General features: G+C 36.8%; 1 long non-coding RNA gene and 1 other non-coding gene across 2 annotated transcripts; one reads left to right on the top strand and one right to left on the bottom strand.

The window, feature by feature from the left end:
* The first annotated feature begins 244 nt into the window (after positions 1 to 244).
* LOC123871715 lies at positions 245 to 13,728 on the top strand. Its single transcript, XR_006797328.1, has 3 exons — positions 245 to 307; positions 4,589 to 4,590; positions 13,718 to 13,728. It is a non-coding gene; the product is annotated as an uncharacterized LOC123871715 (long non-coding RNA).
* Trnal-aag lies at positions 5,391 to 5,472 on the bottom strand. The gene has a single exon. It is a non-coding gene; the product is annotated as a tRNA-Leu (tRNA).
* Positions 13,729 to 60,948: the final 47,220 nt, after the last annotated feature.

Genomic DNA, 60,948 nt, shown 5'->3' with positions numbered 1-60,948 from the left:
TCTAAAACACCACAGGCACAGATATTAGTTTCTAGAATATGTAGTGCAAAATTTCATGGACTTTGGTTGCATAATATTCAAATGAATTTGGGACTACGATTGTAGGGAGTAAGTGACGGAGAGAGCCCTGTTAAAGGTCTCGGCACACATATGGGATCGAAAAGGGATCGTAACCGTAAAGCCTTTCGCCGCGCTGTCAACCAGGCGTCGACCTACCGTAAGCACGTAACGAAAGGGTATCAGCAGCGCCTGTACGTCAACTCGGCTACGGCTAGGCGACACCGCGCTTACGCCTCGCCGCCCGCTGGTGGAGATGTGGAGATGTGAGCTCGGGTACGGAGAGACGTAAGCGCGGGGACGATGAGCCGTAAGCGCGGGGACGATGAGCCGTAAGCGCGGGAATTGCAAGTTCGGAGCCTGTTCCGAGGCGAGGCGATTACGTTACGATTCCGATTAGTGTGCGTTGCAGTAGGGAGTTTAATACAAATCATTCTGAACGGCTCGAGGCGATACGGTGACGATCCCTTTCCGATCCCATATGTGTGCCGAGACCTTAAGGCTGTTTTACACCGGAGTAACTATATGCGACAATGCAGCATGGCGCAACTGAAAACATTAATTTTGCGGCGTGCGGCAGTCTATTTTGTGCCGAGACAAAATCGTGCTCCAGAACTGAAATATTTAGTACGACAGCCTGCAGACGGTTCTTCGATATAAAATGATTGTTGCTTGGATCTCTATGTGGCATTCCATCTTGTTTTGGCGAATAACGGCCTGTATGAAGTAAATATAAAGGTTTTGCAACAGTTCAGCTCAGTTTCAATTCAGTTTTCTTATGAGTGTGTAGAGCATAATTTTCAGTTATAAATGAGTTTTCTCGTAATAAATAAATCTTATTATGAGATGTTACGTACTTTATCAAATTTTCCGCGTCCAAATACTCTTACGAAATTACGCAAGAATTGTAATTCTCTTTCTGTGTTCAATGTTTTGAATGTACTAATTATAGAGAAAGTTAAAACCAAAGCTATTCTTTTATTATTTCTTTTAAATGGTTGCTGTATTTATTTTTATAACGAAATTATTAAATAAAACGTTGTACTAAACTGGAAAAACTGACCTAATAATTTTAACGAAAATAAAAACCGGAAACTAAGTTAGTAGGTAGGTGCCTAATCGGTATTGCTTTTGTATGGATTTTTGATGAATATAATTTTTCAGCCATTTTATACAAAACCACTATCGAGTAAAACTAAAATCAAATAAAAAACAGGCGAGGGTTTTGTACCTACACGAACGCCGTAGTAAAATATGGTGTGAATTTGTACGGTTAGCTCAATACTTTATTTATTAAGTACCTACGTCAATAGTCTCATGCGATACCCCAATACCTGCATCGAAAAGACTAAAGTAAGTAGATGCTTAAAATAGTAGTGCAGTTTACTACCGCTTTGGAAACCACGCGAACCCCTGTTCAAATAACTGATAGAGTTATTAGAACTACGTGTGTGCCCCGCCCATTGCCACTACAGCTTCACAACCCACTGAGTAATGTCGCATGATCTAGTTTTTCTGTAGATCTTTACCGAGAAACTTCAAGAGCTTTCTCCATCGCCTACTAGGAGTGTCTCTGAGCTTTTTTATGAGACCCATATTTATTAGCGACCATGACTCGGATCTGTAGTCCACTCGATTGCAGACTGCGGATTGGCAGACTTCACACACCTTTGAGAATCGTATGGAGAACTCTGAGGCATGCAGGTTTCCTCAAAGTTAGAGATGCGTGACCGGGATCGAACCCCCGATCCCTCAGCTATGAGGCTGATATCTTAACCACTAGGCTATCAGCGCTACTAGCCTCTCTGAGTTTTCTTATGACACCTATACCTACGTATTTAGCGACTGTGTTTCGGATCCGTATGAAACTTCACGAATGCTGCCCAGACGAGTTCGATTTGGCAGCTAACCTGTTTCTCGGAATGAATTTAAACAAAGTTAACTAATTAACAGAGTAATATTAATTAAGATCTACTTATGATAGTGGCTATGAATAGTAACTGTAGTGTACAAAGAAGTAATTTGGACAACGAAACAAAAACCCTAGCCAGCTCAGCGCGGTGTTTCAGCATGAAACCCTTTTTGCGGAAAATATACCACAGTTATTGTTCTAACGGATTTATGTTTTTCTTTTGTAAACGCCGTAAGCTCTGTTAGGGAAATTAAAAAATAACAATAACGATAGACGTTTTTGTAGATTGGAAATACAAAGGTGGATTTTTTAACGGAAAAACACGTGGAACTCTATTTGAAATTGAAACTTTGTATTGGAGAAATGAAAGGTTTATTTTAGGTGCCTGCCTTAGGTGCAGATATACAGAAAAATATTGTAATTTTTTCGTTATTTACACCTATGTTTTTGGTTTTTACAGAATTTGTATGTTTCGACTCTGGTGTGCAGTAGATATATGGTTTCATTTTATAAGTGTTGAGTCAAAAACATTTTGTAAAATGGCTTATTCAAATGTGGGAGGTTTTGGCTGCGACCAGGTATAGGTTACATGGAAAACCGTACCTAAGTATTGTTACCCTATATAAAGTTAATATCAGAAAATTTTCTCTCTGCATCGCATTTCTATCCATAACTAGGACCATCATTATTATCAACCGATAAACGTCCACCTCTGAACGTAGATACTTTGTATCTAAGGATTTTCAAATGCCACGTGTGATGTCGTCTGTTCACTTAGTGTGTGTGTGTTTTTCAAACTATGTAAGTTACTCTGTTTCTACTGATATCTTAATTTTGGATATCAAATCACTTAGAGAAACTCAAGCATAACCCTCTCCATCGCCCGCTGAATCAAAGCTTTCTTTGTAGGTCCATAGTTAGCGACCATGTCTCAGATCCATACATCATCACTATCAACACGCACTGTTCGAAAACATAGGTCTTCAAGCACTAACTAGGACCACACTGTCGTAAAGTTATGCTAAGGCGAAGGCCATGCCATAAAGTTTAACTTGAATAACGTAGGTACCTACTTGAAATGAAGTCAGTCAAAATGTCGATCAGTAAAGCCGCAGCAAAACGAACGGTTTCAACTCCCGAAGTGTTTATTGAGTAGACATTCATTTTCATTGTTTGGAATACGTCCGATTTTAATTTGAACTTTTCCATTGTTGTCGGGAAATGCAGTTTCGATCAAGTCTGATGTGCAATCATTCTAAATGGGTGAAAGATCTGGTTTTGCAAGGTTTCTTCTTCTATAAATAAAGGTTTCAATGGATTTTTTGTCTAAAAATTGTGTAATTTTAAGTAATAACTAGCGGACCCATCCATATTTTTCCCATATCTCAGCTTATTTGTTGGTGTAAGCTTGAGGTTAAATTAACTGTTAGATTGTACCTAATTGCTTTTTTTTTTGAAAAAAATATGTTTGAAATTCCATTAGATACTGAAAAAGTAAAAGTAAATGTTCTTAAAAGAGTTTCGAAAAATCATACAGCCATAATATAATATTATTAAATCTAATGAATGTTCAAACTCGTGTAATGGCGATAACAATTATTTACGCTAGCTTAAAAACTAAAGCTACGTTCACATGAATTATCATTTTTATATTTATATTTTTGCTATACTTACGCTTAACACGGTCATATTTTATAATAGGTAAATAAATAATATGTAAAGTGTATATGCATATAAGATAAATATTAATATGAATATGAATGACACGCTGCAATTTTACAGAAGTCTTAGATATTGCGCTCGGCTTAGGAAGATAAACAACTCCGAGTATGCCACACTGCAGTATAAACTCTTGCATAAATGATTTTCAATTTTCCCTTGATACACAGCAGACACGTGGTCGCACAAAAACCCGGTCTCAGTCTCCCGGATAAGATTTATAACCGGAGTGTTTTGGAGCCGGTCCAGGTGTGGAATCTATTTTCAATGCAAAAAGACCTGTAAAAGGATATATCCTGCATGTGTACGACTACGACCGTTATAAAGTTAAACAAGGGTGTAATCCAGTTAGGTACTACAGTAGGTAAGTTGGAAAATGAGTTGATCAGAGTTTATCTTTAAACTAAGATGTATATACATATAATAATATGTATATGTATATTGTATTCCTCATTGCAAGGAATTGTGCCCCTTTCCGTCTAGATATCTATCTATACTATCTATACTAATAAATAAAATTGAAGTGTCTGTCTGTAATTTCGAAATAACTACATCATATTAAGCTCATATGGTTATTTAAACAGTACTATAACGAAATCACACGTTTTTAAAATTTTTGTCTGTTTGTCTGCCCGCCTGCCCTAAGACAAAACCGAATGTGCAAGTAAGGCTAAGTACTTTTTTTTTACTTGAAAAAAATTAAAAATAGGTGTAAGAAAATTAAAGAAATGTGGTAAATATTTTTGCTTCACCGAGCACCTCCCTGCAGGTAATGGAGACGACGATTAAGCTAACGAGCGCCAGCATCTCTTATAGAAGATAATATTATTCAGTTGCTCCTACCCACCAGCGCGATGGTGTTAAAACAAAATACTTACTTACTCTTTGACGATTTTCTAGGCGTAGTGATGAGAGCTATGATTTTTAGAGTTCCGTACCTCAAAAGGAAAAACAGAACGGTCTATCTGTCTGTCGTGTCTGTCAAGAAAACCCGCTTCCCGTTCCCGAAAAAAGAAAGACAGAAAAAAGGGTGCATCCAGTTGATCTAGAATAATGAAATTTGGCAAGTCGGTAGGTCTTAAAGAACATGTATAGGAAAAAATCGGAAAACTTACGGTTACAAATAAATAATAATAATTAGTATTTCCAATTTGCCAAGTAAGATAACTTTCTATATATCCGAGCGATTCCAGATCATATCGGTTAGTAATTTATACGCATGATATTATTTTCCTAGTCAATGTAAAGTCGTTTTTTGCTATTTTTACATTCCAACACCCACGACGGAATGTGACACTGACCAGTGACGGGTGACAGGTGAATTTCATTAAAATCGTTCGAATAGTTGGAGCTGCACGAGCTGGTCCGTGTATACTGGCGTGAACGAATACTGAACCGTTTTTGTGATAAAAATGTGAGATTTTTGTGAGAAACCTCTATTTTTTTTTAAATAAAAATAGAAAGATTTTTTTATTCAACTAAATGTTTACTTGCTCGTGCTTTCGAATCGTTGGAATAATCGGTTCGGAATTTCCTTCCTACCGAGAAGAACCAGCAAGAAACTCGGCGATTGCTTTTTCCGGATATTCAATATCCTTAGGTATCCTTTGACAGCCCGTGTTCTTGTTCGAAATTCAATAAAAATAACCGTTCTTTATTTACAATTAGGAAATAGGTAAAATTGTACACACAAAATAAAATTTGGCAGCGGTGGGATTCGAACCCACGCCTCCGAAGAGACTGGTGCCTTAAACCAGCGCCTTAGACCGCTCGGCCACGCTACCTTGAAAGAAGACGGTGAATTTGTTTAGGTAATCGCTTCAATCAAGCAGTTTGAATATCGGCAGTTTGCTCGAAGGAAATTCTCATTCCTCGAATCTTCACGGACTCGTACGAAGCGATTCACTTCCTGGTTTTCTAATATACACTGCTAGAATATGGGATGCCCTTTCGGCTTCCGTTTTCCCCGCAAGCTAAGATAAGCCGCCGCAAAATAAGAGTGAATATGCAAGGTGCAGGCATGCTCCACCTTAGGCTATATCATCACCTTCTGTTTCGTGTGATTACAGTCAAGTGCTAGCCTATGTAGTAAAAAAAATACCATATGCAATTTATGTGATGCAATAAAACAATCCCCATAAAGTGAACATAAACCTTTATTGGAGTCAAAATATCGTCAAATCAAAACAACCATCGTGGCATATGCACCCGAAATTAATTCGCAATTCGAAATCAAATTCAAATGCTGCATTTGCCATTGGAAACCACAGCCGTGAACACGTTTCACAATCTAAACTTCTATTTTTCAGTATTTCAATGGGAACTTCGCTTTCTAAAGTACGTCGATTAGTTTTTAGATGAATTTTTTTATTGGGCTTTTCGAGAATGCAATTTGGAAAATTGAAATCATTTTTTTTAATATTTATATGGCTATAATTATTCAGGCAAGCCAAAGAGGCTTTCCCTAACATAGATCAACGACAAACTAACAAACTAAAAAAGTTACTAGAGAATGCCCGCGACTTTATCCGCGTAGATTTAGATTTTTATAGATCCCGTGGGAACTGTTAGATTTTCCGGGATAAAGAATTGCGTATTTCGATTACAGAGACGCAAGCTACTTTGGTACCAAAATTCATACAAATCGGTTAAGTAGATGGGTCTTTAGGAATCCCGCGGGAACTCTTTGATTTTCCGGGATAAAAAGTAGCCTATATCCGTCCCCGCGATATAAGCTAACCCTGTACCAAATTTCGTCAGAACCGGTTACACTGTTGGGCCGTGATAAGGTAGCAGACAGACAGATAGACAGACACACTTTCCCATTTATAATATTAGTATGGATTAGAGAACTACCTGACTCGCCATCTGGAATTTCCAAAAATCCTGTTACATGTTTTTCCTATTTTCAGACCGAAACCCACAATGCCAAATATGCATTTTATATATATGACTTAAAATATTTTAATCCTCCTAATTTTTCAAAAATTATGAAATTTAAATTTTTTCACTTTTATCTCATTAGCTTAATTAACAATTTTTAGGATAGGTATAACCTGGGAATTTCTATATAAATTAGCATCACTTATTTTAAACTTCCTTAGGGGTGGAATTCCTACAATTCCTTTCTTAAAGAGTGCTTATGTTATAAAATTTGATATATAACACTTATTTTTTAACGATTCTATCAAAAGAACTGCACTGTAAAATAAACAAAGCTAACTTAATTTTTAAGTTATATGCGTTAGTTAGTTAAACATTTTAGTGACACAGATTCCGGAGGCAGGCGATAAATTTCATCAAACCGTTCGGTGACCAAACGGCCGTGCTAACGAAAAGTAAAAAAAACTGTTAAAAACTACTGCAGATTCAATAACCAATTTGCTGTTCTAGCACACATAAAAATTCGTTATACACGTTAAGTTTTTTTTTCATATAAAAACTATGTAAATGACTTTTAATATATTAAAAGATAGCTATACCAAAAGATGATAAAGTTGATTTCAAACTACGGAATATAATATAATATAATATATAAATATCGCTCACCCTACTTTTAATTAATGTCACTGTTCACACTTAGATGTAATATAATAATAAAGTTGAAATAGTTTTTGTATGTTTTTTGTCTGTTTGTAAAGTGTAAGGCAAATAAAAAAAAAGTATTCCATTGTAATAAATATAGGAAAATATAATTTTTTTCGTAAAAATATCTATATCTGAAATCCAAAAGATATTTACGTTCAGTCAGTGACCAAAAAGTAGTTTCATCCTCACCATGATCCACCATGGCCTACTTAACACTGAGGAGGGGTCTCCTCCTCAGAATGAGAAGGATTTAGGCCAAAGTCTGCTACGCTGCCCAGTGCGGATTGACAGACAGATAAGAATTTAATCGTTAAAAAACTACGTGCTTATAGCAAAGTGTTGAATTTCCAAAATACTGCATAGCTGCAGTGCTACGTAAAGAGGTTTCAGTTCGAACATAACTGGCTTAAGACGTGCTCTTAGTGAACTCAGTGAAATACTTCGGAGAAAGCCAAGTTTGCTACTCGTACATTTGACCTCTTGGCTGAGACTTTAAATAATGTGTGGCAGAGCGAGCCTTCCTCAGTAACTGGGAAGTTCGTACTGGCTTACAGTAAATTAACTGTTTAGTAAATTCTCTGCACTGTACGATATGAGATGGTTCGCCTCTCGACCCGTAATTTTGCTTCGGGGTATTAATATTATGTGCTGTGTTGAGTGTCTAGATGTTAATTAGTTTCTTGTTAATACAACTATCATATTCATCATCATTATTATTATGATATACCCATCACTGGCCACTACTGAGCACGAGTCTCTTCTCAGAATCTCAGTCCGCTACGCTGGTCTAGTGTAAATTGGCGGACTTCACACACCTTTGAGAACATTATGGAAAACACTCAGACATGCAAGTTTCCTCATGATATTTTCCTTCAACGGTTAAAGCAATTACCTATGTTACAATCCAAGAAATTCTTAATTCTTTGAGATAACGTTTGAACACCCACCTCTCAAGTGCTTCCAGTTTTACTGGCTTCAGGACCCTATAGTACCTATGTGTATTTTAATTGCCGCTATACCAACAAATAATAGGAATCCCAAAATGGCCGCTAAGAAAATTAAAAAAATATAAAGTTATATTTCTTGTACGATGGTACGGAACCCTTCCTGTACGAGTCCAATTCGCTCTTGACCAATTTTTAGACAATATGGCTTCTCGTCCAAGCTTTTACGCCATATAGAGCAAACGAACGCATACAATACGGGAAATATAATAACGGTAACGGTTCTCACCAATACTTCATACACCAATAAAAGCTATGAAGCGCGTAATAGTAATAACAAGAGGTAGGGTTGGTGTAATTAGTTGGCGGTGATGGGCGTTCAATTAACTACAAAATTACGCGCGCCTTGTTGGCATAGTCTGAGGCCTTCATTAACTAGAGTAAAAAGTTTACCATTCTGTGGCTTTTACCGAGCAAAACGCTGCCTATTAGAGAGATGAAAATGTTTTTGTAATTATTATAATGTTACTTCATCCACCCGCGACTTCATTCACGTGGATTTAGGTTTTTAAAAATCCTATGGAAACTTTTTGATTTTACGAGACAAAAAGTAGCTTATATCTGTCCCTGGAATGTAAGTTAATCATTAAAATCGGACCGGCCATGAATCGTTAGCAGATTAAAAAATACACTTTCACATTTCCTAGATTAATTTTAAGGATTGTACAGAGGCCAGTATAACATTTTAAGTAAACGTTAAACGTGCTTAATTTTGTCATTCGTATGGACGATAAGATTCAATACTTTTACGTTGTATTCAGCGTTGGGATACCACCACTAGAAAGACAGACGATATCAAACGAATAGGTTTCTACAACTTTGTAACAACTGGGAGCGATTCAAGACCACATTTTGTGGAAATTCATGTGGGAGACCTATTATGTTCAATCGTAGAATATTTACTAGTAGTACTAGGTACTTACAACTTACTCGTAATACTGGAAGTCTATTGGTTGAAACCACGACGATGTATCTTTTCATTCTTCATCACACTATCAGACTATAATAGAATAAAGGCGAAAATTCGTGTGTATGTTTGTTACTCTTTCACGCAAAAAATACTGGAGAGATTTGGCTGAAATTTAAAATGGAGATAGATTATACCCTAAATTAACACAAAGGTAACTAATTTATCCCGGAAAGTTTCAGAGTTCTAAAGAGTTAAAAGATTTTTTAAATCTCGACTTTAAAGAAACTTTCAAAGCGACTTCGTTGGTATGGTATCCACGCGAACGAAGTCGCGGGCATCTGCTAGTAAATAATAACTTTACAAGCATACAATTAGCGCTAGGAAGTAGGAACATATTGAACGGAGCTGTGTTAAACTAACTACAACTACTGCTACGTTAAAATACAGAGGATTTACCACAAAACGCCTCTGGCTGACAAGTCAAGTTGTTTCAGAGTAAACGTATGTAAAGTTGGGTATGCGCTATAAAGGCTTGGTCAGACTAAGCAATAAGCATGATGGAAACGGTGCGTGACGCCAACGTGTTTAACGTGGCTCCTAGGTGTTGTGTTACAAAAAATTATAATATGAACAGGTCAGGCTCACTTGGGAACAGTGACGGATTAAGACTACATGATGCCCTAAGCAATCCATGCCTGTGGGCCCCCCTATCCGTATGTCAACTAGAATCGGTCTTTAAATCTTTACCGCCTAAAAACATTAGTTTTTTGTAAAATAAGATGATGAGATGTAACGTACTTTAAAAGTGGAGTAGGTGCGACAACAATAAAAACCAAAGCATAATTTATTTTTTTATTGAAATGCACCTTGCGGCTTTCGGAGGCATTCGAATTTCGAATGCACGAGCGGGCAGCGAGTCGGTAAGCTGGAGTTGGGTTATGACTCTAGGTCGGACTCTATGTCAACTTAAAACGCGCGAATTTTCAAATTAGTCCTAGAAACTTTTTTTGGTGTGGTTTTTGGTGACGTGAGAGTGAGACGTGATGCCCTAAGGACGGATTTTTTTTGTGCTTCTTCTGGTGCCCCCTCAGACGTGATGCCCTAGGCAATTGCTTAGTTTGATTAAGGGTTAATCCGTCACTGCTTGGGAACACGCATAAATATAAATACAAACCTACATACATACATAGACTGCTAAAATCATATCTCTAAAATAATAGTTGTGTAAAAACGGACATGGGTTCGTCGTAACAGTACGATGAACCCACATCAAATAATACTGTAGGTAGTCGCCATCGCCGCCACGCCGCCACACATCGTATCTGCCCAGGCCTTGTACAAGCAAAGTGTCAAAGCAATAATGAAGACGTTGTGATGGGAAGCGTTTAATTAACTTCAAATTGAGGCCGCGGTCGGTTCGGCTCGGAGCCTGTGATGATAATGAGTCTGTCGAACGTTCTCGGTCGGACGTGATCGCTTAGGGATTCGTGATGTTCATTCGATACTCATGAAGTAGAGCAAATCGAACCTTTGGGAATCTATCAGAAAACCTACGGGCTGATTTCGAAAAGATTCGAAATGAATGAGATCATAGAGTCAAAAGTGCTGAGATAGCTTAATCCTGCATATTAAATGCGAAAGTGTGTCTGTCTGTCTGCTACAGAATTAGCTTACATCCCGGAGAAGAACATAGGCTCCATTTTATTCCGGAAAATCAAAGAGTTCCCACGGGATTCTTAAAATACCCGTCTGTTTAACCGATTTATATGAAATTTGGTACAGAGGTACCTTGCATTCCGGAAATTCATATAGGCAACTTTTATACCGGAAAAATCAAAGAGTTCCCGCGGGATTTTTCATAAACCTCAATCCACGCGGATGAAGTCACGGGCATTATCTAGTGCATCAGTAAGTTGTAGTGCTAGTGGACAGGCTATGATTTTATTTATCAAAGGAACGATGGCCGTTAAAGATGGAAATAGAGTAAGCTTCAATGCCCATCACTTCTTTTACAAGTATAGCCTGCCCATTGCCACTTTGACTGGCTGATTAGTTTATTAGGCTATGTCAGTGACTGTATGTTGAGATCTCTTCGATTCTAATCTTATCGTCTTCATCATCATGATCAACCCATCGCCGGTTCATTACTGAGCAAGGGTTTCCTCTCAGAATGACAAGGACTTATCTGTAGTCTACCACGCTTTCAGAGTGCGGATTGGCATACTTCACACACATTTGAGAACATTGTGGAGAACACTCAGGCATGTAGGTTTCGTCCTAATGTTTTTCTTCATCGTTAAAGTAAGATTGTTCGTATCTCATACTTCAGAGTAACTCCTAACTTTTGTGCACTAAGACGATGTGACATCTTTAATTGAACAAACAAAATCGAAACTTGGTATCAAACATTAAAGATAAAATATCGTCAATTTTGAGACCATCCACTTAAAACTTAGGTAATAATAATAACTAAACCGGATCAAGCAATTGCGAGGATCAAGTTTTATGAAATGGGAACTCTCAACGCTATAATTTCAGGATAATTGTGTAGAAAATGAAAGTTCAAACATATTAAATGTTTCTTGTGCCTCATATTAATTTGATATTGGATATCTTCCTTGTATATTCCAAGCGATATTACTCTCAGACAATTATTATTATTTGAATCATAATAAGTTTCGTATAATTAAAATTGTAAGTGATTCATTATTTGGTGGGTTTTCGCTTTTTTTAATATACTTACACTTTGTCCCTGTATGCGTAAAACTTATACCTATAAATATGAAAATAGTAGCATGAACCCCGCCCGTGGAATTGTTCATAGAATACGTATGTCAGTTTAATTTTTGAATTTTATCTTATGAGGTAATATATTAGTAGGTAGATAGAATCATCACATTTGACAGGTAGGTAGGTAGATCTTATTGCACAAGTAAAGGAAAAAATCTAAAAACCGAATTTGTTGTTATATCATGAAAAAAATGAAATTTCATGAAAAAAATGATTAAATCACATTAACTTGCATTGTTCTATATAAAAGTGTGTAAAAAGTATGTGTATATCTTGTACGATGGACGGTACGGAACTCTTCGTTTGCGAGTACGACTTGCACTTGACCGGTTTTTTCCATATCCCGTGGGAATTTTTTCTTAGTCTAAATTAATAAAGGGAATCTCTGTGCAAAATTTCAGTTTTCGAGATCCAACGATTGGGCTGAGCGATATAATTATATAATTATTTAGATTTTATGAAAAAACATGAATCACTCATATCCAGGTCATAAATCTTGCGTTCGTTAATTGAACTTTCCTGGGGCAATTTTGCGTTTGTCGCCAACTGCCTTTACCGTCTTTCCTTTGCTTCGGGCGTGGACAATTTAAATGATAAAATTCCCTTTTAGGTTCAAATCTGATTGTTCCGTTTGTAAATTAAGATTCTTTGGCGAGTCGATGGCGAACGATAAATTCTGGGTGGATAATAGCTGTAACACGCACCTATGTCTCTATTGTAGCACAAACTACCTATAGAGCGGACAGAAATCCAAGTTATAAGTGGACGCTCGCTTAGGCTACCTGCAATAAACGATATCGCTTTTAATAGTTTTAACAGCGATATTTTTAATAGTTTAGGATTTCACTGAGACGCTTGACGCTTGACGCTGGTTTGGATGAAGAATTTGAGCAATTCATATCTGACGTGGAGACGGGGCTGACTCTACCATTTAACATTTTAATTTTTAATGTAAAGGGGCCACAATCAAATACTTCACTAAACTCAGCTGAAATAAATGTACCTACCTAATCATTTGAATTATTATATACCAACTCACTAATACAAAGATAGATACCTATATGATATTATATTTACCTAAATAACGCACCACTAAAAATTAATATTTAGCTATTTTAATAAAAAAATTACAAACAAAATAATTTGCTTAGGTAAAAGAATTTTAAAGGTAAATCTTATTTTTGTTGTCTAAAGTCTGTAGTAAATTTCGTTGTTTTGATTAAATTAGTCAGTTTTCAGACTAGATAATGAATCCTCAAAAGGTGTTCTTATAAAATTACGGCGCCTTCAAATCTTTAGAACTCGTTAATAGGACTTTCTGAAAGTAGTTTCAGGCATAAAAGGCTTGTTTCATTTCACAATGTTAATTTTTAATTAAAATTTACACACTTTTCAGGGGTGTGTATTTAGCAACCAATTCTAACAAGTAAGTCGGCGTGCTGATCAGAGACTGTGATTGAGAAAATTCTACTGGTGTGTTATATGGTGACTTTTTTGTGCTGTACCTACAGCCGCGCGTGTGAATGCTCAGCTGTATCGATACATTTTGTCAGTTTTATATATGTCGCAGCTATATTGTCAAAGCCGTGATATTACAATCTCACTAGTGAGATTCTAATTAAACGGTAGATTCACAATTGACTTAATTTCTTACAATTTATCAGCCTGGTTTTAGTGAAATTGTAATGTCACGGGGTCATTACAGTGACATTATAAAAAATTCAGGTATATTATGAGTGAAGTTGGCAGTGGAAGACGTCAAGCGTTCTGATACGCCAATTTTTTTCCAACCATTGTTTTCAGCATCGGAAAAGGACCAAACAGAGGCGGCCTCATAATCTAATGACCAATGAAATTGTAATAAAACATTGGCTTACAATATCACTGTAGTGTCCCCGTGACATTATAATGGCACTAAAACATGACCGTTAAATTGTAAGAAATGAAGTCGATTGACAACCTACCGTTTAATTATATTATCACTAGTGAGATTGTAATATCACGGCTTTGACAATATACCTGCGATATATACACGACGCATCGCGACCTATTGTTGCGGCTGTATTACTATTGTACTTTTACAAAAAGTCGCCGTAAACTCTCCACTTGCGTACAGTATTTTTTTTGTAAGTGCGGGAATAGGAAATTCTTCATAGTTTAAAATATTTCGTCAGTACCTAAGCAGGATCGTAAATTGTATAATATTCCAATTTTTGGGGAATAATGATCCTAATAAGCAAAGTGATAAAGTAAACGAAAATTAAAACTCACTAAAGCTCTTCTTTACTTTGAGCTTAAATTACAAGAATAAGTTCCACAACACAAAATAATTCTCAAAGGATTACAACGTCCCTAAATCTTCGCAACTTGTTAATGGAACTTTCTTTGGTAGTTTCCTAAGTCAACCGCCTCCCTGAGTCCCCGTAAAGCCTGACGAAGTAAATTTTGTAAATAAATTTCGCAAACAACAATAATGAAATTTAAAACTAAGTTTAATTTCGAAGTGTCTACACGGAAATGGTTCAAAGGGATAGTCCCTTTGATCGAGCATAACAATATTACGTCTCTACGTGTATTTGTACGACTGGAATGATGTAGCATCACAAAAAGTTGTAAAAAAGGTTATTTTCGAGTTAGTCTTGTTACAATGTTGGCAATAGGTAAGTAACTATAATAAGGTGAGATTTATTTTAGAACCTTGGCAAAGTTGAAATGTTGATATATTGTCACAATATGAAGTAATTAGGTTATCACGGACCAGAAAATCAGCTTATTTCATGTTCTGTGTAATTAATTCGGTCGATAGCAAATGTGTATCTACAATTTCCAGGGCAAATTATTTCAAAAGAATCATAATTGAGGGAACAAAATCAAAATAAAGAATCGGGCAAGTGCGAGTTGGGCACGCACAGCAAGGGTTCGGTTCCATTCCGTACAATAGGTAAATAACCCTTTTTAATATTTTTTAATTTTCATGGCGGTAATTTTGAATTTTTTTGATTTTTTACTATGCCGCTATAGTTAAATTCTGTGAAAACAGCTCTCTACCTATTTAATTATGGTTCACAAGAGATAGCCCGCTGGCTGACAGACTTTCTATATAAAAAGTTACAAGAATAGTAAAAAGGAAACTTTATCTACGTCTTATTTTAGTGTAGCTTCTCTAAAAATAGACGATAAAAATTTCAAAAGACGTAATTCTTTAAGATTACAGCCCCCACTAAATCTTCGGAACTCGTTAATCGAACTTTCCTAAAGTAGTTTCTGACGCCAACTGCCTCTGCCAGAGACCCGCTTCGCTTCGGACGAAGTTAATTTATATGATAAAAAGATCCCCTAGAGCAAGGATTGAATTGCTTTTATATTTTGGGCCGTTAGTTTAATCAAATGTTAAGCTGCTTAATTGTCACCAAGATCCCTGAAACAACACTTCGTTATTTTTGGTTTAAGTCTTTAAAAAAAGTAATTAATATTTACTTATTCTTTATTATAACTTACGACATTACATTATTACTTACGATTCGTTGCCATAGAATCATGTTCCTTAATAATATTCACCAAATTATCGTGGTTCAGTAAGTTACACAGGAACACTCTCTAATCTTATAAGCGACTTATACCCAAGTCAGCTGCACATCTGTTCCATATAATGAGACCGTCTTTGTCAAACAGTGACTTGGCTTAGTAATATGCAATAAAGCTGCCAACAAAGGGAATGGGTAAGGAGACCGCAGTGATATTTAAGATCGAATCGTCCCGAGACATTTGTTCAAAGTCTTGGCAAAGAGTCTGAGGACAGCTTATTGGCTATGTCACGTGACCCCTCACATACACGGAATAAGGATTTCGTTCCTGGCTTCGTTTTACAAATGTACATAATGTAGGTATATTATTACAAGTGTATGCAGCTTTGCTCAGTCTGTTTTCAGGGTTCCGTACCTCAAAAGGAAAAACGGAATCCTTATAGGATCACTTTGTTGTCTGTCTGTCTGTCTGTCCGTCCGTCGTGTCTGTCAAGAAACCTATAGGGTACTTCCCGTTGGCCTGGAATCATAAAATTTGGCAGGTAGGTAGGTCTTATAGCACATGTACACACATGACCGGGCTAATAAGAGTTTTAAAGTTGCCTCGATACTTGACTCTACTTCAGAAATCCTTACAATGACTACAATAAACAATTTCCCTTAAGTATTTCGTATATGGTGTAGTGATCATCAATTATGTATGTAAGTGGTGATTACTTAGCGAGTGCGAGCTTTTCTCGTAATCTCAATATGTTATCCCGCCTTTGTGCGTAATAAAAGAAAGATAAGAAATAGATATGGAGGGCGAAAGTGTTATCTTTTGGGCATTACATTTCTATATGGTGTAAATGTTGTTCCGTTAAAATATCCATGGAAACGTGGACTAGAACATTGTATTATGTTATATACATAAATAGTTTGTCTGTAAATCCCAAGTACAATCAATATGACTCTTGCGGTTTTTGCGTCGAGAAAACCTCGAGTAAAGGAAAGCTCGCATTATGCAATCTCACCGCGCAGTTGAATGTCGACCACATTGGGATGCCAATACTCATGATGTCTCGCTGTTCTATGGTAGAATGGTGGAGGAGGAAGGTATTGTGAAATATTAAATTGATAGGTAATTATTTGTACTCGTATAATAGCTCCATTAATCGTTGGTGGTTCCAGTTAATGCTACGTTAATTCTCTTGGCACATTCGCGAGCACGCAACAGCCTTGTGTAATAATACCTTGGGTAATTGATAGTGTATATTATTATTTACTCTATGAGTCTATATGAATCAAAAATATAATGGTGCGGCGTTTAATTAGTTAGGTACTTACAGTAGGTACACACTTTTTGGTGACCTCACACCGGAAAGTGCAGTGACGGAAGACCCCCAATAGGTGGACGGATGACGTCAGGCGACTCGCAGGGAGCCGCTGGATTCAGGCGGCGTAAGACCGTGGCATGCGTCCCTACAATAGACCTATGTCCATCAATGGACGTCTATCGGTTGATGACGATGCTAATGCACTTTTTAATAACCGCACTAGAGGGTAATGTGATTTGCAAATATTCATACAAACGTGATAGGTACTGAACTGAATGTGAAGCAAAAAAAATTGCAAAATAAGATATTTTGAACACGCTACTTAAGTTAAAAAGGGGAGGAATTGCCCCCTCAGGGGTTCCAAGGTCTGCATTGCTTAGGGGCCTCTACATTACTTAATCCGGCCCTGTTCTAAATATAAAATGTTCAGTACAAAAGTGATACGGTCTAAAATAAAACGTGATTTTTTTCTAGTTCTATGAAAAATCGCAACAGCAATATAGCAGCTTTGCATAGCTAGGAAAACCATTGTTATTTGCGTGAAACCGTGATTTATTTTCTGTTGGATAAAAATAAATAAAACTACAGTTAGGAAGCAGTTAGGACGATGCGTATCGTGTGAATTCTCATGTTACACCGTTCGGCAAATATCACGGCTTTGTTCGATATACATATGTATTGTGACAAAATGTGGTACATTAACGCCGATTTACATTGTTCCAGTGACCAAATACCCTATAATTTTCAGCACTGCACTGGAGTGATATGGTTATTGTCATGAATATTTTTCCAAACATATAGGTTTTTGAGTTACAAATTCATTGGACCGTGCGCTGTGGTTTTATCACCGTAGAACGATAGCTATAATATGACGATCGCAATCACTTCTGACAGGCCGATACCCTCTTACCATTGGCTGAAATATGTTGTTGCCGAAGTATGAATTGAGCCAATCATAGTAATTGAGATTGCGGTAATGATTGATGCAACTTTTTCTTAATTGACCAACTGGATTGGCCCTGGATGGCATCTAAACAATTCCAGACGCGCTAGAACTGGCGTGCTTACAAAAGTAGACTGGCATTATAGTTGTTACATTAAATTGCTAACTGGATTTATTTTACTGTAGGTACAACTGATCTTGCATGAATAACTCCACATTCAACCCCGCAGGCATACCAATTCCCTGTCAATCTTAGGTTTTCACAGAACGGCGATATTACTGTCCAATCACCTACGACAGACAGGCAGTTGGGCACGCGGGACTTGGTATTCCGGTGGGGTGGCAAATCTTGCCGCTGTGCTTAGTATGCTGGAACTAACATGTTGTTCATAGTAGTGGTAATGTAAACCAGCTATTATTTATTTTGAATAAAAACAAATCCCAACTGTAATCGCAAGTTTCCAATATCGATTGTTAGAGTTGGTTTTATTGTAAATCTTTATTCTCTTTGTTTGCAAATGATTCGTGGTTAATTTAAAATAATAATTTTAATCGGAATTCCTATAGGATTGAAAAAATTGAAAATGTTTCACGAATTTGAGAACAATGTAATTGTAGACTTAATTTTAATTTAGGTAGGAACCTAATCCATACACATTATATGTAGATTATAAATGCAAAAATGTGTCTATCTGTCTATCTACTGCCTTTTCATGGCATTTGTATTGGCCTGATTTTGAATAGATTTTGATAGAGCTAAAATGCATCCTGAGGAATGATAAAGACTCCTTGTTGTCCCAGAAAATCAAAGGTGTGTGAAAACCACGGGGTTTTTAAGTACCTAAGTCCACACAGATGAAATCGCGGGTACTTATTGTGTTTTTGGCCTGTACCAAAAATAGCTTGCATCTCAGAAACTGATATTATAGGCTACTTTTTATCCCAGAAAACCAAAAAGTTCCAAATCGTACCTCACGCAGATGAAGTCATGGGTATCATCTAGTTTTATATAATTTATTAACAAGTGTAAATTAAAAATTTATAACACCCCCGACAAGTGAAAGTTACAGTAACTAGAAAAGAGCTGATAACTATCAAACGGCTGAACCAATTTTCTTGGATTGTAGCTAAGAACACCCTCGATCAAGCCAAGCTAAATCAAAATCGGTTCATTAGTTTAGGAGCTACGATGCCACGGACAGATACACATATATACATACGTCAAATTTATAAAACCCCTCTTTTTGGGTCGGGGGTCTCCACTTAGCAGCTTACCTTTATCCTTGGAGAAAATATTTTATCTAATAAATAAGTAGGTATAAATAAAAGCAAGATATTTTAAGTATATTCTAAAGATTTATTGTTAAAAATGCAGTGGAATATGTAGACCAATTTGCTTTTAACTTAAAAAGGAATTTTGAGGACAAAGCCTATTCCTACACGGCGCTTCAGCCTGAAAATACCTTTGTGTAGAAAAATATACAGAATCTCAGTTATTCCTCCGTACAGCGGATTTGAGTTTTCCTTTTGGAAACTTTAAAGTTTGGTGTTTTTGAATGAAATAAGTAAAAAGTTACAAAATCCACCCGTCTGCAAAATTTTAAATCGATTAGATATAGATATAATGATTATATCTATATCTAATCGATTTACTTACAGTTACTTTCATCGATCTACGATTATATTGTAATCGTAGATCGATGGAAGTAACTGGAAAATCAACTTCTGAACAAGTCATTGTTTGACTTGCTTTTAAATACTAAAGTACACATTCTAATAAACTTTTTTTTTAAGTAGTCTGTGTGGTTACACATGGTTACACTTATTTTTTTTTAATTTCTATAACAGATAAAAAGGCTCTTAAAGGAGAAACATTATTCTGTTATTGTGGAAAACAATGATTGGGGTCAACAAAAAGGGTTTGGAGCTCTTGGATGGAATAGACGAATCGAAATGAAATAAGATTTTCTTTGTTGCGTTGGAATCACTTTGATAATCTAAAAGCTTGAGGCAATCGTTTTTTTTTATTGAATTTCGGAAGATTTGAAGGACTTTATCTGTTAGTCTATGGGCTCTGCTTTTGGTCTACTTGTATTGATAAAAGGGCTTTTCCATATTATTATTATCTACTACAAATCCTTTTTGTATAAAGTATATAAGAGAAAATTAATTATTAAAGTGCTTCTTTAGGCGCGTTGGGTGGTTTTGGGATTAGTAAAAAATTTAAGACAGCGTCACTGACATGCTAATGTTAGTAGTACCAATAAATGTAAAAACTAAACTAATATTAAAGTTTTAATATAAAATTTATTAAGTTTTAATTTTTAACCTACAATTAATTTTAATTTTTTTTTATGACTTAGGGTCTGAACTCAAAACCGTGACGTGTAAACCCCTCGCTGGCGTGGCGCAGAGCGCGAGCAAGCTCACAGCTTTTGATGATGCGACGACGCTGACTAGAAGCAGATAACAGTAGATTAAAGAAATTGTTATAGAACAGATTAGTTATAACTACAACAAAGTAGGTACTTAGGATTGTAGGTATTTAATAAGATGTAAATTTAATTGTACTTAGTTATTAATCTTTTGTGGAAATAAATTATTTGTATTTCTAAAAAAAAAAAAGGACGAATTAAAAATAATCTTGAATACATAAAGAAAAAGGTGAGTAACTGACTGACTGTCTGAGCTATCAACGCACAGTTCAATCTATTTTGGAAACGGATGGCATGTAGATAGCTATTAGTATAACTTAGAGATCCGCTAAGAAAGGATTTTTGGAAATTCAACCCCTTAAGGCGCACAACACGGGTTGGAAATTTGTGTAGTCTACGTAGATGAAGCTGCAGGTATAAGCTAGTATGGAATATTTTCATCATTTCATACATTCGCGTAATAATTTACTGACTCATTTGCTACTAATTTGGGCGGTTAAGCTGAGTTATGCGAATCCGAACACGCGCCGCGGCGGTCGAAGCGCACGCATTAAGAGGGGTCTCTCCGTCACTCGCTCCATACAAACGTAGTACCAATTTCATTTGAATATTAAATAACCAAAGTCCATGAAATATTGTAGACATATTCTAGAAACTAATATCTATGCCTGTGGTTTTCCTGATTTCTGTTAAAATATTCTAATTAATATTATTCTTATTAATATTTTGAGCCCCTGTAATTTTAAAACTACATATTTTTAGAAGAATCTAAAACACCACAGGCACAGATATTAGTTTCTAGAATATGTCTGCAAAATTTCACGGACTTTGGTAGCTTAATATTCAAATGAAATTGGAACTACGATTGTATGGAATAAGTGACGAAGAGAGCCCTGTTAATTCCTGGAATTCTTGTTCCGGATAATTTATAGGATCAGCAGGTCATGTTGTTTAGAACAAACTTGATTAGACCGTAGTAGATATAGTGTAGTTAGAATAGGGATTATGACTCCTAGTCAAATCAGTGACTTTTTATCAAACGTAAAAACGCTCGCTTAGTAAGGAAGCTCGTACTAAATTGTACAGAAGTGACGTCATAGACATTTGATATAATTTGCCGTACTTTTTTAGTTAAATCGATAATTTATATATAAAATGGTTAGCAAACTTAAAACTAACAGCGGACGTGGATTTATATACTTAGTGATATTTTCGAAGACCCTCTAATTAATAATTCCTAAGAAATAATTTATTTTTGACATAGGCATCATCCCAATTTCGGAAAATCATTCACACGGGAGTTTACACGGTATTTAAAAAAATAACTGAATATACGTGAACGAAGTTACTGGCATCATCTAGGACTTAATATATTTGTATTGATTTATTTCACTCAAGGTGAGTTTTTTCATTAGCTAGTGGCAGTAATGCAAGTGTAAGTAAATTAAAAAATTATAACACCCCCGACAAGTGAAGCTTACAGTAACTAGAAAAGAGCTGATAACTTTCAAACGGCTGAACCGATTTTCTTGTCTCGATCAAGCCACCTTTCAAACAAAAAAAACTAAATTAAAATCGTTTCAGACAGATACACACGTCAAAATAACATCCCTCTTTTTGGGTCGGGGGTTAATAAACTTGCGCCTATTAGGTACAACTGCTACAGACTACAGTGTTAACTCAGTAAGTGCAATATTCAGTGTAGGAGTTCAGGGCAGACTAATAATGTTTATTTGTTACTTGTTGGCGTGTAGCCGTTGAATAATTAAATTCATTAGTCGCTGAGACACTGCGAACTCTCAGTGTTTTGTGTTATTCATGTGCGCGTCTGTGGAATACTAGATGGAAATAATGTAATCGTCCTACTATTTTATATGTTATAAGTGTAGGTATACGAACTATTACTACCTATATTTGAAATGGGAAAGTGTGATTGTTTGTTGGTTTGTTAGATTGTTGGTTTGTCCTTCAAGTGCGTCGCAACGGACCAGCAGATCAATGTGACCATATTGACGTTACTTCTTAACCCAGAGAATTCAAGAGTTGACACGGGATTCTTAACAACCTGAATCCACCGAAAAAAGTCGAAGGCATCAGCTAGTGTATTATAATTTTAAAATATGAGCGTTTTATATATATGTTAAGCATAAAGACCGAAAACGCTTATTGGCAAAAGAACAGCCTACATGCGTTGTAGTTTTCTAAAAATATAGAGATAGTTATGTTGCATGGGAATGACAAAAACTGGGACTTGATCAAATCCCTAAGGAATCATCAATCAAATCCTAAATACACATCGCGAAATTGTGTTATGGCAGTTATAAAACCCATGGCGCATTGTGGCAAACAGAAATACCACATAGCGGAGTTCATGTTGTGGCTTTCGTGAGATTCAATCACTACGCGTTGTTTTAGAAAAATTCGACCCCCATTTACGTGTAAAGGAGATGCCCTAATTTTTTTCAAGATTGTATTTTACTTCTTTGTGTGATTAATATGTAAACCCATGCAAAATACCAGATTTACAGTATTAATAGTTTCTTAGCTAAGACGCGGATGGACGGATAGACAGACGGGCGGACAGATGGACATGGCGAAACTGTATGTTCACTACGGAACCCTAAAAATAGGTAAACGTTACTTTCAATGTATTGGTGTGCCCCTCACATACTTACCCTGTGTAACATAAGGGATACGTCCACGAGTCTAAGCATTCTATCTCTTATGAAACACATTCATTCCTTTAACACATTTTATTCCATTCCAATGAAAAACTAAAGAGAGATCTCAGAAGAATATTATGGAAATGCACAATATTTAAACCGGAAAGCTGAATAAAATAACCTTTGAGATAGTAGGTCGTTAGCGTAATCGGCACCCCCATTACCTGCAGGGGGTTGCTGCTAAGTATCGTTTGGTAAATGTTTTGCCCATATTATTATTCTTTGAAAAAAGTTTTGATATGTCGATATTACCATTATGTTAAACTAGTTAATGCCCGCGACTTTACGTAGTACGTCCGCGTAGTCTAAGTACACAAATTTGGAAAACCTATTTCACTCTGCTCAAACTTCGTCCGTGTTAGTTTCGCGTTCTTAAAAATCACACGGATAGGTACTCTTTGATATTCCTGTATAAAAAGTAGCCCATATTGGTTTCCAGAATGCAAGCTGCATTTATACCAGTTAGATGATAACCGTGACTCCTTCAGTGTGAATTTAGGTTTTTAAAAATCCCTTGGGAGCTCTTTGATGTTCCGATATAAAAAGTAGCATATGCCCTACTTCCTGAAGTTGCACTCTATATCAAAATCGATTAAACGGATAGACTGTCAAGATCTGGCAATCTGACAGACAGACACACCTTCGCATTTACAATGGAAGTATGAATGACGTATTTAAAAGTTTCCTTTTACGGTTTTTGTAACGAAATTAGGCATGAAGAACAATTTTTTTTCGAGGTTTTGGTTTATGTAGAAGTAGCAAGGGGCTACGTCTCGTAGCGTACAAACTTATGTTGTAGCATCGCCCGTATCTTATTTTTAACCCCCAACCCAAAAAGAGGAGTGTTATAAGTTTGACGTATGTATCTGTGTATCTGTCTGTGGCATCGTAGCTCCTAAACTAAAGAACCGATTTTAATTTAGTCTTTTGTTTAAAAGGTGGCTTGATCGAGGATGTTCTTTGCTATAATCGAAGAAAATCGGTTCAGGCGTTTGAAAGTTATCAGCTCTTTTCTAGTTTTCTTATAGAGGTTTTTGTGTCGGGGGTTTTTAAATTTTGAGTTATGTGTGGCTGGATCTGTTGCTCTCAACTAAATTAAAATGATCTCTGCTTGCTTTTTTTTTATAGAGATTGTGTACAATAAATAGCATTAGCCGCAATATTTACCTACGGCATCGAGTAGGTTGTGGTCAATAACTTAAGCGGAAATCTGCACAAATCAGATTTCCGCTTAAGTAATCTAAGACTTAACATTATTTAATCCTTTATCCCTGTTTGATCAACAATTTACAGATCCAAATCCTTAATCTTGGATTAACTCGTCAAATCGAACTGAAAGGAATTATTAAACTGACTTGTACCTATTGTCTTGTTCTGACAACGTTAACTCCAAGATATTATTATTGTTCAAATCGAAATCTTATGTATTTGATTGTAATTTATTTATACACTTCAGAGACAATATATTATGCTACACGTTGTTCCATAATACGTATAGATTGATCTAGTTTAGTGAATCAATTTTGTTGATTGTGAATTAATTGGCTTCTGTAATGGACTAGCGATCTCCTACGGCTTCGCTTGGCGAAAATATACCTATCCCGTGGGAAATTCAAAACATTTGACCTTGTCTACGTTATAAAGAGAGCCTTTGAGTCAGTAAGTCAAAGTCTTATTTTTGTGTATTTCTAAGTGTTGCCCACGACTTCACTCGCTGGAACTTAGGTTTTTGAAATACCGTGGAATATGGCCTATGTCCTCCCATAGCTGGATGCTAGCCTGCGTTGTACCTGTTATTAAAATCAAAATTGATGGGCTAACAGACAGGCAGATACATTTTTAACCCCCGACCCAAAAAGAGGGGTGTTATAAGTTTGACGTGTGTATCTGTGTATCTGTGTATCTGTCTGTGGCATCGTAGCGCCTAAACGAATGAACCGATTTTAATTTAGTTTTTTTTGTTTGAAAGATGGCTTGATCGAGAGTGTTCTTAGCTATAATCTAAAAAAATTGGTTCAGCCGTTTAAGAGTTATCAGCTCTTTTCTAGTTTTCTTGTAGAAAAGAAGGTTAGATAACCGTTAGGTTCATAATATTATGTCAATAGACAAATGTCAAGCTGTCAAGATGGACGTTGCCTAAATACATAATTATTTATTTGAAAGTGATGTTTTGGAAAACTCAAATACATTGGATCGTCGGGGGTGTTATAAATTTTTAATTTACACTTGTTCCATCTGTGATCTATACCTAATAAATAAAATTGGAGTGTCTGTCTGTAATTTCGAAATAACTACCGCATATTAAGGTCATATGGTTATTTGAACGATACCATAACTGAATCACACGTTTTTAAAATTTTTGTTTGTCTGTCTGTCTGTCTGTTTGAAAAGGCTAATCTTCGGAACGGCTGACTTTCAAGAAGGGAGTTGTGTTTTTCTACCTATGTACACCAAAATCTCCGAGATTTCTGAACCGATTTGCGTCATTTCTTTTTTAATCGATAGAGGAACTTTGCGACATTGTTTCATAAAAAATTTGGATTCCAACTCCTCAATCCTGATGCTGCAGGGGATCTGACCAATCCACGCGGGCGAAGCTGCGGGCATCAGCTAGTATTAAATATGGATATGGATATACACTTATGGATATACACATACTGTCTGATATGATATTATGTAGTTTGTTTCATATACTTAGGGTGGATTGCTTCACATTCTCTAATGAAGAACAGAAAATATACAGTATAGATACAGTTAATTAACCATAAGCCGGGCATAAACTTCCCTCGCTAAGTTCAAGAAGATACTAAGCCACCTCGACCATACAGCGTCTTAGTTCGAATCTCCACGAGGTCAAAATGTAGTGAACTTTGCTTTCTTCCTAAGTGTATTTCCAAGTTCGCCTAGGAACGAGCTCTCAGTTGATTTTGTATGCGTTGTAATATCGCTTCAAGCAAACTCGAATTACTCAATATTACATAATTTTCATTACATAATTACTCAATACTACTCAATTTAAACTTTGATTACATCAATGCATATTATATTACTTAACATTTTTACCCTGCTCCTTTACTTACCTTTCTTTCATACTTTTACGTTGCTAAGGATTGTTGTAAAAAACCGGCCAAGTGCGAGTCAGACTCGCGCACTGAGGGTTCCGAACTCGGGTATTTTTTCCAACATTTTGCACGATAAATCATAAACTATTATGTATAAAAATAAATAAAAATACCTGTTTTAGACTGTACAGGTAAAGCCCTTTCATATAATACCCCACTTGGTATCTTACTTTGAAAATTGAAACACATTTGAATTTTTTTTTAAATGATGTGACCACAAATTCGCGGTTTTCAGATTTATTCCTGTACTTTTGCTATAAGACCTACTTACCTGCCAAACATGATTCTAGGGCAACGGGAAGTACCCTATAGGTTTCTTGATAGACACGACGGACAAACAGACAGACAGACAACAAAGTGATCCTATAAGGGTTCCGTTTTTCCTTTTGAGGTACGGAACCCTAAAAAGTGCTGTACTTTACTTTCCACAAGCAGATTTTGCGCTTGAAGTATAAACTATCCTAAAATTAATTATGTACTTATAATAGTTAACTTCAGTTAGATATTTTGGTTCAATGAGTGAAGTAAAACTTGAATACAGTTCAAAATCGTGTGCAAGAGAAAATTCACAAGCAAAATTATCTTTTGCACGCTATTTTAAACTCTATTCCATTTTTGATTCAGTTCATTGTTATCAATTTGTCTATGATAACTGCTCAAGCATTTTTTGCTCAGTGTGCGTTGACCATCATAATAGGACTGCGATCTTACCTAAAGTAAGTACCCTTTTGTACCAACATTTAAAGTTTTCTTTTTTGTAACCTGTCATTTGTGTTTTGTGGTGCAATGAAGTATATATGTACATACATACATACATACATTTATGGAATCAACCCTAATTCCATTCTTTCATTCTAGTCTGATCTCTTTGCGGCACGGCAATGTGATAACTAGCCACAGCCGAAGTCTTAACCAGATTTTCTTTTTTCTTATTTTTAAAGTAAAATACAAGTTTTCGAGTTGTATTTCGAATCCATTAGAAAAGCATTATATTCTCGCGTTTAAATAAAGGGGACGATTATATTAACGAGCTAGAATGTCGAGGGATATTTTGTTTAAGTATTGTGCATTTCATAAATAACAATTGTGTTTGTGGAGGTTTTCCTAGCGACACTGGGTGAGCACCTTTCCAAGTAATGGCAGCGTCGATTAAACTAATGATCCATTGTCTCGAAAGTTATTTTATTCAGCTGTTCTCGTTTTAAACGTTGTCGTCGGGTATTAAACAAACGGCTTGTACAAATTTGTTTCTTTTATTATTTAAATAATTGCCTATGTTTAATGTTATAGCCCGAGTTTGCTTGAGTAGAATTTTCAGAAATCGATAAGGGGCTGGAATTTCCAAAAATCCTGAAACACTACGTCATTTTTGACCGAAAACCCAAATAGCAATTTTCGTGGATATAAATTAAAAATTATCGAATTTCATACCGTAGGTATTTAATCGCTTCTGGGGTGGAATTTCCAGATATCCTTGTTTAGTGTGTGCCTACGTTATAAAACTACTGGTCAAGATTTTGAGTTACTATTTTGACACGGTTTAGGTGTTTGCCCAAAAAAAAACTAGTAATATAGTAAGAAAACTTACTAAGTATATTACTAGTTTTTTTCTTCTGCATTTACTGTGATTTTCATTTTAAGCCATAGGTACTATGTTTTTAGGCAACTAATCTAAGTACCTACTCTTTTGTTGACAGTAATAAAATTAATAATAATTATTGTGTAATAGTAATCACAGTCTTTATTATTTCCAGAAGCTAACGGGAATACGATTCAAAGCGATTTTTAGGTCATTTAAAAATTCGTTTAACTGTCGCCACGCTTTTTGCGCGTCGCGTCCAACCGTTCGTTTTTAATGAAATTCATATGTCCACTGCCGTCACAGTTTTTATGTCATCAACTAAAATGCATAGAGTACCATTCAGCACATTCAGTTTTGGTTACCCAGAAATGACTTTATTTTTAACCCCCGACCCAAAAAGAGGGGTGTTATAAGTTTGACGTGTGTATCTGTGTGTCTGTCTGTGGCATCGTAGCTCCTAAACTAATGAACCGATTTTAATTTAGTTTTTTTTTGTTTGAAAGGTGGCTTGATCGAGAGTGTTCTTAGCTATAATCCAAGAAAATCAGTTCAGCTGTTTGAAAGTTATCAGCTCTTTTCTAGTTACTGTAACCTTCACTTGTCGGGGGTGTTATAAATTTTTAATTTACACTTGTTCAAAAAGTATTTCTAGATGAAAAACCAAATATATTTAAAACCAACAAACCGAAACGAGACGTAGCAATGGCGCTGCAACTTACTAGAGGTCGTAGTTTTCTTTGTCAAAGAATTCTTAGGAGAATACACTGAAAATCTTGAGAATAATAATTTGAAGCGTGCATTTTGCTTTAGAATAATAATTTAAGCCGTGTATTCAGATATATGGAAATCTCGCAATATGTTTGTTTTGGACAATAGAAGCCTCACATCTAGCTCACATCTCATAAATTATTTGTGAACTAGAATGTTTGAAATTTATGCGCCAACTTTGACTGCACCGTGTTCACATTCACATCATTCATTGAAAATCGTGTTTGAATATAAAATTGACGCAACGTAGAAAATCTTATTTCATTTCAAAGCTTAAATAAATATGGAAGTTCTCTTTGCATATTGTTGTTGAACTCGCAATAGAATTATATAAGAAAGAACAAAATATTCTCAAACGAAAGAGAATATCGATAAAAACTGCTCAATTGCGTGTCAGAATACGCATAAAATAGGGTACCGTGGCTGGTTGCTAAAAAACATAGGCGGTCATTATATCTTAAACGGCAACTTGTTTTTTTTTAAATTTCACTTTTCATGTTTAGAAGGGATTTGTAGGTAGATACTTTGGGGAGTTATAGTAACATTTTGAAAAAAAAAAAACTGCACCCAAGTGTTTTTTTTTTCCAAAATTTGATACCTTTATGTACGCTGATAGGTTTATGTAAGTGACCATCCGTCATCATCGTCACCGTCAATCGATCGAGGTCCACTCGTGGATATGGACCTCTTGTAGAGACTTCCACGCGCCACAGTCCTGCGCCGCCTAAATCCAGCGGCTGCCTGCGACTCGTTTGTTTTGTCTCCACTTACTAAGGAGTTCGCCAATGCTACACTTTCTGCTTTCTGTAACTGTGCTTTAGGTAAATTGCTTTTAGTCGGAGCTGGTGGTAAAAAGTTTTGAAACAGTCGAATAAACAGATAATATTGGGGGTAGTTGTCTTTGTTCTCGTTTATAGATTTAACGCTTGGACTCACTCCAACTGGGTGGGTTATTGCGATATAAATTCTTATCTGAGACTGAGTTTGGTATGAAATATCTTTAAGATTTCAGATAAAAATTTTATGATTTTTCCATTCATAAGAAACGCTGCAAATAATAAAATATTTTGTAACATACCGTAAAATATTTCTCACAAAGTAAGGTCTAACTAAAAATTCCATAAATTTAAGAAATTTCAAGTTCTTTATTACTTGTTTTCTTTTTATTTATTTATTAGTTACTTGTAGTTACCTATTCTGCAAAAAAAGCAAAAGCAATGGTGAACCATAGCGTTCGAATCTATTATAATACACTTGAACGCAACTTTAGGTAACAACGAAATTCTCTTTTAAAATATCGTTCAACAATTTTTTAACGAATCAAAAGTTTTTATTATAATGGAAAGGGAATTTATTATACGCATATGGAGCCAATAACTACTAACTAAGCAATATTTTCTGCAGACTTCACGCTGAAATGTAGAGCTGAAAAAGTGTTGCCTCCGCAGTTTTAATTACTTTTTCGCGTCCAAAACGAATTTGCTCTCCGGCCAAAAGTTAGAAAACGAGTTGCTTAAATAATACACGTATAGACAGAATGAAATTTAAAGATACTAGCTGATGCCTGAGACTTCGTTCGCGTGGATTTAGGTTTTAAAAAATCCCGTGAGAACTCATTGATTTCCTGGAATAAAAAGTAGCCTATGTCACTCTCCATGTTTTTAATTATACCCATGCAAAAGTCACTCTGATCCGTTGCTCTGCTGTGCCAAGATTGAAGAAAACCCCAATTAATCAGCAAACTAAAACACTTGAACATTAAATAATATGGGTAGTGATTGGTAGAAATTATTTATAGGATCATTCTGAAAGCTCGCTTTGCAGCTTTGTACTACAGAAATAAAAATCTGCAGTAAGTTAGTTTAAAAAGTTTCTGATCGACTAGCCAGCTATAAGCTTACATAATCGTAAGGCGGCGTTAATCATACGGCGGGAAGCTCGCAGCTTTACCGCAGTTTTCGCAAGATCATCGCAAGAGGTTATATTATGCGACGGGCAAGGTTCATCAGAGTTGTATGAACTTTGGCGCGCCAACTGCAAAAAAACTGTTTGACACGACCGGGTGTCCGAAGTCGTATCATCAGGAACGATGAGCCGTGAATGAAACCACCTTTAACTTTACCACAAGCTTATGCCTCTTTGGTCGATGACGGACTTAGTCGAGTCGTATGCAGGAGGATCTGAGAGCTCACTGGTTATCATCCTGAGAAACTTTTTACACGGGTCTTAGAAACGAAAAATACGAAAGAAAAGGAGGTTTAATAGTTATTATAAAGATATAGAAAAAAAATTGAATACTTAGATAAACTGGTTATAATATAAATACAAGTGTAAATTAAAAATTTTCAACACCCCCGACCAGTGAAGGTTACAGTAACTAGAAAAAAGCTGATAACTTTCAAACGGCTGAACCGATTTTTCTTAGACTATTCCGCGCCTACGATCCAAAGTATCTGTGTTTTCCAAAACATAATTTTCAAATAAATAATTATGTATATCTAGGCAACGTCCATCTTGACAGCTTGACATTTGTCAATTGACACTTGAATATTATGAACCTAAGGGTTATCTAACCTTCTTTTCTACAAGAAAACTAGAAAAGAGCTGATAACTTTTAAACGGTTGAACCAATTTTCTTGGATTATAGCTAAGAACACTCTCGATCAAGCCACCTTTCAAACAAAAAAAACTAAATTAAAATCGGTTCATTCGTTTAGGCGCTACGATGCCACAGACAGATACACAGATACACAGATACACAGATACACAGATACACAGATACACAGATACACAGACACACAGATACACAGATACACACGTCAAACTTATAACACCCCTCTTTTTGGGTCGGGGGTCAATAAAACACTTCATAGGCATCTTTAATCATCCTGCTATCTAATTGATTTGGGGGAAAATTATACAGCTCCATAAATTCACGCCGTATCTTTTGACGTCATCAAAACAAATACACCGATATAAAGGGCACGTTGACGCTACTGTAAGCACATAAATTCCACTTATCGTATATTTAATATACAATTCGCTTTTCGGCTGGTACAATAAATGAAGTTGACTATATTTCACAGTTCTGCTACACTTGTTTTGGATCGAATTATTGTTAATAAGCGATAGGAAGTAATTGAATAAGTGGGTATATGTATAGAGGATATCTGAGTAGGCTCCTGCGGTAGTGGGAGGGAGCGATGCGGGAGGGTTGATACCACACGTTGAAGAATCACTTCCCTCTCGCGTCACGTCATCACACCCTTCCCGCACTGTTCCACTACCATAGGAACGTACTCAGTTATGTTTTATGTTTGTAGGTAGATACTCTGTTTGAAATAAGCAATATTATTTTAGGCGTGATTTGAGAGTAGCTCAGATCCTATGGACGGAACCACTTTCTGTAAAATGACTGCTAAACAGAACAGCTGTTTTAAGGCCGCCATCTTTTATTAAGGTCTTTTAAAGTAGTTTATTGAGTCCTCCGATTTTGAAAAGAAGGAGCTACTCAGTTCGACGCGATTTTTTTTCAATTAGTCGAAATCTGTTACATGCTTTCATTTTTGTACTTATTAAATACCTTATCAAGGATTGCCTGGATTGCCTGTGGTTTGTTTATCTTGGTAGAATTTCCGCATAATAATCTAGGCATGCGCTTGACTGGTGAATAACACCAAATAGTAAGTGATGATGCAGCCTAAGGCGGAGCGCGCCTGCCGGTTGTAGGAAATAATAATTTTCATTCTTCTTTTGACGTATCTAAAAAATAATATATTTATTATTAACATACATCAGGTAACTTAGATGAATTATTTTACTTCTAGGTAATACTCGATACCTACTTGTTTTCATTAAACGAGTGACGGCCGCATTACAGCATAGAGCAAAGTGTTGTAAGCCATTACATCTCAGAGCAAACATTACTCACAGTTTTGCGTTCAGCTTCGGACCCCGTACTTTTGCTTAAGCCACATTAGACCCTCATTTGCACCGTAATTGTGATTTACGCCTTTTACATTACTTATTTAGCGGTGGGGTGGAGTCTTAAAAAATTTAACAGTGATATTATAGTCATAAATTTCAATTTTTTATATTAAAGACTTCATTAAAAATGTGATTTATAAGAAAAACTATAGAAAATTAATTACTTACTGTTCCTGATCTAAACTAAAAAATCTAAAGTTAAAACTGGTCCAATATCTAGATATTGGACCAGTTTTTAGATTTTTTATCAAGGAAATTGTATGATTGCATTCTGTATTGTATGATTCTGTATTGTTCTGTATTGTATGATTGATTTCTGTTTCGTGAAGAATTCAGACATAGAGACATAAACAGCATATAATAGGTATTCAAACATTAAAGTTATTCAACATATAGTTTTGAAATAAAAAGTTCTAAAAGTACTAAAAAATGGACAGTGACCGCTCTCAAAATTCATAGTAAAACGCTCCAAGCAACGCCCTGGGTTTCCCTGGGCAATACAATTACGACAATTTTTTTTTCTTTAACTGAATTAATATTCATACCTATCTACGCTGTTGTTCTGCCTGTTCTTATGTTTAGATATATTGTGTAGGGCTCTGTTACGCGAGACGCTTACCTGGAATGCGCCATGTTTATCCTGTTCCAATAAAGCGTGAAGTATTTTGCCACTGAATGGTTTCCCCATTGTCGACATTTTGAATTTCATATTGTGAGCCGTTCAAAGCGCCCGCTTCGCAACTGTTCCGTTGGCTCCCTTGTGCAGGCTTTGCTACATATTTATTTTGAAACAAGCTTTTTCCCTTGACTGTCTCTTCATTTTTCGTTATGTATTGCGCTGTGCATCCACAGTGCTATTTCGTACGGTATCTTATTGTTGGGCAGAGTTGCTGATCCATCCATCCATCCATTTCCTTTCCAAGAGCGCGCCACCAAACACGGTCCTCCGCCTTCCTCATCCATCCGCTCCCTTCTTCAGGTCATCGGTCCAGCGGGCAGGAGGTCGTCCCACACTGCGCTTACCCATACGCGGTCTCCACTCCAGAACACGTCTGCCCCATCGGCCGTCGAGTTGCTGATATCCAAACTATTTTTAAACTGCATGCCTACAGGTATACTTAAGTGCCTTTCGGTTATTCCTAGTAATATATAAACTCGGATCACGCGAACCCTTTTAATTTAATAACTTACTCATAGTCTACTGTTATATTACATATAATCTTTATTTTAACCTTGATACAAAAATCACAAGCAGAAACCATTGCTAAGCTAGTAACAGTGCCATATTGTGTGCGTAAGGTACCTACATCATATTGTGTAAGCTCCTATGATATAATTTGGGAAGAATTCTGACTGAATACAATAGCAAATTGTATTAAGAATGTGTAAATTATAGTTTTATTATATGGAGAGGGCTATGTTAGGAGTTTCCTTGAGGGATAAGATCCGAAATGAGGAGATCCGCAGGAGAACCAAGGTCACTGACATAGCCCAAACTATTAGCAAGCTGAAGTGGCAGTGGGCAGGCCATGCTTGTCGTAGAGGCGATGGCCGTTGGAGCCGGAAAGTCCTTGAGTGGAGACCGCGTTTAAGCAAACGTAGTGTGGGACGCCCTCCAGCACGATGGACCGATGATATTAAGCGGCTGGCGGGAAGTGGCTGGATGAGGAAGGCTGAGGACCGGGTGTGGTGGCGCTCTTTAGGGAAGGCCTATGTCCAGCAGTGGACGTCCACAGGCTGATGATGATGATGATGATGAAATTATAGTTTTAACCCTTGCTACCTATGCTTAGCCAAGTGACGCTTGATAATATAATCAACCCCAAGAAATACCTACCCAGCTAGATGACAGTGCTATGTATTTATAGCGATTATTTAAATTTTAACTCATTCCAAATAACTGAAATAAATTATTACAGGTGTAAATTAAAAATTTATAACACCCCCGACAAGTGAAGGATACAGTAAGAACTAGAAAAGAGCTGATAACTTTCAAACGGCTGAACCGATTTTCTTGGATTATACATAGCTAAGAACACTCTCGATCAAGCCACCTTTCAAATAAAAAAAAAACTAAATTGAAATCGGTTCATTAGTTTAGGAGCTACGATGCCACAGACAGATACGTAGATACACACCTCAAACTTATAACACCCCTCTTTTTGGGTCGGGGATTAAAAACATACGTAACATGTAAAAGTGTCTCCATCTCTTATCGTAATTACGGATAGTAATTTACGAAACACGAATAACGCATCGTAATTTAGGTACCAAAATTACGGCTTTAAACATAAAGTTTCCATAATTACTGGTACAGTGGCTACTAATTTCAGCCATTTAATTGAATTATGTGAATCTGAACACGGTGCTGCGGCGGTCGAAGCGGGCGCATAAATTCCAGAAATTCTTGTTCACTATGAATTTACTGGATTGATTTAATGTAGGAGGGAGGAGGGATGTAGAATCCAGTTTAAGGTTTAAAATTAACCTCTTAATTTGGAAGCTAGGTCTGTTTATATTACTTACTAGCTGATGCCCGCAGCTTCGCCCGCGTGGATTTTGGTTTTTAGAAATCCCGTGGGAACTTTTGAGTTCCCAGGACAAAGTAGTCTATCCGTACCGCGCGACAAAGTCTTTTCTTGGTAAATATACCTTCAATATCAAGTTATAACCGACGACAGTTTCCAAATCCCATCCACTTTGGTGATCAGATCCCCTGCAGCATCAGGATTGAGGATTTGGAATCTAAATTTTTTATAGGGCAATGTCGCAAAGTTCCTCTATCAATTAAAAAAAAAATTACTCAAATCGGTTCAGAAATCTCGGAGATTTCGGTATACATAGGTAGAAAAACACAACTCCTTTTTTGAAAGTCGGTTAAAAAAGTAGCCTATGTTACACCCTGATGAATTCTCTACTTGTCTGTGAAAGTCCCGTAAAAATCGGTTCAGCCGTTCCGAAGATTAGCCTTTTCAAACAGACAGACAGACAGACAAAAATTTTAAAAACGTGTGATTCGGTTATGGTATCGTTCAAATAACCATATGAGCTTTATATGAGGTAGTTATTTCGAAATTACAGACAGACACTCCAATTTTATTTATTAGTATAGATTAGGTAAAAATTGGTTTATTTCAAGGTCTCTAATAGGCAATAGAAAAATTATTATGTAGGTATATTATGCGTTTAAGTTACCCCTTCACTTTAATCTTGCTTCGTAGTGACGGTGCAGTCTAAGATGGAAGCGGGCTACTTACGCTGGAAGGGCTAGGTATGATAGTTTTTTTTGCCTCTTATCAGTTTTTACATAATATTGGGACGCTATGTATTTCTTGAATAAATTATAAATAATACTCTTCTTTTCTTCCAACTAAGCTAATAAGTACGATTATAGCAGACAGTCATATCCTATAGCTTGATTTGTAACTATGATCTTTCGTATTTCATCTGTGCCTTAGGCGTTGAGATATCGAGGTTCAACATTGAGAGCAGTTTGACTGTAAAATAAATCTTGTTTAAAAAATATTTCGAAAGTTGCGTCGGAAAATATATTTTCCTCTATAAAGGATTCCTTTTCAAAGGTGTAGCTTTGTGTGGAAATTAAAAAATAACAACAGGCTTTCCTAGGGGTTTAATACAAAAGGTATACCCAGTATACCTTCCTAGAATTTGCTTATCGAGAATTACAAAATCAGAACTTTTATTGTAATATTTTCAATGCAAAAAAAAACAGCGAGATATTTCCATTATAATATTACAGGAGCCTTGTTAATATTGTATGCCCACAAGTAAGGTTTAAGTACATATCTATGGGTTTAAGTAATTGTAAATTACGTGGCCACCCTTTGAGAGTTAGGTATTGTAATAGGTACTTACGTGAGAATGTAAAAATTAGTCAATTTAAATGAATGCACAATATATTTGACATACCTCTGGGATTTATTCAGGCACTGCAGATATATCGTGATTATTGGGTTGAGATATTGATAATTTTAAGAAATTATTAATAATATAAAGAAAGAGTGCGAATTTCAAGTTTGTGTGCAGCTATTTGGAGGGTAATATCAGGATTTTATTTAAAAAATAGTTTACAAATTGAGTTACATTATTTACGATGAATATAGACTATTTTATCATGTATATTTGTATTCAATATAAAAGTATGAACTGACTGACACATCGATGTACAGCTAGAACCCCTTTAAGCTCATAAACTTGAGATGTTGCATATATAGCCGCTACATCCCTCTGTAACCACAAAATAGTTGATAATAGGTACCTCCACTTATTTTAAGACATATTTTTCAGAAATTGTACTCAAACGAAGCCAAAGCGAGTTAGCTTGAAATTGTACTCGCAAAAAAAGAATACCAAAGTAAGCGTAACTGTACAATTGTATTTTTGATGTTATTTTGTAAAGAGGCAAAAAAATAACTCTCAAAATTATTATTATTCAACTATGGTAATATACCTCTCATTTACATTTCCACTTTCACAAGGGAGTTGTGATTTATCGGGGTGAAAAACAAGGTAAGGTTGATCCGAGATACGAGCTGGTCCGTATGAAATGTCTCTCGAGGCTTACCCTCAATTCCATAATATCACATTTTTGCCAATTTTTGGTCACTTCAGTACAGTACCCCTAGAACAAGCTTTGTAGTTTTCGAAAACGAAATCAAATGTAAAGTTACCCTACCGTGCTTTTTTTTTTAAAAAATGGGTGTTTTAATATGACTTTCCTTTTTGCCTTTTAACTAATCTTGTGCTAAGAGTCGTCGCCAACTGATAAGCATTAACGACTGGGCGAAGGTATTTTGTTGGACTGCGACTCATTTGATGTCGTCCACCTAATAGGAGGTTTTCCAACGGCAAGCTTTCCGACGTAAAGTCGTCTTAAGACTCCAAATAGTTTCCACATATTGCCACTAAGAGTATAAACGTCTACTGAAATGGATGAGAAACTACGGCCTAAGAATACATAATAGTACTTACATGGTTTTCTTTTAGTCCGCTCTTGAACTGTTGTACTAGCCTGGTGATGAAACCAGGAATACCATGAAATTGGTATTAAAGAGAGGATGACTTTAAATCAAGAAGCTTAGGTCCATTTTGCTCTGATCTTGGGCATAATATCAGAACTCACGAAAACTATTCAAGATTCGAAATGTGCAAACTCGCACTAAGGGTTCAGTGCTGTAATGTATTGGCTCAGAGTATCTGAAATATGATATTAACGTCAGACTTTAATAACTACCTACCTGTGTTTTTGTTGGTATCTGTTTTTTTTATAGAATATTAGTTCAGAAACTTAAGGGACTTTATCTCAGCGACGAGTGTTGGATTCATTTCAACATCTCTAATATGTTGGAAAGATTCACTATAGTAGGTACTAGTTTAGGTTCTTGAGTTTACTTACTTTACCATGTCTAATACCCCGGGAAGATTCACTAGCAGCCGTGCCTTATAGATTTAAAACCAGACAAATAAAGTCAGTCTAGGTCTAGAATATAGATCAATCTCGTTGAAACAAGCCCAACGCAACGGCGTGTAGGTATTGATATGCATTTTTGAAAAGATCTCGGAGCCTCTGAATTTGCGCTAGAGTGACCATTGGGATGATTTTTGTAGGTAAAATTTCAACTTTTTCTTACAAAAGTTCCTAACCCATTTTCAATTCCAATTTTATTTTTCTGTTAAAATACAGGACACCTACAGGTGTAAATACATAATAAAATATTGGTCCAGCTGTAACAATCCAAGTTCCAACATTTACAGCGAATAATTCTATAAATTGATTCCATTAATACAATTAGGTTAGACTCTTTCTGATGTGTAGAGAACTGTGAAATGCCTAAAGGATAAGTTAAAGCTTCTCGGCAAGTTAAGGCTTGTTCAGCCAGACATACTATTAATTGGAGTCTCAGCTTCGGAGTCGAATGTAGCAAACTTAGCTTTCTTCGTAAGTGTATTGCGAAGTTCACTTAGACCAAGTTTTGAGGCAGTTACATACGCACCAGAGCGTTTTCGTATGTTTTATACAGGCTTAGTACTCATTGTAGCAAAGCCTAACACATAATTTATTATTACTAGCTGTAGTAGTTGTGTACTTTTTAGAGTAAGGATCGATTCACACTAATTGCGTACATGTGACATGTGCGTAGTGACGCGCGTTAAACCCTAACACACCGGGTTACGCATACGTCTTCGCTTTACGCAAGCGGTGTGCCATGTTTCATACGATTCCATACATTACAACGCAATGGTACGCGCTACGTCTACGCTTACGCAGCCTGTCTGAATGAACTATACATTTGATGGGCTTTTATAAGGATTTCCATACTTCTAACTGTGTGTACGCCTTATTATGATGATGACGCGATTCAACATAAAGTTGACTGCTCTCACTGTTCGATGGGGCAATGTTTTTATTCGCTATTCAGTCAGAGTGGGCTTAATGTCTCGTACCGTATGCTTTAAGTACCATTATGTCGGCTCCACCTGCGTGGAGGCATGATGCTGGAACTTGTAATATACCTACTCGTAGGTACATATACCGCTTACCGATTCATAGATACCGTTGGTATAACGGAACGGTACAGAATAATAGAACAAAAAATAATAGAATATTTCATTTATTTCTTGACTAGCTGCCAGCTGGTGTCGGAGACTTTGTCCGTGTTGATTTGGGTTTTTAAACGTTCATGGAAGCTCTTTGATTTTCCAAGATAAAATTGAGAACCTCCTCCTTTTTTGGAAGTCGGTTAAAAAGTATCCTATCCATACAAAAAGCCACGACGATCCGTTATTCCGCTGCAGTGTGATTGAAGGATAAACCAACAAACAATATGCACACTGCGAATCAGAAACTAAAATACGTAAACGTAAAAAAAACATTGACAACTCACGTATACATCTATTTATAATTTATCATTTTCGAATTGATCATTTGATCAATATTCGAAGCAATAACGGCTATTAGACCGTTTTCGCTCTAAAGAATGATTGCGTTGGTTTACGAGCGTATGTGACGGGCGCTCTTTGCGAGTGTTGAAGTTATGATGGGCTTTTAGGTACAGCGATTTCTTTCTTTATTTATAGACGCTCTTACTTCACTCGTAGCGACAACAGAAGGGGAATAGTTGATAAATTGAGTTGTCGATTACTTACGAAACGATATATTTCTAGAAAACTTTAGCAGAGTTCTTTTGCATATTAACTTTCGTACTAGTATTTGTGTATGTGATAAATGTCATTTTGTACGAGTAATTCCAAGCGCTTGGATGGTCACAAGACGAATTTTTCTAGATGGTGTTATATAACATAATTATTTTAAACAAAAATACTAACTAACTGAAAACGCATAGGTACCTTTGCAGTAGTTATAGTGAAGTCGAGACGCAGCGCTACGTCTTTCTTTGATAACATCTTAATATCACCTTAATTATTTATCTTGACATACTGATGAAATGATTATACCTAGTGAAAAAAAAAAAACTTGGAGGAGACTAAAAGGGCACGCTAGCCACGTCTACGTACAAAAGTAGGCAAAGCTTAGTTTTAGTTGTTATAGGAAAATACGGTGCACCACTGGTCCACTCCACCATGGACGTGTGAGGTGCGCCTAAGGGTGTAGTTTCCTAGGAATAGGATACATATGCGGATGACAAATGTCGGTGTCAATAAAAGTTCCATATACCTACCTACTGGCCCCCATGTGAAACGGTTCAAAAAACCAGAATAGGTAGGTACTTCAGACTGTCCAAAACTAGCTTAATAATCATAAAACGGGCTTGATTGTCTTCTTCTTCGTCGTAACACTCTTGCAGAGCGGTCATAGTTATCACGAAGCGACGTTTTTGGGGCCAGATGTTAATATGCCTCACGAGCATTGGCCTCTTTTCTCTGTTGGCCGCTTGATTGTAGCCGATTCCTATTGCAGAACTTAAACCCTCTAACGATACTATATATTCACCTACCTACCTATTTCAAATATGATTATTTAAATTTGGTATGCACAAAAATCTGCAACAGTGATTGATGATGTTTGTTAGGCTGAACAAAAAAAAAAATTAAAAAGCGACAACAAAATAAAACTTTCCGACTAGTTGGTTTATTTGACAATTTACAACGATAAATATAAAAACCAAATCTCACTGCGACCAATTCCAATCACGCGTTCCGTTTAAAATGTTTTCTGCAAATAAAATTCCACTTCATGTTTGAAATGCAAAAGCGGGACAGATTTGGATGTTTTTTGCAAACATCATGCATCGCGCCGCGCCGGCCGCTCCGGTATGCATTGCGTAGATACGGAACGCTATGTTTGTATAATATGGCTAAGTGCGAGTCGCCTAAATAATCTTTTTTCAGAGCCTTGATTTGCTATTTAAGATAAGCTCTCAGAAGATATACTATATTATTGGAGATGTCTCTCTAAACCTTATTTCAAACTGCGGAATATGTTCACATTGTTAGATATAATAATATTACATCTAAGTGTGAATAGTGACATTTGAAAGTAGGGTGAGCAATATTTATATAATATTTTATATTCCGTAGTTTGAAATAAGGTTTAAACACAAACTTATTGAAAATTCCTGTTATAATATAAAGGATTTTTTAAATGATAAGTTTCGAAATGTGTTGATTTAACAGCTTCGATAGTTCTAATAAGTTCTAAGTGATATTGTGAACTGCTGTTAATAAAACACCGATTAAGTGCGAGTCTGACTCACACACGAAGGGTTCCATAGGTACCATCGTACAAGAAATCTCAAACCAAAATACAAACCAAATTATACGTACTTAATAAAAATATGTCGCTCCAACAGCTGTACTACAAGTTAATGATGGACAACACCATTTTTATTTGATTTGGTAAACTAATTATTACCTGGTCATATCAGGAAAATTTTTTTTTATACCTAACCAGAAATTCACGGTTTTCGGTATATTTTCTTTAACTTGTGATATAAGACCTTGTGCTTACCAACTAGCCCAAATGCCTAAAAGATCAGTATATATTTGGCACAATGCTCTGGGCAACCCACCGACTACCTGACTTTTCGAGGTTTCATACAACCATCAATCTAGAGCAATTCGCTAACAGTGATGACACATTCGTGTGCATTTGGCAAACCCATTGGGCCAATGTGTGCTGGAATCTCGTTTTAGAGAACAGTGGGGAAAGAGTCGGATAATCTTTACCCATTACGTCTTTCCAAACAATGATAAATCACTATCACAGGCTTTATAGAGTCCTGATGCACATTTCGTGTTAGTCTCTGGGTTCTTTTCACGTTTTATTTTTATCCGACTTATAATGAAGTCGATCTTTTACTAGGCTTTTACATTTTAATATACTTACAAGTATCTTTTCTCATGAAATGTGGTTCAAAAGTCAGGCTACTATTAGCCTTATTAGGTTGGCGTATAAGTTCTTAATTTTTCAGGTTCACATATTTTTAACACACCTGTCTTTTTTGTGCTAATTATAATTATCAGTTGAAAAGGTTTTATCCCTATCTAAAACTAGAATTAAAGCAGGTCAATTGCAAATTTATTGAATTATGAATTTAGTAATAGTTAGAAGGTACTCCAAGACCCAGTCACAGACTAAGGATAGTATGGTAGGTATTTCTCTTTAAACTGTAATACAGTAAGTGGTTCGGAAAACAAGTAGGTATGGTACGTACACGGGTGCACAGGACGACAACTAATGTTATTTGAGTTGTTTTTGTTAATGATTGAACTAATAAACTTAATCTTAAATTAAAAAAATAAATAACAAAAGTCTCTACTTCTGGCACGCACGTGAAGTCGGGGTCATTTGCTAGTATAAAATAAGTATAAAAGTGACATCGAAGATATAGGTTTCATACGCTTTGTCCACTGGCGTTCGGCCAGCCGGTCTTTGACTCTGACACCACTATTCCATTATCCTAATAGAGTTTTGTATTGGCCGGAGGCGCATAAAATAACTCCGCCGGGTTAATGAATATGCGTTAGGGGTTAACCGGGCAGAAATTTAATTATAGAGTCAAACAAAATCGAGTTTATGCAGATTGTAGACACTAGATAAAACCATTATCTACTGCTATGAGTAGCTAAAGGCCGTGACATCGTCATAATGCATAATCCATACTACTTAATATTATAAATGCGAAAGTGTGTCTGTCTGTCTGTCTGTCTGCTACCTTTTCACGGCCCAACAGTTTAACCGATTCTGATGAAATTTGGTACAGGAACAGCTTATATCCCGGGGATGGACATTATTCTTTCATCCCGGAAAATCAAAAAGTTCCCACAGGATTCCTAAAGACCCATCTGCTTAACCGATTTGTATGAAATTTGATACCGAGGTATCTTACGTCCCTGTAATTGAGATAGGCAACTTTTTGTCCTGGAAAATCGAACAGTTCCCACGGGATCTTTAAAAACCTAAATCCAAGCGGACGAAGTCGCGGGCATCCTCTAGTTGTGTCATAAGTTTGATTTTTTGTAAATAGAAATATGAAAAAGTAGACAAAAAAGTAAACGGGCACTTTAGTGTGGAAATCATACCCACGGCGGCAGACACAAGCGAAATTATTATCAGTATGGATTCAAATACGACTCTGACATAAGTCGCGTTGTCGTGGGTCGTGGGAATCACGAAAAAAATTAAATAAATAATTTTTATAGAATGAAAGACAAAATATTGATTAATTATACTCTTTTCAACGTTTAATAACTGTTTCCCGGGGTCCAAAAGACACCGGCGCATAATTTCTACTCATGCCCCATGCCATTTCCATTGCACGCCCATTGATTGACGTTAATCGCATTTTCAGTTCTGAAAACCCAACTCTTTTAGAGGGTCTTGCAACTATAACTCAGAATATGCAAAGGTGGCTCTCTTCTAGAATCAATGATTTGTAGTTACCTTATACTATAGGTACACACTTGACCTCGATTACACCTGATGGAAAGTGGTGGGACGCGTTTGCCTAGAAGATGCCACCTTTGTTCAAAACACTGCTTACATCTAAATATTAGATACTTAATTAGGTAAATACCTACGTTTATTCAAACTCTTCCTTTAGATTATGTAAACAGTAAACAAACACATTGATCAAATAAACTCATTCAAATATTTTTTGTACGTAATTGCACGAATAAAGTCAAATACTTTCTTTACGTAATTGAATGAATAAGAATAAAGTCAAATACAATGGCAAACACTCGAGAGTAAATAAAGTCAGTGTTTGACTTTTCAAAACTCGTCTCAGAAGGGTTTAAACATTTATATTTCTCAAGAATTCAGAGCGCTGCGCGCTGTTTCGAGTAGAAACGAATGTATGAGTAAGATGATTAAAATGTCAAAATGTTACCGGTATTTCTGAAATTTTCTTTTGTGTATATTTAAATTAAATATTAATGTGATTTTATTTGCCAATAAAGGTTTTCACATTATGATTAAATCATGATTTTGAAATGTTCGAGCGCCAAAATATTATATCAAGCTACATCGTATTTATTTCGATTATTATTGTCATAGCATGATTCAAACATGGGATTCAACTAACATAAACGTACCTACCTACTTAATTGCTGTAAATGCTAGGTTTGTACTCTTTGCTTCAAACTTTGACTTTTATTATACTTACAGAATTAAAATTTGTGTCTGTTTGTAGGAAGTAATCTCTGAAAATACTGAACTGATTTTGGAAATTCTATCACCAGTAGAAAGCTAGATTATTCCTGAGTGATATGGCTATATTTTAAATAAATAAATTTAAATAAATAAATAAATAAATTTTATTTTCGAAAAATTAGAGATTTATATTTTAGTATCTGATATGTATGGAATATGTAGGTAGTCATGGAACTTATAATGTGTGTCAACTGTCACTGGGGTATGTCTAATTTATTAATAAACCAGTCAGTATCGGAATCTCGTTGTTTTCATACATAACACTGGCGACGAAGTGGAAACAATTAGTATTTTGAAGTAAATTCTTTAAAATATAATAATGCCACTCGGTAAAGTGGAAAGTTTTCACGCGGGGACGGAAGATTGGGACGCGTACGTGCGTCGAGTTAAACAATTTATTGTATTGAATAATATCGAAGCTAAACTCCACGTTGCCACGTTAGTCACCTTAGTCGGCGCAGAGTGTTACGCGTTAATGTGTGATTTGTGTTCACCTGTGCAACCGGAAGAGAAAACCTTCGACGAGTTGGTGAAGTTGGTGAAAGACCACCTGGAACCCGAGAGATCCGAGATAGCTGAGAGACATCTATTTCGGCAAAGAAAGCAACAACAAGGCGAAGGGGTCAAAGGGTACCTACAAAGCTTGAAACATCTCGCTAAGACGTGCAATTTCGGAGCACAACTCGAAGTGAATCTTCGAGATCAGTTCGTCTCGGGACTTTTTAGCGAGGAGATGCGTTCGCGGCTTTTTGCCGAAAAGAATATTGACTATCGGCGCGCGGTGGAGATGGCGTTGGCTCTCGAGGCGGCGGAGCGGCATGCGATGACGGCGTGCGCGACGGCTGCGACGAGCGGGCTCGCATCTGTGACCGGCGTCGGGGACGACGACGGCCTGCATCGGGTAGGCGCGGCGCGAGGCCAGCGCGCACCGGGCGGCGGCGGCCCCAGGGCCGGCAGCGGTGCGGGGGCCCGAGGCCTTTGCGGTCGGTGCGCAAAGGGGCCTCATCCAGAAGGGAGATGCAAATATAGGTTCTACAATTGTGATCTGTGTGGGGACCGAGGTCATTTGAAGGTCAGATGCCCCCAGAAGGGCAAAAGTGAAGTGAGTGTAGTGAGTGGTGGTTCGAGACAGAAACAGAAAGGTCAGATCTATTTTAATAATTCCGATTCTAATAGTGACGACGATAGACATTTTAATAATATTATTAGCGGCGGAGACGGTGGCCCCTATCATGCGATTTTGAATATCGATAACGCGAGTCACAAATTTGAAATAGACACCGGAAGTAAAATTTCAGCCATATCTAAGCAATATTATGATAGGAATTTTTCCAAATTTCCTATACAAAATAAGAATTTAATTCTAAAGTCTTATATCGGTGACGTCATAGAAACGATCGGTTATATTTTAGTCGATGTAACTTGTGGGTCTACATCGGCAAAATTAAAATTGTATATAATTGAAAATGGGGGCCCTCCTCTCATGGGCAGAGTATGGATAAAAGAATTAAAATTAACTGTTATTCAATGTTATAACATGTCCAGTAACGAGTCTATCGCTGTTAATTTAAAAAAGGAGTTTCCCGAAGTGTTCGCGGGAGGCCTGGGCACTTTTAAGTCGCGATTGCGTTTACATTTAAAGGACGACACGCCCGTGTTCGTGAAGGCCCGCCAGCTGCCGCTTGCGCTTCGAGAACCGGTGGAGCGCGAGCTCGAACGTTTGCAGCGGGAAGGGGTTATTTACAAAGTTGACAGATCGGACTATGGGACACCCATAGTGCCTGTTGTTAAATCTAACGGTTCGATTCGCATTTGTGGCGATTATAAAATCACCATAAATCCACGTCTTAAAGACTTCCACTACCCGCTGCCACGGATCGAGGATCTGTTCGCCACACTAGGTGGGGGCGAGCAATACACGAAGCTCGATTTATCTAATGCGTTCCAGCAGTGTGTTCTAGAAGAAGACTCACAGCCGATGACGGCAATCACGACTCACATAGGTACTTTTGTTTATAAGCGCGTTCCGTTTGGAATTAAATGTATTCCGGAGAACTTCCAAAAGATTATGGAAGAAACATTGAGTGGATTGCCCTCGACGGCTGTGTTCGCTGATGATATTTGTGTTACGGGTAAAGACAAAGGTACACATTTAAGAAATTTAAGGGCAGTGCTACACCGTTTGAATGAAAATGGTTTAAGAATCAATTGGTCTAAATGTCAATTTTTTAAAGACAGTGTTACATACTTAGGCTATAAAATTGATAAATTCGGTTTGCACACTGATGATAAAAAAATCGAAGCTATAGTCGCTGCACCCCCACCTACGAACGTAACACAGTTAAGAAGCTTTATGGGCCTGGTTAATTTTTACTCAAAGTTTTGTTCGAACATGAGTGATATTTTAAAACCCATGTATACTCTTCTTAAGAAAAATGTCAAGTGGAATTGGGACAAAAAGTGCACGAACGCCTTTCATAAAATTAAAAAGGTACTGAGTAGCTCTCCGGTGCTGGCGCATTACGACGCGAGCTTTCCTCTCATACTAGCGGTGGATAGCAGTCCTTACGGCTTGGGAGCGGTGTTGTTGCAGCGGCGCGCGGACGGCGTGGAGCGGCCGGTGAGCTGCGCGTCGCGGACGCTCACGAGCGCGGAGTGCAACTACTCACAAATAGACAAAGAGGCGCTCGCTATTGTGTTCGGGGTGACGAAACACCACCAATATTTATACGGGCGGCATTTTATTCTCCGTAGTGATCACCGCGCTCTCAGTTACATATTTGGGAAAAAACGGGGTATTCCTTTGACCGCGGCGAGCCGTCTACAAAGATACGCGGTTAAATTAGGTGCGTATGATTTTGAAATTGAATTTGTAAGATCTATGGAAAACTGTCAGGCCGACGCACTCTCTCAGCTTCCCCTGCACTCGGCCGATAGTCGAGTCAGGAGTGAGAACGAAAAAGGTAGCTATCTTAATTTCATTCGAGACGATTTTCCGCTTAGTTTTAAAGAAATTAAAACGGAGATCCCGAAGGACCCAATATTGAGTAAAGTGTACGGTTACGTTATGTTCGGTTGGCCGAACAAAGCGATATCAGAATCCGAAAAACCTTATTTTAATAGAAAGGATAATATACATATAGATCAAGGTTGTTTAATTTGGGGTTATAGGATGATAATTCCTAAAATACTGCGAGAGAGAGTTTTGAAAGAAATACACGATGGGCATCCCGGTATCGTCAAAATGAAGCAGATCGCACGTAATTATGTATACTGGGAGGGTTTGGACGCAGACATCGAGCGTGTGTCGGCGCAGTGCGCAGCGTGCGTGTCGCAACGCCCCGCGCCGCCCGCCGCGCCGCTGCACTCGTGGCCCTGGGCCGCGGAGCCATGGTCACGCTTGAACCTCGATTTCCTAGGGCCGTTCAACAACGCGTATTACTTAATTATCATAGATGCCCATACAAAATGGATAGAAGTTGAAAAATTAACATCGATCTCGGCAACCGTCGTTATAAGTCGTTTGAGACAACTATTCGCTAAATTTGGGCTCCCGAAAATGGTCCAGAGTGACAATGGACCGCCTTATAACTCGGAGGAATTCGGGCAGTATCTTAAACGGAACGGTATTAAGCATACTCGCATAGCTCCATATCACCCGTCCAGCAACGGTGCGGCCGAGCGCCGCGCCGCGCCGCCGCACACGCTGCGCGAGGCGCAGCCCGGCGACGCCGTGTGGATACGCGATTACGCTAAGAATAGTGCTAAATGGGCGGAGGGTGAAGTACTAGAACGAATGAGTCCGGTGACGTATGTGGTTAAAGCTAGGGACGGTCGGGTACAGAAGCGCCACATAGATCAAATATTAACAGACAAACGCAAGTCTCGTCATTCTTTGGCCTTAGTGTCTCCGACGTCGGACGATTCCCCAAACCCAAACACTCGTGATTTATCGGAGAACGAAAATTCGAAAGACAGTTCGGTTAACGTTGAAGAAGGTTCAATATCCGGTCATGTTGACGATTTAAATAAAGAAGATGCTAATTCGATCGAAGTAGAACAAGAGGGCATGCGCCAGCGTCGGGCAGCTGCATTAGAATGTGTTAAAAAGATAAAACAGTATTAATTAAATGCCTTAAAATTAATTATAATACTAGATAAGTACCTACCTATTTTTTGCGATTATATTAGATCTTCTTATATTAACTTATTTGTGTGTGTTAGTTCTTATATTGTTTCTAAGTTCTATTTGACTAATGTACCTACCTACCTGTTGAACTATTTAAGAGATTATCTATAATACCTACCTGTCTATTATAGTCTTCTATTAGAGGAGGACAATGATATGTATGGAATATGTAGGTAGTCATGGAACTTATAATGTGTGTCAACTGTCACTGGGTATGTCTAATTTATTAATAAACCAGTCAGTATCGGAATCTCGTTGTTTTCATACATAACAGTATCTAATCTACAGAATGTGTTTTAATGCCGTAGCTTCCTTAAAAAGTACCTCTCTACTAAGACTATGTCACTATTTCACGACTTTATCTATATCTATGCAAAATCCCTTTGCACAAACAAATAAACACACTTTCATATTTATATCCAAGAGTAGTAAATAGATAATGTTTCTTTTTAGTGGATAGAGCTAATAAGAGAACTATCATTTTTTTTTTACAAGAATATTAGCCATGCTAGTGACTAATACTCCCCTTTCCCCTCCAATTAATTGTAGAGCTTGCGCCTGAAGTGGGCACGACAATAGTGCAACGGGTGGGATTTGAACCGCCGACCTTTCGGAATTCAGTCCGCTCCTCACCCGTTGAGCTATCGAGGCTTATTAGGCATTGTTTGGTATTATTTAAAAGCAAATATTTTACCTACGATCATAACATACTGATTAAAACTAGTTGTATCATGCAAAAGCATAATATAAATGAAGCAAAGTCAAAGGAAATTGGAGATGAATAAAATTTTATGAAACGAAACTTTACGAAGGGTGAAATTAAAAAGCCATTTCTACGAGAATTCGACCGCAAGTGCTTTAATAGATGTTAACTCGATTTCAGAATGCTAACTTTTTAGAAAAGGAGTGGTTGGTTTGTAAAATAAGTTTGATAAGTTTCGTGAAAGACTATTCGACTTAAAAGACGAATTTTAATTAAAGCATAGCCTTCAAAAAGGTACCTAATCTAACTACCTACCTATTTAGTTAATCTTAATCGTCCCTTTTTGTAGCCTTTATTAAATTTTGACCTTTTGCGCTTGTCGCGGCCTGTCATGTCCAAAAATTCATCGAATTATAAGTTTTTTAGGAGATGTCACGTTGTAAGTGTGATGTTACAGTTTTGCTGAAGTAGCATAGAATATTATACTACGTACAGAAGCGACACTCAACTTCCTATTAACCATCAATCATTATTCGTCGCTCTCAAAGTACTTAATGCCACGGCTACTGGCTCTGCCACTTTGACTTCACTTGGTTCTTCTAGCCTTGTTGTTATACGTGAGCGGTCACTGAGTGGTTGTCTTGCTCAATAGCACCAGCTGGGCCAACAGCTGTATTTTGAAACTTCTGTACCTATATAGTGCAGATTTCAGAAAACTCTGTTAGTGCGATTCAGATTTGCGTGTTCTACTTGCACTTCAGCTTTAAGGTACTCATGCTGCCATCCAGTGAGAACATCGTGATTGGCGGGTCCACTGTATTATCATATTTCCATTATAGCAACTAGAACTTCTCCACATCTGTTATTATTATTCACGCTAAGTAATTAGATTACCGCAAGCACAATGTTAATACTGCTGAATTCAATATTGGGCCAAATTATCATATAACAATATAATTAATAATACATTTAGGTATGAGTACATCCCAAATCAGTAGGATATGAATAATAGATACACTAGTTGGGAACGTGATGAAACTTTGAATGGTTAGGTAAACGAATATTTATCAAAATTACGTCATTAGTCCGCACTGAATAATCGAACAATTCGCGGAATTGCTCTATATTTCAGATCTATAATTTCGCCCAATGTAGGTTTGAAAATTCCTACTAAAAGTTATTTTTGGTAGGTATGTAATGCAACGCTTAGCTGCTTGGATTAATAGAACTTATTAAAAGATTTAAAAAAAACCATGATATTCTCCTTTTTATTAGGGTAAAATTAATTAAAATTAATGCCGATAACTCAATAACAAGTGGAAAAAAGATCTGGCAAACGGGCGGTCGAAGCGCACTAGCCACACACTATGTTTTCCATCTCAGTTAAAGCAAGTGATAAAAATTGCTAAAAAAGGACACCGAAAAGATAGAGGGATCAAACTCCAGACATCCTAATAGAAAGCCGAAATCTTAGCCAAAAAGCTATCGCCACTTTCTTGAGCTAATATTAGAGAAATAAAACGCGAAATAACATCTCGAAGAAAAATAAAACGCGAGTAGTTAGTTAATGGATCTTTATTTGATTACAAAAAACTTTCAAAACCAGCTCTTAGAATAACATTTTGACAACTTCGTGAATTAACTTCGTTTAAAATTGCCCTACCAGGCAAAGCAGAATGTCTTGTAGCAAGGAGGTTGATAAAACCGGATATTTACTTCTAAGCTAAACGAGATCAAAATGTACGAGATTTTTTACCATAAAGTAGGTATTCCAGTAATAAATTTTTTTATCTCCACTAATCAGAGATTAATAATAATTTACTTACTGAGATTACAGACACGAAAAGTTGCATACTAGTTTGATGAAAATAAAAATAAAATTAAAGTTCTGAAAGCTTCTAACCACTTTTTAACAATATCAGATGTGGAAAAGGATATGTTTTACGCCGGCTCCACACTCTCGCTTGCATGCCTCTTGGTGACATTCGCCTCAACGGCAAGCGAAGACTAATAGTAGTAACAGACGATCGAACTGAACCACGAACTGAACCACGACGCGGTTCGTCGTCGTACCAGTTCGATCGTGTGGCGCACGGTACGCCGTACATTATTGGTACGACGGCGAACCGCGTCGTGGTTCAGTTCGTGGTTCAGTTCGATCGTCTGTTACTGCTATAATATTAGCCTCGCTTTAGCTAAGCTGAATTCATGGAATTCCGTGACACCACCTGAAGGTCACAGTTAAAAATGCACTATCGCGCTTGTGTGCTTGTGCAAGGGCAAACAACATGTGCTGAGCTTTAATCATTTAGGTTGTACCACACTTGACACATTCCGCCGCTTCTTCTGCTTAGGGAAGGACCCAAGCAGAAGAAGAGCTTAAATACACAAGTGTGGAAGCGGGATAACCTACTTTAGGTAAAACTTAGTTTTTTGGGGCACGTTTTTTAAATACACGGTTTTATTTTCTTTGACTACGGTCAGTAGTTATCAATAACGAGGCTAGCGAGTAGCGCATCGAGGCCGAGGCGAGGCAACGCGTAGCGAGGCAAAGTCACCTACCAAAGCCTTGCACTCGAGTCGCCTCGTGGAGAGTGTGGGTCCTTAGTGCCCTTAGTATAAGATTTTACATCTTACCAACGTTGATCGAAGTCGTACATCGAAACATTTCAGCAAACGTTTCAAAGTTAGTTTTAAAGTAAAATGGACCTTAAGATTCTTGCTTTAAAGCTGAAGTTTGTTCATACATCTACAGACACGCTCCAAGCAGAAAGGTTGTATTAAAGACAGTGGTACTAAATTTTTTACTTTAAATTAAGGAGCTTTATGTCCATTTTACTCTGACGTTACTATGCTTCGATCTTAAATTCTATCAGCGTTGGTGAGATGTAACATCTCATACTAAGCACACAGAACTCTGATGCACAAATCGTGTTAGGCGGTACTCGGTTCTCGTATTACCCCGGAGTCTTATTTACTATTTTCATTGTTTTAAATTGCTGCACGTACAAAATGTATTTACGAAACAGATTTAATTTGGAGCTTGTGGGTTTTTCAATTCATTCGCTTACAATCTAACTCTTACTTTAAATTTAAAATGGAAATGTAATTTTGTGTTGTGTAACGACAAAGGCTATGATGAGTAGTGAGTACCTACCATTTGTATTGGCATACAGATGATACAAATTAGTAAAACATCTCTAATATCACTATCCATCAATACCACAGTTTCACTATCCATATCACTACCCATCACGTACCTACTACCCATATTATCATATAACACGAAATTGAGTTTGTTGTATGTGTGTGTGTTGGTTTATCCTTCAATCATGCCGCAACGCAAAAACGGCTTGACGCGATTTCTTGCATGGATATAGTTAAAGACCTGAAAGTACCTATAGGCAGTGGCGTGCAAGTCATAGTGGTATAAAAGTACTGCTTACCCTATTGAAGTAGCCTAGTGACATGTAATTAAATAGGTATACCTAGGTTAGGCTAACTTAACCAATGCTGACCCTAGGTTCAAACACTGTGCACGCCACTGCCTATAGGTTGCTTTTTATCCCGAAAATCAAAGAGATCCCACGGGATTTTAAAAACCTAAATTTACGCGAACGAAGTCGCGGGCATCAGCTAGTTATCAATCAATCATTCATCAATAGTAAACTATAAATATTTGCATGCCTATTAGCGGATACGTTTTTTTGCAAATAAAGATCTTTTATCATTTATCAAGAAAAACAAATCTTTAAAAATTTAACACCAAAACATTTTGTCAATTTGTGTGTTTATTTTTCTGCCAGAAGAGTTTTAAATGACTGTTTACATTAGCTGAGTATTAAAAGCGTAGCATTCGCATACCTACATGTTAATGGCAGAATGGTTGAAACATCCGAACGTTTCGTGGAGCCACGGGATTGTCTTTTGTGTAGGGAATTAACATTGTTTTATGAAAATTTTCCACCAAAATATAAAGGATTTTGTATTCGAATAATAATTGTATTGTGTAATTGGCTGTTGTTACTAGGAAATATATTTCGTACTGTACGACCTATTGAATTGGTGGAAATTATTTGTTTAGCATTCGCATTTATTTTGTCATTATTTCACTCGATCCATTCGTTCCAACTTGGTTTGAATACAATATCATGAATTTGTAAATTTTACACATTCATGCGATACCGTATACCTATCATCGAAATTACCTTACATTCAGTGATTATAATATTATTGATATTCAGAAACATTCTCTACCTACCTGAATAGTGTGCTTGTACAATTTGATGTAGGAGTAGGTACATACATATTTCAGTACTAGCTGATGCCCGCGACTTCGTTCGCGTGGATGTAGGTTTTTTAAAATTCCCGTGGGAACTCTTTGATGCTAATCCAGGGTATAATCTATCTCCATTCTAAACAGCCCAATCCGTCCAGTAGTTTTTGCGTGAAGGAGTAACAAACATACACACACACACACACACACACACACACACACTCACACACACACACACACACATACAAACTTTCTCCTTTATAATATTATTAGTGTGATAAACTTTGGAAGTGTTGTGGGTATTTAGCAATAAAAGTTAGTTGTCATCCTACATGCCTTTCATTGCCACAATAGTAGGGAAACATATTATATCTAATTATTTAATGCTCTAGAAACTGGACGTGGACGTATTTGATTAGGCGGACTCAACAATTCAAAACTTAAGTTGTGTGAAACTATGTATGTTACACCATAGAACGCTAAATCGTTTTGGTGGCACAATTTTGCTGGTAGGGTAACTGGCAATAGCCGGAGCCTCCGGACAAACCAAACCAGAGACAATTTAGAAATTTTATATTCCCAATTCGCCCGGCCAGGAATCAAACCCGAGGCCTCCCACTTATACGATCACAGCGCTCACCACTCCGCCAGGGAGGTCAAAAATTTCTTTTCACAGCGTAGCGGTTTAATACCCGCAAAATGGTTAAGGTAAAAAAGTAGACCAAATTCGAAACTAAACGCCTTCCTCGTGCCACTTTCCTCTAACTCGCTACACAGTTGAAAGTTTGAAAGGAAGTTATTTTCTCGAACTAATCGAAATCTTATTGAAGTCAACGAGTCGCTCTTACCGCAGTTGGCTTTTTGGAATTGAGGTAAGATCCATTAAATATTCGTGGTTTAATTTTCTCAGAGAGGAGGTTTCCACTTTGCTTTATAAAGTACCTTTTAAAAACTTTACTTTTCTTGTGACACGGTATATTTAGTACCAGTTTTAGTATATTATGATATTGTTGAGAACTAGCAAATGCCAGTGACTTCATCCGTGTGAATCTAGGTCTTTAAAAATCCCGTTGGAACTTTTTGACTTTCCGGAATAAATGTAGCTTATATCACTCTCAAGCTCCTTAACTACATTTATATACATGCAAAAAAATCAGTGGTGTTTTAGATTTTTCTAAAAATATGTAGTTTTAAAATTACAGGGGCTCAAAGATTTGTATGTAAATTTTTAAAACCGCGTAACTTTGAAACCGAATATTTTAACAGAAATCTGGAAAACCATAGACATAGATATTAGTTTCTAGAATATGTCTGCAAAATTTCATGGACTTTGGTTGCTTAATATTCAAATGAAATTGGAACTATGTTTGTATGAAGCGAGTGACGGAGAGACCCCTCTTAAATCTCTAATGAAGTCCTCCGCATATTTCTTTACCACATGCGAGAAATGTCCCAATGTTCTTGAAGACGTATTTAGTCTAGAATTTTGAGAAATTCGAATTTGGGGGAAAAAGTCGTATCCAATTTTACTAGCTGTTCTAAATTGGCAAAATGCGATCTTTGTTTCGAATACGAGTATAGCGACCGTATAACCATGCAGTCACAATCAAGTGGTCAGGTTTTAACATTAACAAAAGCGATAAAAGCACGTAACGGCAGACCATAGCAATTACAGCTCAATGGGAGTTCCAGCGATATTTGTGCGATTAAGCGAGTAAATGTAATTAGTCGATAACACCGTTAGCTCGACTGGACTATTGCTATAGTTGGTTGTTTAAGAGTGCTTTTTATCGTGTATTTTGCATGCTAGATGTCTCGCTAACCTAGATGCTAGGCAAGTTCTCTTGCTTTTGATGTTTTTTTATAGATATCCCATACAAGAGGTCCCGTTGAGCTAAATGACCCGCTAAGCTGCATGCCCCGCTAAGCAAGATGTTATGCTAATCTAGATGCTGGGCAAGTTTTGAGGGATTTTTTCCCAAGAAACCTTTTAATGTTCATATACCTAATATAATAATATAATATATAAATATTGATACTCGTATATGCAGCTCCGGGGCGTGAAAGCCCCTACGAATAACTAATTCCAAGACTCTGATTCCGGTATGTATTTTAGTAGACGTAGGATTAATTTTATACACGAGCTATAAATAAAATATGGTTGAATAATAATATAAACTTAGCAAAACATTTCATAATGAGAATTAAAGCCTATTATTTCTAATTATACAACAGAGCAATGTACAAATTTTATTTACGTTAAGATGAAAATGGAGAAAGAAATTTGATTTTGTTTCATTACTTCCCTAATTAATGAGCTTTTCGTGTTGTTCATAATTCAACAATGGGGAGCAAGTAATTAATTTTCATCTTAAAAGACGTAAACAAATGAAATGTTAATGACATAAAGGAAGCGTCATTTTTATGTAGCATAAGTTTTACTAAGTATAATAACCTCTCTACATTTTTAAGAGGTTTGCTTTATTTCGTTGCAAATGCGGCACGACACGTGAATCAATCATCACATGATAAACCCATCGCTGTCTCATTACTGAGTACGACCTGATCTACTCTCGAAAAATACTGGGTGTAATCAGAATGCTATCCTACTTGCCTGCCAAATTTCATGATTTCTAGGTGAACGGAAAGTACCCTATAGGTTTTCTTGATAGACACGACAGACGGACAGACGAACCGACGGCCAAATGGACAGACAGACAAACAGATAGACAACAAAGTGATCCTTTAAGGGTTCCGTTTTTCCTTTTGCGGTACGGATTCCAAAAAAACTACGAAAAAAAAATTTAAAAAATCATTTTTTTTTTAAGTTCACAATATATTGCAAATAAAACATCTGACTGACGCCAGAGGTCAACGAATGTTCCGTAAATAGGTCACTCGAAGTCAATGCCGCGTCGTAGGTGAGGCATTGACCTGAGTTTTGCGCGCCATATACAATGCGGGTTTGGAAAATACTAAATCGCTAAAACTACAAGATAAGGCAAATGGATATTGGCATTGGAGTATGTTAGGGTAGTATAATAATAACGCTAAGTTTTACTAGCATTCTGGTAATACTCTGTATACTTACATAGTTTAAATCGACGATCTCATGGTTTAAATAATGATTTAACGGAATGCGGAATAAAATGCCACAGTTTAGGAATGCGGTTATTAGTCGCAAGTCAGCGGATGTTATTAACCCTGGACCCTTTTAAAAATATAATATCCTGGCTCTTTATAGCACAACGCTAAAATAATTATGTTGCCTACGAACAAGTTGTAGATTTGATTCTCTGTTGGGTTAGTTTAGGGGTAAAGGTTTTTTGATTTGACTAAAGACTGTTTTATGCCGGAGCGTCATGCAATAATACCTACATACATGCGGCAGCAGTCCATTTTATGTCCAGGCACATAAGCGACTAGATGTGATCATATTGTGCGTTATTATGCCATGCAACCCCGTGGGATGTCGTAACGTCTTTCTGTTTTTTAGGGTTCCGTACCTCAAAAGGAAAACTGAACCTTTATAGGATCACTTTGTTGTCTGTCTGTCTGTCTGTCTGGCCGTCCTTCCATCCGTCCGTCGTGTCTGTCAAGAAAACCTATAGATTACTTCCCGTTGACCTAGAATCATGGAATTTGGCAGGTAGGTAGGTCTTATAGCACAAGTACCTACAGGAATAAATGCAATAACCGTGGATTTGTGGTTCACATGGTTGTTTGTGGATCATTAAAAAAAAATGTGTCTCAATTTTCAAAGTAAGATAACTATACCTAGTGGGGTATCATATGAATGAGCTTTACCTTAATATTCTAAAACAGATTTTTATTTATTATTATGCATAATAGTTTTTGATTTATCGTGCAAAATGTCGGACAAATTACCCGAGTACCCTTCCGGTTTTTTTTTTTCGAATCCACTTGAATGCTTCAGCGGGAGAATCATTGTAGCGGTAATGCCAAGGTGCTTTGAGAAACAATCTAACACTTTACGGATACGGTGGGTCCAGATAGTATAACAATATTTAGGTTCTAATAATTTAGCTATCTTAACAGTTTCAAATAATATGGGTGTGTTCTGCAACCAAACACGTTGGTTATTACTTACTCTGAACTCATCTATAAAAGTCTCATATTTTATCTTTGAAAAAGTTTAACACTTCAAGCGTCAGTATTATGAAAGAAGTCGATTGCATTCCATACGTGGATTCACGTTACACGAGTCAAAGTTTGAACTCGGCATGCAAAATCTTATAACTTTTAGACAGATATCCAATATTCTTCGAGCGCGGCGGAACACTCATAGAACACAAATCAAGCGGGAAATATGAGGAAAAAGAAGCAAGACAAAGCGGCTGTCGCATCGAGAGGAATATTGTGATATAATATGTGCTGTTTTCGTTGGAAATTGTTTTCATTCCACATTTTTTGATCATTATTGTTCTGCGCTGTTTTTTTAAGTCGTACACGCTCTTTGTGACAGTAGGTATTATTGCTCATAGAAGTCAGTATTTCTGATAGTTTCACAGGTAAAGTGCAAAATATCACAATTTTCGTCACAAAAGCCCAGATCACTTTTCTGCGCGATGTCTAGTCACGTCTAAAGTTGCTCTCGTGTGAACGCTCCCATAAAAACCCGTGGTAATATAAGTTGCGGAGACTAGTCAGTTGCCTGCGAGTTGCCACTTCGCAGCAACTCGCCGAGTCGCCCGGGTGGCCGGCAATTCCGTGCACATTATAATTATAATACACGGCAATCGCCATCGACTGAATTGCCGGGCAACTATTGACCGTGCGTATAGGCTTTAACCATGGTAGGTATCACCTTTTTTATCCAACAGAAATAGGCCACCTATAGTACGCGACAGATCGAGATGGCAATCGGGGTATGAGGCGGCAGGACGCCCCGCACACCGTACTTATTGCAAAAGTTGCAAATTTGTTTGGAAAAGTCTTCCATAATATTATTATTTCCTCATTTAACTGTTATAAACGATAACAATAAAATCGCACTCCTTATAACATGTTATCCTCATATTTAAGTGTTATAAACGTTAAAAATAACATCGCAACCCATATTAGGTATGAGCGTGAATGAACATTGAATAGTCACGTAAGGGAATAATTCATCAAAGTCACGTCACTGAAGCACGTTCTTGAGAAGAGAACTTTGCCTGATCGATCCCTACTTATTCGTTATTGATGTCCTACCATATTAATGGCTTGTAATTTATTTTGGTCAGTTTTAATTACTATTAGTTGTAAAACTACGATCAAAAAGAATACTTAGGTAAAATAAAATGATAGAGTGATTTATTTCACATTATGCACTAAATACACCGTAATATAATATGGTCATTAGGTTTTCGTACCTTAAAAGAAAACAAGTGTAAATTAAAAGTTTATAATACCCCCGAAGTGAAGGTTACAGTACTAGTTACTGTCCCACATTCCACTGTTGGGCATTAGATCAGGTAGGTTAGGTTATTAGGTTAGGTTGGGCTAGGTTAGGTTAGAGGCTTCCAAAGCGCCTGATGTCATCCGTCCACCTAGCAGGGGTTGGTACAGATATACCTAAATAAATAAATAAAGCCTTTTTTGCTGAATTTACATTTACAATTTAGATATTGCACTTTGGTTCTATTGCGATCAGCACGTCTTCTGACGCACAGGCCTCCCTCCTCCAGGTTTTTCCAAATGAATCTGTCTTGTATTTTTCTTGTCCATAGTGATCCAGCTGTTTTCTTTATGTCATCGACCCAACGTTTTCTTTGTCTTCCCCTTTTCCGCTTCGAGCCATCCCTAACTTCCCATTCTGTCGTAGCTTGGGTACATTTCTGGATCTGAAATGGACAGATATACCTAATTAATATCAAACACATTAGGTCTCCTTACGGTTCCTTGGAATTGTAAAAAAGCAAGTTTTTAAGACTAGGCAATTAAAAATTCTGCCATTACCGCGCATTTTGACACTCGCATATAATCAAAACTTATAGGATACTTTCCGGTGACCTAGAATCATGAAGACCGAGTGATCGAGACTGTTTATGCTTACGACCTTATACAGTATGTAACCGCTAGCAGAAATTTAGCGTTATTATTTTACTACCTTAAGAGCGTTAACGCATGACCCTGGTTGGCAAGTTTAGGTATTTACCCGAGGTTCTTTGTTTGTTTCCGTGAACGAACGTACCGAGTTCAGTTTAGTTTATAACAACCCGTTTTGATCCTAGACGATTTTCACACGGATTATTTTTTCAATATTTTTAAGTATGTGGTGTTAGTTTGTCGTTTTTTTAAAACAGTGATGTTTTTTAAAACAGTGTATTGTCTTTATAGATTAAGTACGATGAATAAAACTTATAATTGTAGTCAGTACTTAATACTAATCTTTTATATACTTGTGTAAGTATAAGAGAGTCAAGAAATTATACAAAATTCAACTTTCCTTATACATATTCACGAAAATATGGTTCCCTTATCATGCACAGTATAAATAATTACACCTACTATATTAATTTTCACATATATATTTATAAAGGCTGGTAAAATAAATGTGAAATCCGTCTAAAATTTAAACAGTCTTAAATATTTAATTTGCAATATTATCGAAAATATAATGCAATGCTACTAATACTCATAAAGACATTGAGCAATTTCTTTTCAAATTTTATTGTTAGTACTAAATCGTACTTACCGTAAGCGCAAAACAATGGACAGTACAATGAAAGGGATTAACAGGTACAAAAATGCAGATGTTACACTTGAGTAGGTATTTATTCATCAAAAATAAGTGCACTGCTACGCGAGTCAACTAGGGATACAAAAACAAAATAAGATAAAGTTCAAAACTGAAAGTACAAAAACCCACCAACTACTTTTAAAGACTTCACCGCAGATGATTGATTTATATTTGAATATGTATAAATCATTATATACGTGTATTCGAAATTTTCATAGTAACTGCTATGATTTGATATCGAACTCAATCCATCTATTTCAAGTTTATTTTTTCTTGATATACATTTCTTTTTCATGTCTTGTGTAGGTAATACCAATTTCAATATACTTTTTGGGTTTTGTAGGTTATATCTCTTACATTAGTTTTGATTATGATAAGTTCTTTTATGACATATAGGAAAATTTTATGACATATGACAATATAGCCTCTAACATACGGAATGGTAAAGCTAAGCCAAAGAGAGATCTCATTTATCAAAATTTAATGTGCTGTTTGGCAGTAATAAGTGAATTGATGAGTCGATAAACAAACAAACACGCAACACAACACGTGACAGGTTGTGATGGCAATCAAGGTAGGGACGCCCCGCACACCCACACAATCCCTGGGCTAATCCGGTGCGGGATAGCGCGGGTGACGTGCGGGTGTGCAGAACGTCCCCCGCCTCATACCTCGATTGCCATCTCGACCTGTCACGTACTATACATAGCTGCCGAAAACTCAGTCCTCCCTTAGTTGGATAAAGAATTGTTTTATTCAAAAATAAAACCATCATAAAGATCCACGAGGGATGACCACGTGCAAATGATAGTAATTATCCTATTGTTTCAGGTGTTATGCTAGAGTGTACAATGTATAAAACCAAAATCTAAATACAAAATACCGTACTAATGCTGTAAAAGACAATAAACTAATGCTATTATGCAAATGCAAAAAAAGAAATAATGGAATACAAGAAAC

The sequence above is a fragment of the Maniola jurtina genome, chromosome 14 (assembly GCF_905333055.1).
Source record: "Maniola jurtina chromosome 14, ilManJurt1.1, whole genome shotgun sequence".
Lineage (NCBI taxonomy): Eukaryota > Metazoa > Arthropoda > Insecta > Lepidoptera > Nymphalidae > Maniola > Maniola jurtina.
Note: the sequence above shows the minus strand (reverse complement) of the source record. Positions and strands in the feature narration are given on the sequence as shown.